At 47.5% G+C, this 52,530-nt stretch overlaps 1 protein-coding gene across 2 annotated transcripts; it reads right to left on the reverse strand.

Moving 5' to 3' along the window:
• Positions 1-1,627: 1,627 nt before the first annotated feature.
• Positions 1,628-48,324, reverse strand: SIDT1 (SID1 transmembrane family member 1). 2 transcript variants are annotated; one of them, XM_064465412.1, is made up of 25 exons: positions 47,904-48,324; positions 31,285-31,406; positions 30,111-30,281; positions 29,868-29,913; positions 27,663-27,764; positions 26,422-26,505; positions 25,609-25,702; positions 24,298-24,369; positions 23,814-23,907; positions 22,104-22,147; positions 17,707-17,778; positions 15,930-16,078; positions 14,740-14,813; positions 14,261-14,327; positions 13,505-13,578; positions 12,799-12,922; positions 11,681-11,798; positions 10,537-10,673; positions 8,813-8,921; positions 7,483-7,559; positions 6,307-6,353; positions 5,356-5,461; positions 4,927-5,037; positions 4,062-4,175; positions 1,628-3,109 (listed from the first exon to the last, which is right to left on the reverse strand). In XM_064465412.1, the coding sequence occupies exons 1-25, from the start codon at positions 48,084-48,086 to the stop codon at positions 3,047-3,049; spliced, it is 2,454 nt and encodes an 817-aa protein (XP_064321482.1). In that variant the 5' UTR covers positions 48,087-48,324; the 3' UTR covers positions 1,628-3,046. The 2 variants fall into 2 exon arrangements, with proteins under 2 accessions (XP_064321482.1, XP_064321489.1); XM_064465419.1 differs by lacking the exons at positions 1,628-3,109; positions 4,062-4,175; positions 4,927-5,037; ... (1 more) ...; positions 6,307-6,353; positions 7,483-7,559 and adding an exon at positions 8,198-8,394.
• Positions 48,325-52,530: the final 4,206 nt, after the last annotated feature.

Consider the following 52,530-nt stretch of genomic DNA (forward strand, 5'->3'; position numbering starts at 1 on the left):
CTGGGGGAAAAAGAAGGAAGGCGGGAACGTTCAGAGTAACAGCATTTTGTCTTCCCAAGCAGCCATTATGCGTGATGGAACCCTGCTTTCCTGGAGATGGCTGAACACCTGCCTGCCCATGGGAAGTAGTGAATGAATTCCTTGGTTTGCTTTGCTTGCACTTTTGCTTTACCTATTAAACTGTCTTTATCTCAACCCACGAATTTCTTGCTTTTACCCTTCTGGTTTTCTTCCCCCATCCCTCTGGGTTGGGGGGGGCACTGAGCCAGTGGCAGCACGGTGCCAAGTTGCCAGCTGGGGTTAAACCACGACAGGACACCATCACGAAATTTTTTCTCCTCATTCTCTTGCTACCTCCCCCAGTCTCAGCTCCAAAGCACTGCCCCACTTGCTCCCTAGCTCACCTCAGCAGTAAATGATGTGACTAGCGCACAAACGCATCACATCCCAAAAGATCTACCGCTGTCCCTGCAGCCGTGCTCAGACCTCTGCTCCTGCTGCTGGGGACAGAACTAGAGAGGCAGAGAAGAGAGGGAATGATGGCGCTGGCAGCAGTGCTATCACTGCGTGTTACCACCTGCCCTCCCCATAGAGCTCTGAAAAGAGCACATCCTGCGCACCCCAGATACTATTACAACAAATTTTGGTTTCACTGGTCAGAGAACTGGAAATGCAACACTTGAGCTCCTACAGCAGCCCTTGCATTTGCAGGGAGGGAGACAGGCCAGCACAGAGCATGTGTTGCAAAAAAGCTGTCTGGTCAAACATTCATACACCTTTGGGTACAGAAACCCAGGTGGCTTCACCTGCACAGCATGTTTATAACCATGCTGGGCATGACAGAGCACCACAGCACCGCCGGGACTAACTGACAGGGGCAGCTTAGTCTTACTGCACTCCGCAGTAAGGATTTGTGTTTGGTGGTTTTTTTGCACCTCAGGCTTCCTGGCAGTCTTTCCTTATGGGAAGAAAAAGAAAGCTGCAGGCAAGCTACAGCTAATATTGGATTCTGCCATTTTAGATGGACCAAGAACATATGCCAAGGCTACAGGGTGGCTGAATGGAAAATTTGGAGTATCCTCAGCCTGCTACTCCTCTGATGATGCTACTCAGACAAAAGCAAGTGCCATCTCCTTCCCTGTAGCCCATGCTGACGCTGTTAAGAAAGAGAAGCTAATATTTCACAACAAACCTGAGAAACCTAACCCACCATTGAACATTCACAACTCCATCTGCATGGTAAGTCGGCAAGTCAAGCCCAAAGGACTGTAACAAAACATAGCACACAGGGACCACCGCCACCTTCTGCAGGTTCTGGCACACCCTGCCTGAAACGTGGCCACATCTCCACAGGAGTCCAGCTCTGCTAGGGAAGATAGGGGCTGGCAGCTTCTTGTGTCATTCCTCCTCCAGCCCTCTCTTCACTCTGCCGAAGGGGCTACAGTGACAAACAAGAAAGTCTGCAGTTTGGTTAAGAGAACAAGCAGGTCATCTGTACCAGGAAACTGTGAGGCTCCTAAGGATGACAGCAGCTACGTGACACCACTGGGCACCGTTCTGCCCCGAGTGCTCTCTTTGCTGCTGCTGAGAGCTGGAGGAAGAAGAATTCAGATCAACCTGCACAGCAGGCAGCCAAGAACATTCATTTTATTGACCATCTTGACAAACTCAAGCTTAGAAAAAAAAATTAAAACCAGCTAGTGCAAAACCTTCCTAGGAGATACAGACTTCTCAGAGCAGAAAATTACCAGTCTTCTGCCTTGGTAAGCACAAGTGAAATGGAGTGTTTGCAACACTGGGTACATGCACACACACCAAAGGAAAAACGCTTGGACAGTGACAAGAATAAGGACAGCAGGCCTCAAATAATACTTTTTAACTCAAAATTAGCAAAACAGGTCAGATTTTAGATGCAAGGCTGAAATAATTCACACATTCTTGTTTTTTAAATAACTGAGAATTCAGGAAGAATGCAGAAGCTGTTTAAAAAGTTATTTCAGTTGGAGAGGAAAGAAGTTTGGTCCAGATCTTTAGCTAAAGAGCTCAACCCCAACTGCCCCAAAACCTCCTCCACACTCCCAGCCCATAAGGGAACCTGCTTTGCCAAGTGTGCCCAAAGCAAGCTTGTGGGTGGAAAAAGTCTGAGGCTGCTGGACAGCCTCCTTGTTCCACCCTGCCCCTTTAGCAAGGCTGCGCAGCAGGAGTCAAGGAGCTGCCAAGGAGCTACCCAGCACACAAGGCTGCGGCTTCACCACACCATCTCTCTTAGGGTTGCTTGAGGACAGCACTTCTGGTGCTGTGGAGACCATCACACCGACTGGCACCTCTGTAGGAGCTGCCAGAGACAAGTGAGGTCACAAGAGCAAGGTTCTGCTTCTGGCAGAGCACTTGTGGGCAGCTCTAGTCCACCATCTCCCTCCAACACTGCAGTCCCTTGGACTTGTTTCTCTTGTTACCGTGGCTCCCCACCAGCTGCAGAAGGAGCCTCTCAAACAAAAAAAGAAACCAGTCCCCTGCTGCCCACTCAGCTCGGAGTCCTCTGCTCGCTCGGTTGCTGCAGGTCAGGAACCAAACACTCTCCCCATGCTGCCAAAGGGACTCTGAGGGCAGCAGCCCACAGGATACAGGCACTTGCTGCCGATGCAGGAGGAGCTGCCTTGCACTTCTCACGTCTGCTCACCAGAGAGGAAGCAGATATATCAGCAGGGAGAAAGGGAAGCAACGCTTTCAAACATACCTCCTGTTTCCTCCCTCTTCACTGGCTCCAGCACCTGCTGCACCTACTAGCCAGAGAGCTGTGCACTGGCCTCAGCCGCCAGGTCGTGCCGGCTCCAGGGGGTGCAGCAGGAAAGGAGCAAAGGTTGTCTTCCCTCCTGGTCCTGCCTCAGTTACCGCAGCACCCTTTCAGGCTTGCTGTAGGATCTGGCTCCCCTACTCCCATGGGGTTGTCGGCCACAGAAGCAGGCTCATTCCCCAAAGATGCTGGTAGCCCAGTGCCTTTGGCTGAGTGGTTTGGGATGTCCCTGCGCCCCCATCCCCTGGGGACTCAGAACACTGGGATCTTGTCCCTGCGCACTGCATCCAGGTCATCATCCAGGGTCAGCAGGACCTGAGGAGGAAAGCACGAGGCAGCTTCAGGTAGCTGGCCCGCCCACAGCTGGGGAGAATGACTAGCTCCCAATGGCATCTTGTCACAGGGGGACTCTACCTGGGCCCCGTCTCCAGCACATACAGGAGTCACAACAGCAACCCATGTAGATGTGCCAAATTAACTTTGTTTCTGTAAAGCTCCCAGCAAGTCACTGGCAGCACAGCTGACAGGTAGTTCTGCCTACAACACTGCAAGGACCTGAGCAGGTAATCCTGCCCTGAACAAGATGGAGACACTGCTTGTGAGCTTGTCCCTCATCACAAGCCTCTGAAGAGCCATGCAGGAGGTAACAGGGTATGAATTGCTTGACCACAGCTCAGACATTGCACAGGGCCAGACAGCTCCTCTGCAAACAGTTTGCACCTTGCAGAGCTAGGGTTAAGGTCTCCCTCTCCACTTCCCCAAAACACTAAGCTGTGACCCCATCGCAGGGGACACCTCCACCTTTGCCACCAAACAGACCATCAGGCCCGAAGAGAGGTACCAAGCAGAGCACAGGAGTCAACTATGGAAGTGAGGGAAAGCCCAGGAGTGAGCTAAGCTCCACACCAGTGGCCCTACTGGTGTCCAAGAGAGCAGGGTCCCTTTCTGGACGTCCTCACAAACCCATGAGAGGGTTGGTCACACCAGCAGAGCCTCACCTTCCCCACAACAGCTGTGTGGCCCACAGCCCCAGAGGGAATATTGAGGCTAGGAGGCACAGGGAGCAACAAGCTGAAGGAGGAAGCCTGATCCCACTGATAAGGAGCATCCCACTGTGAAGGATGTCTGGAGGCAGAGCCAAGCAGAGGAATTGGGACATTTCTGTGGGGTCCTGGGGCAGCCACAGCTCCATGCATATAAAGAGGGACAAGAAGAAAGAGGAAAAGGTGAGGCCATACAGCAGAGTGAGACCTTCAGCAGGACTCACCAGAAAGGAGAAGAATAAGGCAGCTGCGGAGAGGAAATGCCAGACATCATGGTCATCGAAGAAGCCCAGCAGGATGCACGGCCGGTTCTTTTCCCGGGATTCTGCTGGAGTCTCCTAGGGGAGCAGGCAGGGTGTCAGGACCTGATATCCACTCACACAGGGCCCTGGCCAGCCATGTTGGACCCTCTGGAAATAAGCCCTGTCTTAAATCTCCAAGCAGGAGCCAGGAAAAAGTGCTGCACTGGCTGGACATGTGGTGAGAGCAAGGCAGGAATGCAGTGTCACACTTTGACCTGGAGATGGATCTGGGGCCACAACCCATGGCTGGGCGGACCCCTCTGGTCTCCACATCTGAAGTCCTGCACAGCACAAGCTGCACAGCCTCCACCAGACCACCCTGCAGCAAGCCGCTCACTTCCATAGAGTTGGACATGGTATCTTGTTAGAAGGCATCCAGTCAGGATTTAAGAGCCTCCCAAGGCCATGGAGAGCCCCCACAACCCCAGACAGGTTATTCCCCATTGGCTATCTGCTCCAGGGAGAAGTCTTCCATCCAGCACTGGTAGGATTTGTCCAGGTCTGCTTTCAGATCCCTAGCTCCTCCTCTGTCCCCTGGTGAGGAACAGTCATCTCTGGGTCACCTGGGTCATAGTCTCTCCACAGCTGCATGCATTCAGTCATTTTTGGCTTAACACAGCTTCCCATGCTCCCTTCCCAGTCTGCTGAAGGAATTAAACCCTTTCAGCTCTCTATAAAGCAGCCCAAGACTCTCAGGAAGAGTATTTTTTCTGTGTAACATGAACAACAGGAAGGAAAGATGACAAGAGATGGAAATGGACAGAAGGACAATGAAAGAGAACTTTACCTCCCAGCTGCTGAGGGTCTGGAAGAAGAAGTAGAGGGCGGCCGCCCACACCACTGCCGTGGCCACAATGCAGAACAGGGGGATAGGCAGGAGCTTTTCAGAGCTGCGGAGCTGCAGACAGGGACATAGCCTCACAACATGCCCCGAGTTCTCCCAGGGACTGGAGCCATGCATAGAGCTGACACACCAGCCTGGACCATCTGCATCCACGAAGGGCTGCCCACACCAGGGACGCAGCCCAGCGGCCCCTGAGATGGCTACACAGCATCCCTCCCCAACACCAACACCTTGTCCCACCCTGAGCCCCACAATGCCCCTCCACATCCCTCTGCAGCACCACAGGAACCCAGACTGCAGCCAAAAAGAGGCACCCATCCCTTCCCCTTTGGAGACAGACACCCCAGGGACAGCCATAGCTGTCTCCTTTACCTTCATGATGATGTAGAAAGCCAGGTACAGCAACAGGTTACAGATAAAGATCCCCAGCATGTAGGAGGCGAAGTCTCTGGGCCGATACACCAGCCCAAAGACAGCACTGAGAGAGAAGGAAGAAGTCCCTAAGCTTAGAGCTTAGATTCAACAGCCTCTTTCACTGGGGACAGGGTACACCCCCAAACCGGCTACCACCTGCTGCTCGCCCCAGATCACAGGACGCAGCAACACTGCCACAGCCTCCTAATTCCCTGGAGAAAATGCACGGTTTCCCTCTGCTCCCTGCTGAGAAGCAAAGCAGAGCTAACTTGGCCATGGTCAGCTGCTGAGAGCAACCAGAGACCCCAGAGGGCAGGCAAGGGCCCCAGGTTGTTTCCAGCATGTGACCAAATGCACCTCACCCAGTCAGAGTTGGCCCCAGATCTGTACATTTAGCAGAAGGCATGTCCCTGACAAGCAGCTTTAGTGAAAAGCAAGAGCCTGGGGCAATGATTTTAGGTCTTATCCAAGAGCCGATCCTTCCATCCATGCAGTTACTGCTGAGCCAGGCTCTGTGACTAACAAGCACCTGTCAAGTCTCCTGCACCATGGCTGCAGCAGAGACTGCCCCAGCTACATTGGAAGCACGTGTACCGCACAACACAGCACCACAATACCAGGCCAAACCTACACGAGCTTGCCCAGACACAAGCCACTAGAGCGCCAGCTGAAACGCTTACGGATGCCTCACGTAGCTCTGTAGTGCTGCACTGCATCCTAGGGATCTGCCTACCATTTAGTGCTCATCGGATCCAGCTCCTTGTCAAAATGTGTCAGAAAGGCCCCAACACAGGACTATCGCACAGACACTGCTGCATTTCCCCATCACTTCAGACCACCTGTGTGTCCACACTGAATCCTGCTGCCCACGTGCACAAGTATGCACGACACCCACACTCCACTACTTACAAGGACCAGTTGACCAGGTTTCCAACAATGAGCAGCACCATCCTGTCCTGAAGAGAAAACACTGATGATCATATGAAAGCAGAAGGAAATGCAAAAAGAAGCCTTTGCCTCAGAAATTCAGGATATCATTACGTGAGAATTTGGATTCTGGCTCCTGCAAACACACATGCACCTGGCTCTGAAGTTTGCTCTGCAGAAGCTTTTGCCAGATGGAAACTGCTCTAGCCCTCACAAATTTGATGTAAGTGTTGCAAGAAAGAGACTAAACATCTAAAAAAAAAAAAAGGACAAGCCCAGGACTTAAGGATTAACCTCAGGAGGTTCTGCAAATCCTTTGACTCCTTCCACTGTTCTTCTAGTTAGATTCCTTCCCTCCCCACCATTTTACAGAAAAAAAATATTGCAGAGAGAACGGACGTGCTTGGAAGAGGCAGCAGGGGAAGATTTGGATGGCATCCCACACATATCCACAAAGCCTTAGCTTGGGAAGCACTGTAGCTACAGCAGGCAGAAGGGTTACATCTGTGGGGCATGTGCATTTATGCTTACAGCTGCTTTCATGATGTAGCTATGTGAGGCTGGCCAGGCTTTCTTTATGCCTGAGTGCACAGAGTTTGCTTGCAAAACTCAGTCTGACACTTACTCAGAGATGGGAGAATAAATTGAAAAGGATGCTCATGGATAAAAACTTCATTTGGCTTCAAGCCATAATTAGCACTCTGTGTCAAGAAGAAAGTTATCAGTGGGACACACAACAGCTACCATTTCTTACTTTTTTGCTGTCTGCCCTGAGGTGCTGTGGAAATAGCAATAGCTGCTGCTTAAGCCACAGAGCCAAAATAGTCACTACCTTCCCCGGAGAGGCTGTGCAGCACAAAAACCTCATACCTATTCCTTTGAATGGATGCTCCCAGAGAGGAAGAGCAAAGACAAATCCTATCATGCTTGGCTCACCTTTGCTCTGATGTTTTATTCACCAAGCCTGAGCTCAGGGGAGGCCTGAGAGTAGGGGGTAAACTGCTCCAGTGGAGACCTACACTTACTGGAACAATTGTGGGGTGGGGGAAGAAGGGAAGCAGGGATCACCACTTTTTCACATAGCCACAGCTCCCCCCACACGTTGCCTAGAGAGCAAGCAATTGCTGAGGGAGGGTGCTGAGATGAGAAATCACCTACCATGTACATTGGTCGACTGCACTGCTTGATACAATCCGTGTACAGTACCATCGATGCCCGTCGAAATATCCCCAAGTCTGCCAAAGAAGAGGATAAAAAGCCAGAACAGCCAGCAGAGTGAGATCCAAAATGCCTACAGGGAAAAGATGTGGACACCCACTGGCTGACAACAGAGCGCTCAGCCTGCGGAGGGTTAGGGTGTCCACAGATTCATTTCTTGCCCTTTGAGAATAGTCTGTGCTGAGCAAAAGGGCAGCCACTACAGGATGTGGATAGCATTTGGCCAGAATGACAGGTTAAAAAAGAAAATAAAACAAAACCCACATATACACACACTGTCCCCCCAAAAAAGGCAAAACAAAGAACTCAAAAAACCCCACCCTTGCCACTGGCACTGCCCAGAAGTCAAACAGGCCCTGTCTGTACATGTAAACAGGCTGGCTTTGCAACCACATCTCAGGAGGAGAGAGGTGTGTGCAGGAAGGGGGAAAAGCACTTTCCATGAAACAAGCTGCCAGAGCAGGGAAACAGCAGAAACTTATCCTGCAGTCTTTAGAGGGTCCCAGAGGGGCAGAGCACACTCCAAACACTCCTGTTCTCAAAATCATTGCAGAAGCTTCACTGGAGGGCCATCAGTGGCAGTGGGGATGGCCAAACATGCATGCACATGCATGCCCCTCTTCAGCCACAGACGTGGAGCTTGAAAAGGCTCCTGCGCTATATCACCCCTCTTCTGCCAAGGAACAGGACTGGCAGTGCTGCTGACTTCACTTCTCAATAGCTGACCCCAGGTGGCACACGAGCCTGCCTCCCCACACACATCGATGCATCCCTAGCTGCTATGCTGCTGCTCAGTCAGTTCAACGGAGAAAGAAAATGAGAGCTGCTGACAGTTACCTGAGTCGGGGCCATCTGAGGCAGACAGGAGCAGAAGAGGAAGGAGAAATATGTTTGTAAGCAGAGCACAAGAGCCAGGTTCCCCACCAGACCCTCTCCCCCCCTCACCCCATGATGGGGTTTTCTGTAGCTCACCGCTCTGAGTACAGCACTAGGGAGAGCTGTAGCTGAAGGGCAGGCTCCCTCAGACCCCAGCTCTTGGGCTGCCACAGAGCAGACAGGTCATGCTGACTCCCAGGGGTGTGGGAAACAGCAGCACAAGGACTTCAGAGGCCAAGAACAGCATCAGATGGATGAGAGGACAGGATAACCCAGAACACATGCGCAGGCCAGAGGACCATGCTCGCAGATACGCTACATGGACAACTCACAGAGGTGAGGACAGGAGGCACCTGCACACACTATAGCAAGAGGGTTCAGTCACAGCACTTACCGATCTTGAAGCGGCCCACGTAGTAGATCTGGGTGCTGAGAGCCAGCGAGGCCAAAATATGGATCATTGAGAAAATGACCCAAAACCACACGTCATTTTTCCCAAACACCTGGAAGCAGACATATTAAAAGCAAACTGAGACCTGTTACCAGCAGGCTGATCCTTTTCTATCCTATGTTACCACAGGGTATTAAACAACCTCACCGAATGTGGAAGAGAAACCCCCAAATCTTCCAACTCAAAACTAGATCTAGAAATCCAAACAAAGTCCAGAGAAGCAAGAGGAGCTCAGCACTTCTGGAGAGGAGACCATTCTTTCTGAATGCCCATTCAGACACGGATGACAGCTTGGAAGGACCGCAGCTGGCCCAGGGAGCAGAAATGCAGGCACTCCCAGGCTAGACAAGCTCTCCCCGCTGAGGTGGGCAGCAGCTCTCCAGCCAGGAGCTGGATTTTTAAAAAGGCATTCAATGAACCAGCTGTTACTTTGACAAACACACCGTAGTAGACCAAAAAGGACAAAGCTGCTCTGCAGGCAATTGCACCTATTGTAAGCTTTCACTTTATTTCATGACTGGAAGTGACCTACAAATGAGGATTAATGCTATGTTAAAACTTTAATTTTTCAGCTATACATTAAGGAGTCCAGAAACTCTGGTCTGCCATCAGACTGTGACCACGCAGCTTCCCCTGAGGCACAGCACTTACCAGAACATTTCCTGTGTGGGGAAACTACAGCTTCAAAGCATCCCACAAGAAAAGAAACAGCATTCCATAATAAACTTGAACCTGGGTGTGCAGATCTACCACAGCTATCAAGAGATTCTTGGAAAGTCCCAAGTTCGCCAGCTGTTCCTGCTTGCCTTATCCCACAGACAGTCTCCTACACAAAGACCTTTGTACAATCAACTGGTGTTCTGCTTTATGTGTGGTAGTGGGGGGCTGACAGCCCACAGGGATCTAGCTACTAGGTCAGAGAAAGAATTTAATGGACTCTGCCTGTCTACTGCCAAATGAGAGAATCCTCCAAAAAATAAAAGAAGCAAAGACAGAACCACAGAATGGTAGGGGTTGGAAGGGACCTCTGGAAATTACCTCATCCAACCCCCATGCTTGAGAAGGTACACCTAAAGCAGGGGGTGCAGGAACACATTGAGACGGGTTTTGAATGTCTCCAGAGGAGACTCCACAGCCTCTCTGGGCAGCCTGTTCCACTGCTCTGTCACCCTCACAGGAAGGAAGTTTTTCCTCATATTCAGGTGGAACTTCCTGTGTTCCAGCTTGTGCCCATTGCCCCTTGTCCTGTTGCTGGGCACCACTGAAAAGAGTGCAGCCCCATCCTCTTGACACCCACCCTTCAGATATTTACCTCCAAGGTAAAGCACTGGTTGGGGATTCAGGCAAGCCCAGCTCAATACCTGCAATGCTATGAGCAAATGGGCAAAGCCCTGTACCAGCCTGACCTGTCAGTGATTTCTGATGCACAAGAGCAACCCTCTTGTGATCCCTTCTGCTCCAGTGCCCTTCTACAGGCAGGTACTCCAGAAACTTGCCAAGGAGCCGCCCTCCAAAGATGGCAAGGCCAACTGCAGGAGCTGTACCCAGCAACACGAAGTTTTCTTAACACACCCTGCTGTTCTCCCCAGTCATTTGCCCACATAAGCTCTGTTCCCAGCCACACCATCTCCTTCCCAGAGAAGCAGGTAAGTAAGAGGGAGCTTTACCACTCCAAGGACGGCCAGAGAGATGACCACAGCAAACGAGGCATAGGCAGAGTAGGCGCTGGCATTGATGTCTGGGTGGCGGGTCTGGTAGAGCTTAAGCATGCACAGTCCTGCGATCATGTACATGAAGGAGGTGTCTATGAAAGGAGCACAACAGAAACGGTGAACACAGGTACAGCCTGTAGCCTGAAAAAGCTGCTCCAAGTGCATATAAAGAAGTGGAGCAGCAGGGCCAAACCCAAGGCTGGCAGGCACAAGTCCCTGATGATGGACTACATTTGTACTGGACTTTGTGCTTCACCATCCTGCAGCACATCTACTGTGGTCTGGGACAACAAAAACTAAAGGGCCTCAGAAAATAAGTGCCCATAGTGCAGCACAGAAACAGGGAATCACAGAATGGTTGAGGTTAGAAAGGACCTCTGGAGGTTGTCTGATCCAACAGCCCCTGCTCAGGCAGGGTCAGCTATGAGAGGGTTGTCCAGGACTGTGCTCAGTCAGGCTTTGACTATCTCCACAGAGGACTTCGCAACCTCTCTGGGCAACCAATTCAGTCTTCAACCACCCTCAAAGGGGCGGGGGGGGAAGAAAAAAAGGGGAAAAAAAAGAAAAAGGGATGGAAAAAAAAAGAAGAGTGTTTTCCTGGGTTCAGATGGTGTTTCTTGTGTTTTAATTTGTGCCCATTGCCTCTTGTTCTGTCACTGGGCACCACTGATGAGAAGAGCCTAGCTCACTCACCTTCATTCCCTCTTATCAGGTATTTACACACATAGGCAAGATCCTGCCTGAGTCTTCTCTTCCCCAGGAAGGCAAAGGAGCCCATAGGGGAAAGTTTCCACTGAGGTAGCAGACAGAGGCTTCCTAGGCTTGAGCACCCTGCCACTCAGGTCAAACACTGACCTGCCAAAGCAAAGGGAGATCTTGCCACCAGTTCGCTACCAGAGTCCCAAGGTCTGGAGAGGAAGCTGAAATGTGTTACTCCCCTGCATCCAAAGCCTCACTGCCTCCTGACTGAGCCTTGGAACAGGCAGACTCCAGGAAGGTTTGCAGGGGTAGAGGGATGGGAAATGCCAGCAACTCAGCAGGAGACAAACCATAGCAAATCCTACATCCAGCTCAAAAGATGGAAGGAAACTCAGCTTACCAAACTGGAAATTGGAGTAATTAGGGCAGACGTGATAACAGGCACTGAGCACCCCTTCCATCATCAGAGCGATGCCCATAGCATAAAAGAGACCAAAATGCTTTGGGATCCCATAGTCCTGGAAGAGAGCAGAGCTGTATAGTAAGTACCCTCATTGTCCTGATGACAAGTGAGCTTCCACACTCCATTGCTTCATCTCTCCTAATCCCTACGCTTGACCTTCACTCACCAGTGCAGCACAGAGTGCAACCTTAGGCTCTCCATTTAGCCACACTGCATAGCCAGGTGAATCCACAGGCAGCAAACCCAAGCTAACGACACAGAAACTTCTGGTCTGAAGACCTCAGTGCCTTAGTACTGATACCTTGAGATTAAAAATCTCTGTCCTGTACCTTGTACCATGCTACATCCTGCCCAAAATTGAGGGAGCACTGGGGACCCAGAATAGCGGCATTGCACTTATGGTCAGTAGGGGGTTAAAAACACCCGAGGAGCAGAGCCCATCAGCCCAGGTGAGAAGGCATCTCCATCACAATCCAGCTGAGATCTCATCTGAAAACCATAAGCAGCAAACCCTTAAAACTGCTAAGGCCTCTACTTGCTGCATAAACAGCTCTGTTTTCATCTCCAGCAGCGCCACTGCCCACAGGGCTGCAGATTTCACCATCCTCTCCCAGAAGATACTGAAGAGACTGCAGCAGCTCTGGCTACAAACAGCTCTGCTTCAGAGCTAGAGGCAGCCAAATTCCTCTGGGTTATCATAGGCAGCTCTATGCCCTCTTGCTAATAAGAGGGCCAAGACAAATCAAACCTCAGTATATACAAAAGGATCTCAGGACACTCCACAGTGGGCATTGGAGGAAAAGACAGAGCATGGAAGGCATTCCTTTACTCATCTCCTTGTCTTTGCAAGCCCAGGCTGGGTCACCACAGCAGTATGGACACACTGTAAGCAACACTGGGGTGTGCAAGAACATAAGTGTCCCACCTAGACCCTTTCTCAGGGGATGAAGAAAGAGGAGGATTCAATCCTCCTGCAAGAAAGGCAAATGGAAACCCACTCTGATTTCCAGCTTCTCCCTGTCTTTCTTCTCTCCACTCTGCCCCATGCTTCCTACCAGGGTATAGACATCTTTCATTTCCATGGCCCGACGGTGCAGAATGTCCCTGCGCAACACAATGAGGAGGAAGAGAAGGCCCAGCAGCATGTGGCCCACGTTGCTGAGGATGTTGTTGAAGGCACTGCAGGGAAAAAGAAGGTTTAAGACAAAGGCAGCACAGCAGCAGGAATCTGAACCCTGGGCCATGATAAGCTGAACCCATTTTGCTCCCCAACCCCAATCCTCCACCTCAGCAACTACCAAACACCTGCCAGTTTTACACCCTGGATGACAATTTTAGGTTGAGTAGTTCACCTGCCCCAGTGTATTGAACACTTCCCCTGTGAGATTCCCAAATCTGAGCTTTCTTCGCACTCCCACATCAGTTCAGAGAAATGCCACACTGAAAGGACTGATCTGAACTTCTTTGTAAGGGCTGCTGCTCCTTGGATACAAGTGGAAGTGTCCAAACGAGCACGTGAGCACCTCATTGCTGTGCCATAGGTTTACTAGGGGAACCCAGGTGCCCTGTGTTCCTGGGTGCATGTGTCCCACTGCAACAGAAAGCCACTGCTGAGCAAAACAGAAAGCTCAGAGTCCTAAACTCTCAGTGGTCTTATCAACACAGTTGCTATGAGCCTGGCAAATATAAAATCCTAACCTGGGCACAGCACAAACACTCAGGAGGCACAAGAATAATGCAGTGACTGCATGGCTCACTCACCTCAGCACCCCAAAGGGATGAGCACACAGAAAGTTGTAGTAGCAGATGTCCTGATTGCCGGTCACGTTTACTACCTGGAGAGAGAGGAGGTGGGAGACAATGTTAGCAAATCCTCCCCGTTCTGGGGGGTTTGCTTCGTGCAATGCTGCATCTACACAAGCTGTACCGGGACACAGACTAGCTCTAGCACTGGCACAGGGGGAGTACTGACATCTACAAGTGTAGCCTTTTGGGGCAGATGCCAGGGGAGTAGCGCAAGATGTTGCCACAGGCCATAAACCTGACAGCAGTCTTCAGAGGAAACATATCATGTGCTCTCAAACCCACCACTAATAGATCTGCTTGCAGATATCTGTATAACAGCAGGATAGCAAGGGCAGGGCGAAGGGAGGAGAAATCACTCATATCACAGCAAACCCTACTTGCTTTCAGTTGTCTTTGAAAGATAACAGCAGATTCCTCCTGCCTCTGAAATAAAACAGGCCCCAAATGAGACATCAGGTGAGCAGGAAAACAGCTGCACTCCTGCTCCCCAAGTAAAACCAGCAGAACTGCAAGCTCAGCAAGCCAAGCCAGTAGCAACACTCAACACATGGTGCAGAGGGAGCAGCTAAGGTAAGTTTACCTCAGACAGAGCAGGATTCTGGGTGATCCCAGTTTCACTGCAACTATCATCCTTACACCATGCAATCACAGAGCAAGGTTAAATGCAAGAGTACCCAAGCACAGGGGACTGCCACACAGAGCACAACGCACCGTCTGGTAAGTGATGACGAGCTGGATGACCGGCAGGGCATAAAACACTGCAATGGTGATGATGTTCCTGCAGAGAGGAGACAGTAGCAGCAGTTACACACACCAGAACAATTTGTGCACACCCAGGACAGAGCCCCACAGTGCTTTTGGGGGAAGGTGTACACCTTGGTGTTTGAGTGCCAATTTCTCCCCTTCCCCAGTATGTTCCAGTACACCAGTTGTTACCACACTTTAAAGCAATGAATTATGCAAACCAGAATCCATTGCCGGGATCATGTGTGCACTGGTCCACAAATACCCTTATTTAAGGTACATGGGATCTGCAGTTACTGGTTAGAACAGGGTCAGAATGTGTAACAGTATGGCTCAAAGAACATCCTTAGATCTAAAGTGTAGTTCAGAAGAAGCACATGTGGACAGACTCCACAACCAGAGACTGGGGCCAGAGCTTGGGCCTTACCAGTTTGTCTTCTCCTTACCAGAAATAGATTTTGTATTTTTTGCTGACAATCCTTCGGTCCTTCCTGGACAAGTCTGACAGATAGAGGAACACCTAAAACATTAGCGGGTGGGGAAAGACAGAAGAAAACAGAAAAGAACTAATGAAGACTACAGGAGCCAGCAGAATATCTTGACATATTTGGACAATATGCAACTTGGTGCTATTTGGACCATTGTTTCCACATAGCAAGCTCATTCTGTGGGGAATGAGTTCTGCAAAACCCTCTGACCTGCAGGAATGGCTCTGACCACATAGAGCAGTGCATGGTGACACAAGGAGGCAGCCTGAGAGCTGCTAGCTTAAAGCCCTTCTGTACATCCACTGCAGTCACACTACTTGTACCATATAACTACCTCTAGTACTGTGTTCAGTTTTGGGCCCCTCACTACAAGAAGGACATCGAGGTGCTGGAGCGTGTCCAGAGAAGGGCAACAAAGTTGGTGAAGGGTCTAGAGAACAAGTCTTACGAGGAGCGGCTGAGGGAGCTGGGGTTGTTTAGCCTGGAGGAGGCTGAGGAGAGACCTTATTGCTCTCTACAACTACCTGAAAGGAGGTTGTAGCAAGGTGGGGGTCGGTCTCTTCTCCCTAGTAACAAGTAATTGGACAAGAGGAAATGGCCTCAAGCTGTGCCAGGGAAAGTTTAGGTTGGATATCAGGAAAAACTTCTTCACCGAAATGGTTGTCAGGCATTGGAACAGGCTGCCCAGGGAGGTGGTGGAGTCTCCATCCCTGGAGGTATTTAAAAGAAGGGCGGACGTGGTGCTTGAGGATATGGTTTAGTGGTGGACTTGGCAGTGATAGGTTAGCGGTTGGAGTCATTGATCTTAAGGGTCTTTTCCAACCTTAACGATTCTATGATTGCACATTATTTTCTCCCTATGCTGTCCCACCTCTTCGGGCTTTGTGGGACACTCTGGGCTTCTTCATCCTTTCTCAAAAGTCCCCAATACATTCTGATTTTCCATATTAAAACACTTATTTCAGCAGCACACTTAGCACAGCAGGAAAACTTTCTAGACTCTGAAAAAGGACTAAGCAGCACATTCAGCTTTATTAGATTAAAACGGAAGCAGAAACTTAAAAACCCTGGCAAGTAACCAGTGCTGTACCCCACCCAGTTTTGTCCATGGCCCAGCATCACAGCCACAGCTGCAACACCAGCCGTACCTTAGTGCGGATGACATTCTTATCGCTTTCAATTTCTGGCATGGTGTCGAAGTCGCTCTCCTCCTCCACAGAGCTGTCCGTGTCAGAACCAGCTGGCAGCCCACGCTCAGGGGAAGACAACTGACGTCCACCACTGGAGCTGGACTCGTCTGGAGCAGAGCAGGGAGAAGGAAACAGGCAAGGTAAAGGCTAAATCCCTCTATGCAGAGCAACAAGAAAGCTGCCCGGAGAACAGCTGCAATCTGATGGGACAAGTTGATATGGCCATCTCAGGGAACAAGTTTTTCTATGATCACAAAGCTTCCTAAAGGTCTCAGGTATCAGCTAAGAGCAATTCCCTGCTCTGCAGCATTTTGGTTTTTTCCCCTGCTTTTATTCTATTACTTTTCACCTCTAGCATCTTCTACCCTTTACTAGCCTGGACTCCAAAATCTGCAAGTCTAAGACAAGCCAAAAAGCTCTAGTGAAAGCAGCAGACTGTTCAGGGGTCAAACAGGCTGACCTAGTTAATCTCCAGATTTTATATAAGCTTTATATATACAAGCTTTTCTAAAAATACTGTAGAACAAAACACAAAGAGGAAGAAAGTCAATTTTTCAAAGCAGGCAGAGCATCAGCTTTGCTCCCATTGCATGCACAGTATCAGTCACCTGCAAGTCAGCAGGACCTGCCTGCACTTCCCACAGGCTGGACAAACTCCCAGCCAACCCACTGCCCATACCGGCATGAGCAGAACACAAGCTTCTGCCTCACTTCCCAAGTGCTTTTAAAGCATTTCCTTGGGAACTGGAGAGTGGGGGTAGGGTGATGCTGAAGGCCTCAACCCTATTCCAGGACTTAAACCCTCCTGAATTTTTCCCAAACCTCATAAAATATCAGTTCTGTGTTTCTTTGTCAGGCACACAGAGGTATCACACCTACACAGTCCAACAACTGGGTGGCATCCAGAGTGTCAGGGCTGTCTTTACACCACAGTGAGCAGATGCATCCTGAGCTGGGACCAAAAATTACACAGAGCTGCTCTCCTTTCCCATTTGAGCAGCTGCCTCATGCTGCCCTGGACCTGCACCACCTCCCCCTGCAACCTGGATCCCCAAGCTGTTAAATTCAAGGATTATGCCCAGAAGTCAACAGCACTGAACTATTCAATACTGATCCTTCTACAGAAGGGAGAACTGTTGTAAGGAGTCTAAGAAATACTCTGCCAAAGGCAGGCATTTCCCATCATCTCAGATTAGCAGGACCCTTGGGAGGTTTTCTTTCACCCTCTGCTGCCAGTGCATGGTTCATCTGTTGACAACATGACATTGTTTCTCCCCTAATGAAACCTCTGGACTGCAAAAAGCTCTGATTCTGTCTTGCCTTGAGGCACACAACACTTCAGCCTTCCAGTGAAAGGCATGCTTTGGTCTAAAGGCAGGCTTGATGAAATAACAAGAGACTTCTAAGAAGCTTGGCTGGAAGGGACCTTTGCCAGTCCCTAATCAACCTCCCACCTGGAGCAGCCGTTGTCACCAACGCTTATCAGGTGACTGTGGCTTTGTCTAGCTGAGACAAACATTTCCAATGACAGAGCTCTCTAGACACTTCTTCCAGAGATTTGCCACCTTATTGATGTAGATGTTTTGCCCTGAAGTGTAACCTAAACCTCCCAAGCTGCAGGTTTTTTTCCAAGTAGCTGCAAGCTACTCTGGAAGCAGCTTGCAGCTTTATTCCCTTCTAGCTCTAAAGCACTTTAAAATGCCTTCCCCTACCCCAGTTCTGGAAGATACTGTACCAATAGCACCATAGCTGCTTCCCTCAGGGGTGCTGGCTGCAATGGGGTGTGAAGACGTCACAATCCCAGATCCTGTAAAGGAAACAGACCCAAAAAGGACAGTTAGTTTCATGTCAGCGCTTCGAAACACAGCCCGAGGTGAATGCAAACAGCTTGAAGAGCTGGAGGGGCTTGGGAAAAGCAGCATTTCTCCAAACAGATGGCAGTCTCCCTCCAGAGCATACTGTGCAAAAGGGAAACCCTTGCTTTGCAATGTGAAGCAAAGCTATTCCCTTCAGCCTCCCCTACGCAGGCTGCCAGTTCAACTCACAAAAGCACAAGCCTCCCTCCAGCACCGAGTAGGGATCACGTTACAGGGCTGCGAGATTTGGCAAATTCTCGAGCAAGTCTCACGACATTCAGAGCACCCTTTCGAATTTCTAATTCTCCTCCTTCCCCTCCTCACACATTGATCTAGTAAAATATCGCTACCTCCAGTTATCCCTGGAAAGGTCATAGATAGCTGCTACATAGTTTTAACGATGCAAGGAGAAAGCAGACGTGCTCCATGCAAAACAGTGGTCACGATCTTGTGCTGGTAAGAAGAGGGGTGAGCCTTTGAAGGCTGGGAAGTCCCTGCCTCCCACCCATACATACATCTGAAGCAAGGAGGGCTGCACCCCCCAGTCAGGTTGCAGTGGGACTTTCCCCCATCTGGCTTCACATTCTCTCTTTTTGCCTGGTACCTGTTTGATCCTTTTGTGGTTGGGCTCAGCTGCTGAACTGGCAACACATCAGGAAACACAGCCAGCTGAACCCCCTCACAGAGAGGTCAAACACCCATCTCCCCAAAAGGGAGGGAGCAAGAGCAGGAGGAACAGGACCACATCTTCAGGTGGAAGCAAACAGTGAGATGGGTCCATCTGCTTGTAAAGCTTCACCCTCATAACAACATCACATGGCCTGTCAGCAGCAAAGGGACACAGGACATGGGATCGTATTTAAAGCCAAGCAACCTTACTGCAGCCTGGCAATGGCCTGGCTTCCTAAGCTGCACCTCCAGCTTCCCAGCACCTGATTTTTCCCAAACTGACAGGCACAGGCAGACTGCTCTTTCCAGCTAACAATTCTGGGCACCTCTGTAACACCTTCTGTAGGTTTTTACACCATTTCCATTAGCCACATACATAAACAGCCCCAAAACTTTTCCCTGCCTGAGCCCAATTCCTAGGCATGGGAGCACCCACACAGCAATGATATTTGATGTTTTAAGTCCAAATTTCTGCTTTCCTTTGACACATTCATTGTGCCTGTTGGGCTGTGGGGTAAGACTTGGTCTCCATTTCAGCTTCTCTGCCCTCCTGCCCCATCTCTCTGACAGGGCAATGAACAGCTTGGAAGAGCATCTGAAAAGGATGCCCAACACGGCACGGACTGAGCACCAGAGGGAAGGCTCTGGCACACCACAGCCCCCCACATGACACTCCTTCAGCCCTGAGCTAGGATTTGTAGGATGTTTTTGTAGGTTGCTGCAGAAGCAGGATCTGCCTTCTACTCTTCACCGGATGTGCAACCCTCCCTCTCTCATAGCAGTTTTCCCTGTTATTTTAAAGCCATTTGGAAATCCAGATGATTGGGAAGAGGGTGAGAGAAGCACATGCCCATGTTCATGGCACCAAGGCACATGCACACTTCCTTCTCCCACCAGTCCTGTCCCACAGGGATGCTCCTTCCCTATTTTAGACCAGGCTTTATGCTTTCAAGTGACTTGTCAACCTTCTCTCCCAAATAACCAAGGGAAGATTTAAATCTGGACAAAGCAGGAAGGCCAGGGAGAAATGGCACTCTGCTCTGTCTCTAACAGATGCTTCAGACCCAGCTCACCCACTAATTTCAGTCCCACTTCCCAGTGTGTGAGTCAGCAAAGTAAATGTACCGTGCTAGGTGTGGTTCCTCCAGCTATTGCCTCCACCAGATAGTGATGATGTGGAACAGGAGGTATACCACAAGATTTTTTTTTTTAAAAAAAAAAAAGGTAACCACAGAAGCTGGGCATAACATGGGTGACAGGAGCAAAGAGGCACATGGAGTTGCAGCATATTCAAAGACAAGGGGCAGAGACAGATTGCTCAGCACCTCCATCCACACATTCTTGGTGAGGAAGGGGAAAGGGGAGAAGGTGAGACCCAGGGGTACTTTGGAGGAAGAGAAATTCCAATGGGTGGGAAGAGGAGGAAAAAAAATTGAGAGAAAGCTATTGTGCCCTGGGTGATCTGAAGGACAGACGGAACACCTCTCCTATGAAAAGCTGAGAGAGTTGGGGTTGTTCAGCCTGGAAAAGAGAAGGCTCCAGGGAGACTTTCTTGCAGCATTTCAGTACTTAGAGGGGTTTATCAGAAAGATGGAGAAAAATATTTTAGCAAGGCCTGTTGCGATAGGACAAGGGGTAATGGTTTTAAACTAAAAGAGGGTAGATTTAGGCTAGATATAAGGAAGAAATTTTTTATGATGAGGGTGGTAAAACACTGGATCAGGCTGCCCGGAGAGGTGGTAGATACCCCATCCCTGAAAACATTCAGGGTCAGGTTGGATGGGGCTCTGAGCAACCTGATCTAGTTGAACATTGCAGGGGGGTGTTGGACTAGATGATGATTGGAGGTCCCTTCCAACCCAAACTATTATGTGATTCTATGACAGGGAAGATGCTAGTTACCTTTTTATAGACATACACACACACCCGCCCTGAAGGGACACCACAGAGAAAGAAACGGCATGAGGGTAGGACTCTATGAAGGAGGTATAGAGTGCAAGGGAGAGGACAGGTCACAAGAGGAGCAGGTGCCTCTGGGACCTGCTTTCTGGGAGGAAACCTGTAAACTCTGAAGGAACTGCGCTCTCCCGTCCTTTCACAGGGGTACGGTTCAACAGTCCTCCCTGCCCAGGAACCCAATTCTTTGCCCTCCAGGTCCATGTTAAGCACAGCATCTGTGTCCTGCCACTTCTTTGTGAAGTTCCCAAGCACCAGAATTTAACTTCCACCTCTCACCAGGGCAGCTCAAAAAGCTGCTTCTAAGCTTCCTTCAGCACTTGAACCTTCAGCTGCAGCACCAGCAGTGCTCCCTGGGGCTTCTGGTCTCCAGACTGAGACTGTCCCTCCTTTCCTTACACAGTGATCCCTTGTCACCACCCTGGAGTTCTTCCAGGGCCTCGGCCAGGTCCCTTCAGCTTCCCCAAACACACAGGCCCTTCCCATTTCTCCAGTGCCCTAAGACCTGCTGTTGTCTCACAGCAGCATCCATCCCAAATGGCTTAGACTATTTTTAAACACATTTTACAGTCCCCTGCTCATTTGGTTGTGAAAAAAACCTTTCACACACATTCCACACAGAGGCATGTCTATGTGCATCTCAGTGGCTGAAGAAGCCACTCCTGCCAAGCCAAATGTCCCCAAGTCCTTGGCAGAAATATTAACCCAAGTAATGCCAGGTCAGAGTGAAGTTCCACTGCTGATCCTTTAAGCACAGCTCAGTTATACTAGTATGCTTACCCAGTGGTATGTAGCAGACCAGAGAAACTGAAAAAGCTGGGGATTAAAGAGGGGAAAACACCAAGAACTTTTCAATGCCATCAAAATATAACATCCTCCCTTTCACCAGGAGAGAGGTACAAATGACGGTGGCTTTATCCTCAGACCAATGTTTTGAACTACTTTGCAGGCACAAAATATTTAAACAAAATGGAATGGCCAGCTTCCTACACTTCTCCAGAAAGCAGAAACTCCCAGTGCCCTCCATCTACATGACAAAATTTTCCGCCTTTCACTGGTAGCCTCTTAGATGTAGTGTTTTTATAACACAGAAATCAGCAGTATGTTGAAATGTGGGTGCAGCATAAAGTAAACTGAATCCAATACCAAAGTAAATAACACAAACACCACTCCTAACTGTATTAGTCATTCATTCATTTGGTTGTCTACAATTCCCAGTTAAAAACAAATCAGAATTTAAATTAAGTTAAAAAATTAGAGACCCCATGCTTGACCCAAGCAGAGGAAATCTTAAAGCATAAGAGCTGGCAAACTCAAAGCACCTTGTTTAGAAATAAACAGACATGGCAGCAGTAACATTAGCCTGTAGCCAGGTCTAGCCAAGTCTTGCCCTTCCTCCACCCCTCTAAAAGCCAGTTCCTTAGGGCAGGAGCCAGGACCAGGTTCAGGGAAGCCTGCTTCAAACATCCTCTCTTTTGAGGGCAGAGGGGAAGCTCTTATACCTTTCATCAGCATCAGAGACTATGTGGTACATGTACAGGGAAGAAGGCTTGAAGGGACAGAAGGTACTTGACTGACAGTCTCTCCCTTGCCTGGCCTGGGACCTGTGCTGTTCACTTAAAGCTGTCACACAATAGAAGAGACACCTTACCATCCTCAGGACTCAATCTCCCAGCCAAAGCCTTCCTTCGAACCCTGAAAAAGAATGGGCAGCACTCATGAGATAGCCAACAAACCCTATCACCTGCTAGCCATGGCAGGATTATCTAGGACACCAACATGTAAATATGGTGCAAGCTCTAAAACACAGCAAACAAAAATGCAACAAAAAGAAACAAAATACTGTTTGGACCAGGCATGGCTCAGCAATGACTGCTTGCTGTCCACCTCTCAGATTTCCAAAGCAATAGAGGGACTTTTTTACCCCCTCAATTATCCACCAGGAGGCAGGACAAACAGTTACGTTATTTTCCCATCCTACACTGCACGTTGGGAGAGACTCTCAGACCACCTTCCCAAACCAAACTCCCCTGCTCAGGGGACAAAGCACAGAAGAATCTACTGAAAGGGCAGCAGGAGCTAAAGGCACACATCAGCATGATGCTTAAGAAGCCAGTACCACCTCCTTCAATGCAGGTGCCAAGCTAGGGAGGGTAGGAAAAAACAACAAACCCAAAAACCCCACCAAACACATATGCTCACAACAAAAAAAAATAACAACAAAAAAAAAACCAGCAAAAAAGATCATGCGTGTGTACACACACACTTAAGTAATTTCATTGGATTATTCCAATGAAATGTCTCATTGATGTGCCTTTAAGTTAAGCCATGCTCCTATCTTGAAATTGTTTTGTTTCAGAGCACTAAAATTTTAAGATCCCCTCTTCCGAAGCAGCTGAAAACTCTGCCACATTCAGTCTGAGGAGCTAGCTGATAAGCATGGTTCCCACAAAACCAACACACTATTCACTGAAAGATTTATACAACTCTTCTCATGCCAACCTTTGACCAGTAGGGTACAAAAGAATCCCTACACTCAAACCTCCATGGTTTGGACAAAGGATTCGCTTAACTGTTGTCACTGCCTACACAGGCAGCAGTAACATATCCCAACAAACTCCACCATCCCCTGCCTGCTGCCCCACCTGTGCTAGCAACTACCCACCCTACGGGAGCAAACCTTACCTCCATTTTAAGCTGCTGTCCCCTTCCTGCCCCTCCAGTCCTGCTCTCGCTCAAGAGGACTTCAAGATCACCTCCAGTGAGCAACAGGGGACCCTGGGGCAACTGAGAAGAGTTTTGCTTCCCTCTGGCTCCCAAGAGCAACCTCTCATGGTAGCTGTGCCCAGGTTCACCTCAGATGCAGATATTCCCCTCAACACAAGCCCAGTCATCAAGCTCTGGGACAGGGGAGGCAGGTCAGGAAGGAAACCGGCACTCTTGGGACTCCAAGGCTGTGTTTGGGTCACTGCCACTTATTGCAGTACTTGGTCCAGCACTCTGAGGAGTACCTTGGTTCCCCAATGCTCTGGCACTCCATATTCCAGACTGGCCCCATCACAATTCCCACGTGCCACCCAGTACCCTCACATAAGGAAAACCCAGGGGTAGGGGTACTACAAGAGCTAGAGGGCAGAGCCTTAGGTTTTCGTCATTGCCATGATCCCCACAGCAGAGGAAGAAATGTTTTCTGGCTGATGGTCAGTATGAGCCCACTGACCAGGCTGACTAGTCATGGACTTGTTCAGCTGCTCTGTTCAGATGCTTGCTGACCCACTTGCCCTGAATTCACTGCAGGGTGAGGCATCTCTGAGGATGAAGAGAAACAGAAAGACTGTTCTTGTAAAACCCCTCAACTTACCTGATGTAGTGCACAAAAGCAACGACTACTGAACCCAGATAGAAGGAGAGGAAACTCAGGAAGCTGAATAACATAGCCTGGACATAAACAGACTCTGAGGAAAGAGAAGGCATCAGTTAGCTCACAGAGCAAGAACAGCCCCTCTCAGAGCCAGCGCTCCAGTCCTGCTCTTCCCCATACCACATGGTGACAATGCCAGCCCCAAACAGTCCTTCAAGACCCATCTGCTTTCTGCAAGAGGAATTGCTAGAACCTGTTGCAAGGTTCTCCCCCCATTTCTTCACCCCCAGTGCTAGCTGGTGTGCCCATGAGATCACCCTGTGCCCACAACACCTCCTGGAGTGGACCAGGGCTGCAATGTTTTTGACTCCTCTGCTGGTGCTTTCTGCACCATCCCAGAGGGCTGCTGGCCAAGCCGTACCCTCCTACACAGAACTTCCAAGTCCCCCAAAAAAGCTTCATTGCTCTGCTCAAAGACACTGACTTTTAATAGAGGGCACAATCGTCACTTGAAGGTTCTTTGTCCGCTGCAGGTTCCAGGTACGGTTGACATTCCCTGTGAGATGCAAGGTGTACAGCAAATTTAAAAACAATCAAACATTAGTGAACTCTGGCCATTATCTCAGTTCTGTTCACTTGCAAGAACACCTGAGTCTGGCTTTTCACTAAAATGTGTGTCTAGTTTTACTCTAACCTTTCCCAGGCTTGTCAATGTACAGCCTTTTCCATATGTTTCCCCCAACTCCCCTATATCCACAGCCTGTTTTTCAGGCTAGCAATCCCTGCTTGAGTCTTCCATACATTGCTCAAGTCTGGATGCCTGAATCCCACAGGCATCTTGTCTCCTGTTCATCTAGTCGCCAAAGGGCAGTTTCTGTCACTACAAACACTGGGACACCATTTTTGCCTTTGGCCAGAACTCTGGTGGCAAAACACTTCTGTGCAGGATGCCATGCTAGAGTCTTGTTATATTTCATCAGGGCTTAGCACAACCTGCCAGTAGAGCTCTGCTGACAGCTTTAGGATAAGAGAAAGACACATGGAAGGTCACAATTCTTTTTTAGGGTGGGAATTGGGGAAGCCCAGTATATCTGTTGGTTGCAGTCTTTATTCTCCTAGTGGGAGGAAGCCATCCAGCTTTGAGGATAGGAATGTCCCTGGCCTGCGATGGGCTCAGCTTGTCATGGGGACAGCTGCACCCCCACTCATCACATGAGCAGTGGGGGCTTTGCTTTTACCACTGCCCTGGAGGTGGACACAGTGTTTTCTGACTGGGAAAGGTACTAGAACAAGTCTCTTGTAGGATTACTCTCCAAAAAATTACTTGTTTTTCCTGCTCCCCCCAAGTTGTGAGGCTGTCATAGATCCAAGACAACAGCTGGAGAAGGTGCCCTCTGCTGGAACTGCCATCTGGGCCTCCATGCAGGCAGGAGGATAATACAGCAGTAGGGAAAAAAACCAGGAAGCTGTAAGCACTGCTTGGGCATCTCCAGTATCTCCCAAGACACCAGTGACTCCTCAGAAGAGCACATAACCCCAGCAAGCCAGGTGCTGTACTAGCCAGCCACTTCCAAGTGACAGGGTCACCAAGTCCCTGGTCAACCAAGTTCAAGGTTGATCAAGACTTTTAACCTGCCCAACAATATTAAATTGATACTTGACTCTTCCTCAGAGGTACCCAAATAAGACAGAGCTATACGACCATCCTGTGTCATCCCACAGGAAAGTCTTTAAGGACTCATGCTGCTCCACCACCTGGATGCAGCAACCAAATCCACCTCCCAGTGCAACTTACCATGAGTAGAGGAAGGCACAGAACCCCCACAGGCGTAATCCTCTGGCTTGATGACAAACACAATGAAGAACTGCTCACCTGGGAAGTCTTTTCTCTGCATGGGACAACAGGAGACAGAATCCCTGAGAAGTGAAGCAGCTTCTCCCTCCAATGCAAAGCAGAGGTGATGATCTCCACAGGGTCAAAGATCAGGTATTAGCTGCTACACAGGCACCCAGCCTTACAGAGGCCTGCCTGTTCTGGACAAAGCTTGGCTTCTGGGGATGCTGTCCTCCTCCTTGCTGACCATAAGCTGACTGAGTTCATCAGCACACAGTACAGCAGTGCCCCAGTACAAGTAAACCAATGCTAATGTATTTATTTATTTATTTATTTTAATTAGTGCAAACCATCTACCTAAGCTTTGCTCATTATGAGGCCCTACTACCGTCACTCAGTGGTCGAAGAGCCAAGGTTTGAACAGAAGATGCCTGGCTACAGCCACTCCGATCTAGAGCCTCAGCACCTAAGATGTAACACACCTGCCTAAGCAAATATAAACAAGGTTTTGTAGTAAAAGGTAGCATCTCTTCTTCTACTAATATCAGCTGATCTAATAAAAACAAAGGAGCAGAGCCATACTGGAATTAACAAAGTAAAACTAGGGATGCACAGGACAAGCCACTGGAAGGGAAAAAAAAAAAAAAAACAAAAAAAAAAAAAAAAAAAAAAACAAAAAAAAACCAAAAAAACCCCAAAACCCAAACAAACAACAACAAAAGAAAAACACCACAAAACCACAAACCAACATTGGGACAAAAATCAGCATCTCACCTGCACCGTTATGGCTGCCTGCTTTGTCATAGACTGGTAAACACCGTTGAACTCCACATTATGGTCCAGGTCATACACTGGGCACTAAAACAGACATATCTAAGGGTTAAACCAGGGACAAAATCTAAACTAATTTTGCAGGGAGCCACAGAACAGGCAGTGCAGAACAGCGCAAAAAGGCCCTGTTTGGTGTGACAAAGGAAACAAAACAACCAGGACTCATTCAGAAGTTAGAAAAGCTGCTCTGAAGATACCGCTGTGGCCTGCACTGATCTCTGCATTCTCACAGGAGGGCTGCAGTTTAATCCCATAAGAGGATTCAGCCAGACTGATCACTCCACAATTCCCACTGGGCAGTGCATACACTCAGCTGTACGCTGGCCATGTCACATGCTTTGCAGTCTGTCTTATATACGAAGTGCTTGCCCTCATTTTACTTTCCCACTCCTCTTAATACTTTATAGGTTGAAAATCACCTGTCACAGACTCCCTTCTTAGCCTTCTACTATTCAAACACAGGGATGTAGGCAGCTGATGTTACCTATTTCTCTCCCCGCCCCAGGTATGAAAGGCAACTGCCAGGACTTCAGAGCCAGTAGCCAAGGCATCTTGCACCTCTGTCACCGTCCTGCTGCTCCCACACTGCAGCTCCCTGCATAATTCAGGGAAGTGTGAAAGAAGGAGAAATATGGGGCTATTTCCCAGCTGTGAGCAAGAGCCAACCTGCATGGCAGGGAACAGCTGTTCTCCCTTTCTCAGGAAAGGGGATGAGTAATTGTGGAGAGAGGAAATCAAATTGGAAAGGAGGAGAGATCTCATGTCTGGAAATCAGAAGCTCCCCATGCTGCCCTGAGCCAGGGGGAGTCAAGGGAACAGCACTGTCCCCTCCCTCAGCCACCAGCATCCCAACCAACACCACTCCACAGAGACAGACCCATATCACAAGGCAGCAGGGTGTTAAAACTCAAGAGGGGAACATAAAAAATGCACTCTGGACAGGCTGGAGAGGAACAGCTTGTTCACTTATTTGAAACAAAAATCTCCGTACGAGCTACTTGAACATCTCTGGGTTTGTCTCTTTCCCACAGGAATTTCATTTCTCTTTCAGGGGCTCCCTTCATCACCACCACACTGGGTGAAGCCCTTCCTAGGGCTTTTCTCTCTCTTGGGGCACAGAACCCCTCACAGCAGGACACAGAGCTCCAGCAGATAGCTCCTTACCCTTCTGTGCTCAGACTTACCACAATATCCTGGACAGAGACAACGGAGCATGGGTAGACTGCATCAGACACCACTTTAATAATGACTGAATCGACATCCTGAGGAAACTTGTATAGAAAATACTGAGGAGAAAACAGAGTATTGCAAGTTACTGTCCAGAAATCATACCTGCCATAGCTTCAGAGCCTCGCTAAGGTACCTACACAGACCAAGTTGGCCTTTGGGGTTGGATGTGGAGGGCTTTCACAAAAATTCAGATTTCAAATATTAGGACCCTACACTACAGAACAGCACACTTAATATGTACAGACAACTCCCCCGCTTGCACAGCAGGCTGTTAGACACAGACATCTTCAACATGCAAGTCAGAGCATACCTTCTGCTCCCCTGAAGTTCTTTGCCAGCTAATGAACCTAAAGTGACTTCATTTTATAGCCTACTCCATTTCATGTTGCTATGAGCAATATCCAGATGTTTCCATGCTGCTGGCTGTACTTCATAGACAGAACTTATCATGGAGTTTATTTCAGATGGGTTGCCTCATAATAGAAATTGTGGAAAGTATTAGGTCAAAGAGTTGATCTCTGTCAGGAGTTTCATAATTAAATGCCTGATATTAGCTGTAGGATTTAGGTGTTTTGGTTTTGTTTGGTTTTGTTTGGTGTTGAGGATGGGGGGGTAATGCAGGTAATGCTCCAACCACAAGTCCTTACAAACTGACAACTCACCAAGCCAGTTTCTTCAGCAGAGCGCATTTTATTTCTGCCAAGCAAGGACACTGGCGGTCTGAACTCCTTGGTTTCCCAGGTACACTACCCTTGGAAAGCTTTAGGAAAACTTCCTTCAGAAAGTCACCCATAAGGACCCTTCCATAATTTTCTTTTTAAGCCACACTTATATCAGAGTACAGAATTAACATAAGGGTCATTGAGACCTACAGTTCTCTCCTGCACAGACTGTGAGTGGTAGAAAACACATCCAGACAACACTCCTGACCTATATGAGCATATATAATTTTTCCTTCTGCCCTCAAGTGTGAGCTGGGTTCTGGACAACTCCTCCTTCAGTTGTTACGCTTGTCTTTTTCCAGTCTTAGGCTATTCCAACACATCTAGATTTTGAATTGCCTTTTTTTTTCTTCCCTCTGCAGACTACTTAATACTTTGATTTACAAAAACCTTAGAATTATAACATTTACAAAGCACTCATCTACTCTCTACATCTGGTCTATAATTAAAAGTCACCAATCTCATATTAATTGTGGCAAATAACAGGCCAAAGTCACAAAGTTAATTCCTGACCAGATTCTAAACACTCCACATTCAAATTACAAGATCCTAAATAATGAGGGTTTATAAAGAGCCACCACCATTCCCTATGCTCCTATAGTATAAAATACTGCATGTATCTGCAAACCAGCTTAAGACATTTGACCTTAAAAAAAGATTAGCTGGGATGCCTGGTAATAGGAAACCTAGAATTAAATGGTGTTAATAACAGTGTTGATAACAAAAATGGAGTACCAGACAGCCTGGGTAAATTACATGCTCTCCCAGCTCTACAAGCTCCTGTATCACTATAGTTACTGCCAACAGCATTTTCATTCAAGAGAGGACTTGTAGTATCTGCTGGGCTCTAAACAAGGCTGCTCAGCTGGATGTGCTGTACATGTGTGCTCTCTTCTGAACTAATAACCAGACTTATCAGGCATTTCATTTATCACCTCGCAACTTGACTTGCTGCCTGAGCAAGGAATAGCAGTCTGAGTTCTGATGTACCTTTACAGCTTACTTATGTATTTATTTTTCTCCAGTGAAGACTGCATCTTCGCTAGTCATGCTAGGGCAATTGAATTAGCACCAGCTGGAACAAGACTTTGGTGCACACCATCTCACTTCCCATGAAGAGCAGCAGTCCAATGGCCTCTGGACCTCTGTACATTTCTGGAATTCCCTGAACTGCAGATACCATTCCTTTGCTTTGGTCGTGGTTTTTGGTTCACTTAATTGCTTTGCAAGAGGATCCAAATATGCCCCTAGAGGGGCTGAGGCACTGCTACCTCTTTACTATATCCACTGAAAATTCTACAGTAAGGAAGTTTCCCTGCACCCTAAGAGGGGAACGACCTAGTCACATAAGGCTTTTGCCCTCTCTAACAAAGGATCACATCAACCATTTGGATATGGTAAGACATAAAAGCAATGTCATGCAGGACCCCTCCTTACCTGGGGCTGGGAAGGACTGGCAGTAAAGTTAAAGGCTTTGTTCGTCCTAGAAAAGAAATGCCAGTATGTTGAAGTCTAAAACTGTCAGAGTTGGAATACACACAGAGTACCTTCAGATTAAGGAAAAGAAAAAATAATATCTTTTTTTTTCTGGGAAGAAGAGAAGGGAAGAATAGGCAGATGGACCAAATCCATTACAGACATATGAAGAAATTACTTTTGTAGTCTTGCATTCCAGCTTACTCAAGTTGGAAGTTCTCGAGCCTGGTGACTAGCAGCTCATACGCAATGTTAAATGGTGCCATGGAAGAGACGTCCACAAATATTATCTGGTCAGAGGGTCCTGTCTCAGGTGTTGGCTCAGAAGGACAGAGGGTCCGACTCACTTCTTGGTAATTATAGGTTCTCTGGTAGCTACAACAGCCAGGCGAAGGAGGGAAGGGAAAATTGGATGGAAGAGAGAGAAAGAGCAGTTTAAAAGTTGTTCTGCAGTTGTAAGAATTATATTATTTTTCCCCTGCTTGCATAACTGAAATACTAATCTGAAAGGCCAAGACCATTTAGTCTCTTATTCAGAGCTCAAACTCCACCTCTGTTTCCTCTTGTGATCTGCACAAGGGACGGGTCATCCCCAGCATCTTATTTCCCTCGAGGCTGCCTGTGCCATCTGCAGATCTAGCATATCTGCCATTTGCTGGAGGCAGAGAAAGCCATGACAGCCCATAGCAGTCACTGCTGTAACCATCCCCTGCATCAGGCTAGGCACTGCAGGATACCTGCTGCCTGGTGCCAGAATTTCAGTCACAGGATGAAGCTTCAGAGCTGAGATGGTCAAAGGTATCTGCAAAGTCTCAGTACTTGCAGCCTAACTAGATCTGAAGTTGTGAAAGTGATGCTGCTGTGTAGCTTCAGCAAATAAAACACCCCCAAAACAACCACCACCACCCAGAATAGACTCAGTCTCTAGACTAAGCTGTAACACTTAACAACTCTTACCTTGGGTGAGAAATAGAGGAGAGCCCTTATTCCCCAAATACACTGTAACCCAGACGTTACAGTGCTCTTTTGAGAGCTTGTTCAAACCCTGCTCCGAACTAGACCCCAAGAACTACTTGCACAGGCCACAGGCAACTGTGGAAATGACAATGTTACCTGGTAGATTCACTGTCTGGTGACACAGGCAGATCCCCAGCAGGTAATCCTCTTGGTACTTTGCGTATGTATTTGTGAAACTAAGAGAAAAGGGCAGGCTGCCAATGAGGTTACTTACCAAATCCTGGTCTTCCTATGTCACTATGACAGTGAGCAATCAAGCCCTGCAGTCTACACAAGTAGCAAGATCTAGCATCAGAGGGAGGCTGATGCTGAATACATCTGGCAGACAAATGTGTTACAAGGAAGAGACTCCAGTACTTACAGGCCTCGAAAAATTAGTGGGACCTGCCAAGACAGCACTCCCTTCTGCTGGCGAACTACAAACAGGACAGGGAATTGGAGGTTCTCAGAGCTGCTATTCACATACACCCGCACTGCATCTACCTGTGGGAAGAGAAAGGAGAGTACAGATAGGTGTTAGCCAAAGGCAAAGAACAAGACAGCTCCAAATCTAGGTGGGAAAAGCCTGTCCCCTTCCTCAGTCTGACCTAGATGCTGGCAATATCCACAGGGAGATCAGCAGTGTTTGTCACTAGACTGGTTATTTCGATCCAGAGGTCATTTACAGCAGTGCCTCCTTGCTGCTGCTCTAATCCAGAAACACAGCCCGGTCCCCAGGTCAGAGGTGACTGTCAGATAAGACACAGTGGACAAATGCAGCAGATGTAAGAAGAAAAGAGTTCAGTAGCTTCCACTTACCCAGTTGGGAGCACCCTGCATAACTTCTGTTATAAACCTAAGCAAACACACACAAAACAGGTGGCCCTTAGTTTACTATTTGCTTTGAGAAGCAAGCAAGCAGCTTGTCTGCACCAAATGGGAACAGCACCTTTTCCATTTGAAAAAAACATCTCTTCATCTCCCTCTCCAGAACTGCATGCATTGCTCAAGAAAACAGGGTATGAGAATGTGTAACTCATCAGAAGAGACAGTACATCTCGATTAAAGGCCTTTAAGTGATGAAAGCATATTACGTAGATAAGACATACACATTTTAAGCCCAGCACATCTTGAAAAACTAGAATGAACTCTTACTAGATCCGTGAAAAACTCTTAATAGATATCTCAACTTTATACCCTCCAAGAAGAGTAAATATAGAAGGGGTCCCACATTCTGAAAAACCATACAGACTTAGCAAGGTAGCTGACAGGCAGCTACCTGAGATGGCAATCTTATGCTTACCCAGAGGACACCAGGTTCAGAAAAAGGGCTTGGCATCTGCAAAAGAACATTTCCCATTTATTCTTGTTTAGTGATTCTAGGCTCACATGGGAATTTAGTTTACTGGAACAAAACACCTTCTTGAAAGCCATTATCAACTTTCCTGCCATCAACACCATAATACAGGGGCTACAGCCACCAATTCCTAAAAAAATAAATTCTTCAACAAAAAACATCATAAATAATTTAATTAAAACCGCTTTAAGATAGAAGGGTAAATATTAGACCCTTTTTCCATTGCCTTCTGGTTTCTAAACCTTTGCAATACTCTTTTGGCACACCTTCCAGCTTTTTCTTCTGACAACAAAAACTACATATATGATTTTGTTTCCACGTAAATTTCACAGGAGGGTGCTAAAACCAAGTTAAGAAAAAACACCCTCACAAAGCAAGACTCACAGGTAACACCTGAAGGGTATCAACACAGTAGGCCACCACCACCAGATAGCACTGGAAGGTTACTCTGCAGCTTCCTTAGTCTCTGTGGCTGCCCAGCTCAGCTGGGGGAGCCAAGCCAGCGGATGCTTTTATAACCGGGAAATGCTGGGACTGGGCTGAACACACTGCTGCTTGTTTATAGGTGTTTGCTGTAGTTATTGTGACAACGAACGGGAACCCAAACAAAGTGACATTGGAACTTAACAAGAAAATAAATCTAAGAAGCATGAAGACACGATGATCAAGCCAGAGTCCCACAAGCACATGGAGCCGTTCTTTATCCATGGGGAAACCAGCTACCACTGCAGAAGGGACACATTCCAGCTGCCTGTTCAGCAGGTTTTTGCCCATGAAACAATTAAAGCAAGCCCACCTCCACAGGCAAAGTGATGTACACTGCCTCTGGTTGGGCACCACCCTGTGAACCCTCCAGGGCTGGCTGCATCAGCACAGTGCAATGGGGAGCTCACATCAGACTCACAGCAAATGGTACTGTTGGGTTATGCATCCTCAACTACTCATAAATGCAAGCCAGGCAGTGGGAAATTCTCTTCTGCATTGTTTTCACAAATACAGAAACTGCATCAGTTGTGTGTATGTTGCAGATAGTCAAGTTTACTTTAATGTACAAGTTGTTTGTATTCATTAGAAGACTACGAAAGTTACATCCCTACTTCTTCTAAATTCTCAATTTACGAGATGTACTGGCTATTTGAAGTATATGGTAATGCCGAGTGGCATTAAAAAAAGAAAAAAGTACTACTGTTACAGTTTGCCCAGGCTTTGGACACAGGAAATAAAATAGGCCTGTAAACTGGGGTGGAGGATTTAGTCTCCTCATGGAGATTAATCAATATTTGGCTCTCTGAAGACCTCACTTGCCATCACTGTCTCTTACTGGATTAATTGGAATAAATGTGGCATGCGAGATGAATTCCTACCTACCCAATTTGATAAGCTGTCAGGGTTTTGGCAATCAAGTAGTGCTGGAGTTGAAAGTATTATTTGCTGCCTCCCTTCCAGAGCAAGTCCAGTTCCTTACATGTAACCAAGATGTGTCTTGGTCCTGCCTTAGCTCTGTTCATCCCCACCTCTCTGGGGCTCTCTAGCAAGCCGAGGCAGAACAGATATCTGTGTGGCATAGCTCACTGCTGGACTAGGCAGTCCCTTAAATCCAAAGGGGACAGGCAAGCTGTGAAGCCTGTTTCCCTTGGGAACCTCCATAAGGAATAAATAATGTCTACTTGACATGCCCTGTTCATTCACTTCTTGGCATCTCTGCTCCCTCCCCACAGATGATGTTTTCTAAGGAGCATATAAAGGCTGAAATCCTTTCAAATCTTTTGACAGAGGAATTGGCCATTAGATAAAGGAAGATTCATTTCTATGTCCTCAGGTTTGGCTGTTTCCACCATTGCCATCTTATAACCCCTCCAAGACTCTTTCTGAAGACAGCTTGCTTTATGCTGGTGAAATTTATACCACATTGAGTCCCATCTTATGCAGCAGCATGGAAGAACTCACATGGGACCAGCAGGATAGAGAAAAAACACTTGGGCAGAAAAGAGACAAGCTATAACTAAGCAAGGAGTCACTGCCAAACAGCCTTCTCCTCATGAAGCATGTGAATTTGTCTGACAGAAAGTAGCTTTTTCTACTTTCCTACAGAAAGTAGCTCTTACTTTCATTGTGCTATGTATTTCTTCATCTCCCATTCTGGAAAGCCCAGAAATGTGTTTATTTTCAGAGTTCCAAAACTGTTGTGGTTGGAAGCAGCTTCTTGAGATCACCTAGTCCAAGCCCCCTGCTCAAGCAGGGTCAGCTAGAGCTGGTTGCTCAGGGCTCAGTCATGTTCTGGACTCTCCATAGATGGAGATTCTAGAACCATTCAGGCAACCTGTTCCAGTCTTTGACTCCCCTCACAGTAAAAAATAAAATAAAGTTACCTGTGCTTCAGTTTGTGCCCATTGCCTTTTGTCCTGCCACTGGGCATCACTGAGAAGAACCTGGCTGCCTCTTGTTCATTCCCTCCCACCAGGTATTTATACACATTGATGACACTCCCCCAAGCCTTCTCTGCTCAAGGCTTAACAATCCCAGCTCTCTGAGCCTCTTCTCATATGAAACATGCTCCAGTCCCTTAATCATTTTTATGGCCCTGCACTGGACTCACTCCAGTAAGCTCATACATTTCTTGTATTGGGGAGACCAGAACTGGACGCAGTACTCCAGGTGTGAAAGCTTTGCAGCTTTGTAACTGCCCCAAGCAACTCCGTAGAGCATAACTCTCCCTTCTCTTACAGGACAAAGCCACCTATGTAAACGCTTCCTGGACAAGCCCGACAGTTACGCGTCTCATACAGTGACCCATTAGTGCTCCATTCACACATATTTTTACCCTGACATCCTCCTGCTAGCCTTAATGTTCACTGCTGAATCTAGCCAAAAGATTTAGTGTTTTCATCTCCTGTGAAAGGAAAGCTAATTAAGACCATGGCTGCAGGTGCAATAATGCAGCAGAAAAGTTTTGCAAGCTGGACTCTGTCAAGGCCCTACTCAGCACAGGCCTCCTGCTGCCACCCCACATACCAGTTTGAGCTCCTGCTGCTTCTCACCCAGGGTGGCTGGAATGTCCCCGAGCAAGAGCTACTGCCCTTACCTGCACAGGATTACAAATTGCCTCCTCTTTGCTGCCAACACTGATACTTGCTTCTCTCACCTTAAACTATAGGTCAAAGCACTAACCATACCTTTTTTTTTTTTTTTTTTTTTTTTTTTTTTTTTTTTTTTTTAAGATCTCACGGCTCTTTCAGATAAGGTGCTTTACTAGTCTAGGAGCAGTCAAGTTTCCTATAAGGAAGGAGGCAGGGAGGGGAAAGAGAAGGTGGCAGAGAAAAAAAAAAAAAAAGAGACACACCTGCCTATGAATCCAAGGCTATTAGATGTTTATTTAACTAACAATAAGCAACGCTAAGATTAACTCATTCTGTTAAGGACTGAGGACTGATCATCTATTTTCAGGCAGCCCTGCTGTTGTGGCAACCACCGCTCCAGATGCCTGCAGGGCTTGCTCAGGTAACCAAAGACTTTTGTGAGTTTTAGCTTCCCCCATATAGTTAATATACAACTACTGAAAGGCCTCTTGATTTTTCAGTGACATGCTATATGCCCACAGCAGTAATCATCTCCATTTTACAGATGCTGAGACTCAAGGGTGCAAAAAGAAGCAGAGGGCTGCAAGCAATATGTTCAGAACCTAACTGGGGACATTGACTGAGACATTTAAAGGCTAAAATCTGCTCCCTCTACAGTTTCTACTGCATGACCCTCAGGAACATCAGGTTAAGAGGGAGGATGTTCAAAGCCTGCAGCTCACAGCACACTGCTCTATCACCCTTCTGCTGCAATACTGAATGTCCAAGAAGCTGCCTCATTTACAGTACTTAGGAGGTGCACTCCCCTTCCCACCCCCTGCCCAAGTCTCTTCCCTCTGACTCTTTCCAGCAGTTGCACAGCAATGCTTCTGCTCCCCAGATGACAGATCTGTAGTCCCTCTTCTGGGAAGCACTCAAGCATCCTGCTCTCCTCCTCTTTGACGCTCTGCTGATATCTCATGTGGAGGCCCTAGCCTGTTTTTCAAATCCTGGCAGTCCTCAAAGCTTCAGTCTTTGCTAACAGACCTCAAAGGAATTTTGTTCATGCAAAGAGATGAATTACTGATCCCAAGGTCATTATAAAATTAGCAGAACTGACCTCCCTAAGATAACACTTCTATCTAGCCTAATCTTTGATCATAATGACCAAAGCTTGTGCAAGATGAATCTTGGAGGACACTAAGCACATGGCTTACCTGTACCTTTTGTACCCTTATGCCAGAGAAGGGCTGCAGCATTTTCCTGGGGGTATGAAGAGCAACAGCTGCCACAGAGCAAACATTCAGGACTAGGATTTCTGCTCTGCATCTAGACCAGTATCAGAAGGCAAATCCTGCAGCCCAACCTACTACAAGAAAGGTTTAATCACTGCCCCTGTGGCACCTCTGCACCACAAAGGCAAAGGTGCAGGCCATTTACATGTTTGGTGCGTACCATGGTATAAGGCTCAACTCTACAGCTCCTCTCAGAAGAGCACTGCTATAAATCACAGAATCCCAGAAAGGGTGAGGTTGGAAGGGACCTCTGGAGATCATCCAATGCCACTGGATCACAGGCAATGTGATTCCATTACACTTTTCATTCCTCTCACCTTTTTCTCTGCACTCTCCACAGGCAAAAATGCTTCCCAAGCCACACTCAAAAGGGTGTTTCAGAGAGGAACATCAGAAAGTCACAAGCAACATTTACAGAGTAGCTCATTAAGAAGATCCCAGTGTGCTTTAAATTTCACCTTAATATATCAACAATTCCTTTGCAGCAAATACCTCTGCTCTTCCTATGTTTGCACATAGCCCAGATCAAACAGGAGCATGGTACCACCTAACACCACCAAAATCTTTATAATAAAAGCCCACGGGAAAAAAAAAAAAAAACAGAGCAATTAAGAGTTGGACAGACGGTGACTGAGGTTCCAGTCCATCTAGTTATTTACCCTGCCACCATCACCACAGCTAACACAGGGCCTCTCATGGGCAGATCCTGCACTTTCAGTGGAGGGACCAGATCCCAGCCCCAGGACGCAGCTCCATTCTCCCCCCTCACGAGTCTCAGGGTTACAGCAGCAGCTCAAAACCTTGGTTGATGGGTCTCTGCCTGACATAATAGCTACTCTTCCAAAACATGGCAATAAAGCAGGTGGGATTTGCCCATGGGCTGAAACCCATGCAAGAAGCTCTCAACTAACAGTCCCTCCAGATCCTCCTCACCACTTGCAAATGAGCTTGGGGATATCACAGCAATGAAGTTCAGCAGAATCTAGGTGCAATTATGAGGAAGCTTGGGAAAGTGGAGAAAGGATTAACATTTAACTGCAAGCAGGGCTTCTCTCATTTGCTGTCAATCACTCCCTGATTTTGTGCTACAGAGTGGAAGGAACCTGAATTAGTGTCTTGGAGAAAGACATTTTGCCCGGCAGGGTGAACTGCCTAGCAGAAGCATCACAATGTAGCATCTATGAACTGATGTTTGTGCTTTTTCAGGCCTCCTTCCAATTACCTACCTTAAACTTTTAATCCATGTTTTGCTTCTAGATTCTCTTGTCTTGATATAGACAATGTACACATTTTCATGAAACAGACTTAGTAAATTCACCACTGAGCCAGCGCTACTAGTCCCATCTTTCCCTTTGAAAGTCAGCATTTGGCATTTGCCTCAAGGGCATCATCTCCAGCAAAATATTTTCAGAAGAGTGGAAAAAAAACAGGAGGCAAAGGAAAAAAAAGGTGATTTATTTAGTTCAAACACCATTCTCCCTCCATACCATTCCAAAGATTATTTTGAGAACAAACAGTTCTTACAGTAGAACCCCTCCCCGCTACAGAACCACTGCTCCCATCATATGCAATCCTCCCTCCCAACACAGAAATAAGAACCTACCTACATTGCACTTAGAGACAAGAGGAACTCCAGCTAAAAAGCACAGTTTTTATTTGAAATAATAATAAACCCCCACACTAGAACAAAAGACTATGAGCCTTCTCTGCATCCACTCCCACTCACTTAGCATTGGTGAGATGAGGAAGAAGTTTTGCCTGGGCAGTAAGGAGGTCAACCAGGCTGCTGTCACTCCTGCAACACCACCACTGCTGCTGAGGGACTTCACTTTGGAGCAGACCATCTCCAGCACTGCAGAAAACTAGTTGCCCCTCTCCCTTCTGCCTCCTTGCACGCACACAGATGGAGGCTGTCTATATTGGTACTATAATACAGTGCTAAATTTCATCTCTACCTTCCAAGCTGAAATCCTCACTTCCTGAGGATACCTACTGTTAGATTTGAGGTGGGACAGCCTAGGCTGCATCTTGGGAAACAACCTTGTGTACCAAATGCTCCCTTTGAGAGCCAGGCCTTGCACTAACATTTGTCAGCAATGATCATACTGCTGCCTTTTGCACTGCACGGCTGAGGCAGGGCCAGGACTGCTTTAAAGAGACTTCTGCTCCTCACGTTCCTTCCCATTGCCAAGCCTCTGCCATGTCCATCTCTATTCACCAGCCAAGCTCATGACAGTTTTGTTTCTCAGAAGACTGGCCTTGAGCTTTTTTCTGTATTTCAAGGTGGGAAGATCAGTTAGACAATTGAATAAAGAGAGAGGTCTCAGCACTATATAAAAACATGTTAAACTAGGAAGGACAAATATTTGTACTTCAGTTCTATCACCACCCTGAAGATAGGGGGAGGGGAAAAAAAAAAAAAAGAGGGAAATAATAAAAAGGTGCATCTGAATTCCATTCTCTAGATGGGAAACAGGCAGGAGGAGACAGTCCCAAATTCACACAGCCAAACAGGACCAAGATGGCTGCAAACATTAAGCAAAATAAACCAGGCTTTTGGTGACACAAAAGCGTCCTTGCACTGATTATTAAGTCTGTATTTCCCACATAGACCACACATCAGCTTGGGGATGTCAATTAAAGGACATGCAGGAGGTTGCAACAACAGTTTCTGCTGCAGGCAAAGGTTTTCAAGAGCATTACTGTGGATTCCTTTCCACAGTCTCACGCTAAGTGAAATGTTCAAATCACAGCAGGACTTCACCATGTTCTCCGACGCACCCACACATGAGCCGCTCCTTGCGAGACCTGTGGGAATTATCAGTCCACGTTGCAACAGCACTTGGTTGTGGGCCTGACAAGGCACCAAGCCAAGTCAGCGGGCAGGGAACACATCCAATACGCAAACACACAGGCTGCTAGTTATAATGGAAGGTCTCAGCACAGGATATGTCTACAAAAGCCACTGAATTGCTGCTCTCTGCTGTTGCACAAGAAAGAGGTGCTTCATTTTTATATAAACCCTGAAATTAAGTGAAGTAGGATTCAGCTGAATGGGATAGAGCAATTGAGGCAGCGAATGAAGCACATACCTGTCAGCACCAAACTTTCCACTGCCAACACAGCAGGGGGAAGCCGAGACCCTGAAGGAAAATAGTTATGAGACAGTGACAGGCGTTACAGAACCTCTTTCCTGCCCTCTTATGAGATATGAGCACCACTCCTGTCTGACAACAAAACAAGTAGAGCTCAGAGGAGCATTCCCTTTCAGCTTTTCTCTGTCTCACTTTGTGCCCTAACGCCAATAAGTCTTAACTGCCAAAAGCAATCTGTCAAATAACCTCGGCCCACAATTTTCTTCCAGTGTTTCTGCCAGGAGTATTAAATATACAAAGAGGCATAAACTAAGTGGCAGGCTCCAGGTATGTCAAGCACAGCCTCAGTCACATTAACATAATTGTTCCAGGATTAATATTTTTCATTTAAAAGTTCCACTTTGTGCAAATATGCTGTGTGGATTTACAGTCTGCCATAGACATTCCCATGAGTTCACTTGTTTGCAACAGTATCTGTGCAGCATAAATGGAAGTAAGACAAACACAAAGCATGTTAAATATTTATCTTTTTCCTTCTTTTTAGATTTTGTCCTCCAACCAATGTCACTAGGCAGTCTCCAGGACAGCCAGAAAGAAAAACTAGGAATTGCTATGCTGGATGAAGCCGCTACCTGTTTCTGACCATCCTCAGACTTCACAAGGTGCTAAAAATAAACAACTAAATCCTTTTTTGGACAGCCAGTTAAGGAACAAATTCCTCTCTAATAAACAGCATCTTCCTAACCCACAGCATCTGGAACTCTGGGCTAAGACAACCTTTGAAACAAAAGGGTTTATAATCCTTCCAAATTTGCCGCAACCCCAAGCTCACAGGAATAACTATAGGGATTACAGTCACAACACAAATATCTGGTTCTTTATTGGCTCCCAACTTCTTCACCTCAGTGACACCTCAGATGGGGACTGAATTACATATTCTACAAGTTGTCTTTTTTAAAAAACATCGTTCATTTGTTTTAAACCACACCAAAGTAGCTATTTCTACGCCCAAAGGAAAACATCAACCTGAAGAAAGTAAGGAAGGCTGCCTCTAAAATCCTGTGTTTCTCTTAGTATACACAGCAGGAAATAACGTTTGTTTATGCCAACGCACTAAACTATATTCTTAAACAGAGCAGATGGCACACCCTTGCAATACAGCTTTTACAGACTGCACTTTCATTCCCTAAATATCCCCTGAAATAGCAGACGAGGTCTGTATAGGAAAAGCATACCTTCCTACCCAACAACTTCTACACAAGTTATTTAAGGACATTTCAGCCTCCACTTACAATGCAAATGTTTGTATTATAAATTGCTGCACTCTTCTTGGAAAGAGTTCAAACTGAGGAGAGACATTTTGATGGAGTTACTTTTAGTCAGAAAATTTTTTCTTTTTTAATCTAAACATCTTGGGGGTGGGGAAGGGGCAGCAGGGAGAACAACAAAATCTGATCAGCTTTGATTTTAAACGACAGGACAGCCCAACAAGAAGAGAGCGATTTTAAGATTTAGAATTACACCCAAATTCAAAAGAGATGCTTTAGTTCAATGATAAGTTATCAGGCTTGACAGCATTAGCTTACACATTAGAAATAAAAATAAAATTATTGTCAGCACCAAAGTCACCATTTGAAGGTCTGCAGGCCACTCGGCAAGAAACCACAGCAGACTTCTCAGGCTTTTTTCCTAAAGCCTGCAAACTGATAGCCTCCTTCAAGATGTACTCTCTTTTGCCCCCCTAGGTAGGGAAACCCACAACGAACAAAATCCTAGAAAGGCAAAGAACAATTTAAGTTTAAAGGGATCTCAGGTGGACACATCATCCCATCCACAGCTCAAAGCAAAGCCACCTCCCACACAATTCTCTCATTTAAGATATCCCATTTTTGCCAGAGCCAAAGCTTTCAAGACTAAATTTTCTGCTGCAGAAAACAATGGTCAAGCTCATGTTTTCAGCAGATCCCCACACTATTCTCTCATAGTTTACTTTTGTTTTCTCCTGTAAGCAAGAGCTTTTCACGTGACTCTGGACAGGGTGAGGAATGGCCAAGAGACCCCACTGAGAAGCAGCAAGAGCATTCCAAGTGCTGTGTACTCTACACTGCCTACGCTGTCACCTCCTAACGTTGGTTGTTTTCTTTAAAAAAAAAAAAAAAAGATAAATTATATATACAAAAGTTATTCCAAAGAGATTCTGTTGAACCTTGCTTGGCTTCAGGCATCATATACTATAACTTGCTCCGATTTTTCTAAATTTGACATTATGCCTACATTTTTGCCTCATAAGGAATTTAATATTAGGCTCCAGCAATGGTGTGCTGTGGCCCTTCCAGTGTCCTGTGGTGAACAGACTAGAGCCAGCAACCAAAAAGCAACACCACTCAGGCCCTGGACATCCTGCAATAACAAGAACTCTACTGACCTTAGGAGATCATCTTGTTCAAACATTTGTAGTCTTCCCAATTTATTTGTTTTTTTTTTTTACCTGCATGTTTGGGGCTAAAATGGTGGGCTTCCACTCAGCATTAAGGAAGGATAAACTTAACCTGTTCCCCCCATTATAATTCAGGTTCACCCATCTCCAAACAGGAGACTAAAATTTTATTCCATGCATGGTGTAGCTGTGGGCTGAAACTTGGGGTGGAGCCAAGGCAAACATTATGGAGAAGACACGTAGGAGAGCAAGGGAATACTTTGAGGAAGTTAAGTTCCAGCCTGAAAAGTCCTATGCATGAAGGCCAAAATCAGCTCAGAAGCAAGAGGTGAAAAAATTGCTCCTAGAGTTGTTTTAACAGACATGGGTACTGCTGCAATGGGACCTACATTCACATGTGAAACAGCAGAGAACAGTAAACAGATTTGATCACTGTCACTTATTAAACCAGGTTGCCCTGTGTAGTAGATCAAGGAGTTTCTCTGCAGCTACAACAGATGGCTTTGGTCTGAGCAAGTGACTCATCACACAACTCGAGGAACGTATGGGTGAATTCCAGTTCCGGCTCCTTGCCTAGAGCAAAGCAAGTGCAACTGCCATCCAAACCTAGGATACAGAGACCTGTTCACTAGGGGACAGAGGAACAAACCCAAATGGATCACGCTCTTTGTGCTTGAAAAGGCACTTGGTCTCTACTAGAGGGTCACAAACTTTAAGGCATCTAATCGAAAGATTTCCATTCTTCTTGCTAGTGTTGATTCCCCTCTTCCCATAGGCCGGACAACTTTTTCCCACCTGCAATCACGAAAGAAGAAAGGGTAATGATGTTAGCAACCCCCATGGTGGCACACAACCTCTCTCACTCATTCACTGAGGGTAATTTTTTACTCTTCACCCCTCAGATAAACTCCACATAGGAAGGAAGTCACTCCAGAACTACACATCCTCACATGGTGCAACTCCTCAGAGAAGCCGCAGCTTAATCTACTGCCAATCACAGCTTACAGTAAGGCTGGGCCATATGTGAACTGAGACTGGGGCTCTGTTCCTAGTCCTGGCAAGGGAGGAGGAGGATATCACCCACTCTTTCTCCTAAAATAGGTGCAGCGCACTGCTCAGATTTTGGGCTTATTGCAACCAAGATACACTGCATGGATGCACAAGCACTGTGTCTGAATTGCAGCAGCTTTACCTACAAATGGCAAGTTGGAAACTTGTTCTCCTGAGAAACTTGATTTTCTAAACATAGTCCACGTATCTTCCAAATCATGCTTTCAGCTGACTTGAGCTCTGATTAGGAAGAACTTTTGTCTCCTTCCTCATGATACTCTCCTGCACCACTTAGGACTTAGTACAGGAAATACCCACATGTACAGTATTACTGGCATTTGTGTGTTCAGCAAATTAACCATTCGCAACTGCCAGAGCTTACAGTGGTGGAAAGAGCCATTCACTTTGAATTCCCTCAGTACTCCCACACCCCCCTTTTCTTTCTTTTTTTTTTTTCCTTCTCCTTTTTGGAAGCCCTTGTATTATTGCCATCATGGAACTAAGCAGGTCCTCTCACTTGTCACATAAATCCTTCTCCAGTCAATGGTAATTCCAGGAGAAATATATTACAACTCCTGTTCAGTCTTCTGGGCTGGAACACACTGCACAGGCAGCTCCAGCAAACCAGTTCTCCTTCCTTCCTCCCACCCAGGTAGGGACATATTCAATATATGGAATTGGAGATGCTCATTAGTGTGCTCATTTTTTCCCCCCATCCTGGATGTCTCCAGCTGAAACAATCCAAAAATAAGATAATCCTATCTGACCAACTAATTGTTCACCAGACTTCCAATAGCGCACATCTGCCTTTTCTGTTAAAGCATGAGTACACAGTGACAGGCACAACAGCTGGTTTGTTGTGTTTTTTTTTTTTTTCATTCACAGTTAAACATTAAACAAACAGCTGTGCAGAGGGGAAAATTTTAAAGTGAAGCTAGGAGGAAGAAGGAGGAACTAGAAAAGCAGTAAGTCTGCTCCATAACAAACAAAGAGTTTCCACCTTGAGGACGCAGTTTGACATGTCCCTCTGTTCACAGGCCAATGCTAGAAGACCCTTGCAGCAAAGATGGCTGTGCTTCTCCTCAGCACAGCTCTTCTTTTTCACCTCCACCTCAGGAATTAAGGCCTAAATCCTAGTAGCCAAGTACAAAAAAGTCTGCAGCTCTCCTGCCTCAGACACAAGGTGAAGTGTTTCTGAACTGTCCATAGGAGGGGTTTTCCCCCTCCACGCACAGAGAGAAGAGACCTGGCAACGTACGCATGTATAAGGGTTTCAGCTAGGTGACTTGGTTAGCATATAAGTACCCTTATTTTCATTTCACACACCCAGGAGTTGCACAGAAGGGAAGTCACTTGCCTGTCTCAAAGTAGCGCTGCTCCAGAGCCCCGAGTTGTGCTTTCTTCACCTTGAATACATCCGCTCATGAGCCATCTCATAGCTTTCCCCCTTCCCTTATGCATGCATACCTGTATCCCAAGGAGCAAGGAAGACTATGTGGATGAAGAACATCCTCTGAGATTAGGCAAGCACAATACTTCTCAGAAAGTGATAAGACTCTAAAGCATCAAGCAGGAGTGTTGACAGTCTTGTTGCCTCCTTTCTCTCATCCATCATTCAAGCATTTCTCAATTTTCAGATGTGCCCTGGCAGCCAAAGCACATGAGCAACCAGAACATTTGCAAAGGACAGATGGGTCACAAGGCAGCCCTCACACCTTGTCCTTGGTTCCAAGTTGTCCCTTGCTTTGTAGGCCTGCCCTCATGAGAGGGAGCAGCAGAGAGGGGAAAACAGCAGAACCCACAGCATCAGAAAAACAAATCCCAGACCTGGCTTTGCTTCAGAGGGAAAGCAATTAAACTCACCCACTGCAGCCCTTCCAAACAGAAAATGCTCTTTTTATTAAATTAAATTTCCTGTAACTAAGCTTAATGGCCCACACGGTACCTGCCTCAAGGAATCAGAGGCTTCTGGCTGACCTGCCATCAGCACAGAGATGGGAGGAGACTGAAAAGACCAGGAAGAGCAGAGAGCTCGCAAGAGGCAGGCAACTGAGAAACAGAGGCCGATGCCCCACTCGCCAAGAGTTTGAGACTAAAGATAGTAGTGAAAGGTAAGGACTAGGACACTGAGTTTTTGCAGGACTTGTGTTCCTTCAGAAGGTCCAACAACTACCCAGAGGACAGCATACCCCTAAGTATCTTCACAACTCTTGCACAAGAAAAACCTGCCCACAAGAGCACGGTCCCAGGTTAAAGTCAAGATTTCCACCACCAAGCTTCTAAACTTTGAGCAGTCCTCACCATCAGGGAGATGCAGGACTACCAGGACAAATCAAACTCTGGCTCTGACTAGGCTGGCAAGAGGAGACCCAGTCATGTTTGTGTCTCATCAGTTCAGAGCCACAGCTGGGGAGGGGGCTGCACACACCTGCAGTCTGTTGCCTTGATTAGGCCAGACACCTTCCTGAAGGCTTCTGCTGCTTCAGCTCAAGAATAGCATCTGTAGGGCTTCTCAGTGAGGAATCATTAAATGGTTTGGGTTGGAAAGGACCTTTAAAGATCATCTAGTCCAAACTCCCTACCATGGGCAGGGGGCTATCTTCAATAGGACAGGTTGCTCAAAGCCCCATCCAACCTGACTTTGAATACTTCCAATAATGGGGCATCCACAGCTTCTCTGGGCAACCTGTTCCAGTGTTTCACCACCCTCATCATAAAAAAATTTCTCCCTTATGTCCAAGCCAAATCTACCCTCTTTCAGTTTAAAACTGTTGCCCATTGTCCTGTTCACTACAGGCCTTGTTAAAAAGCCTCTCTTCATTTTTCTTACAAGCCCCCTTTATATATAGAAAGGCCACAATAAGGTCTCCCTGGAGCCTTCTCTTCTCTAGGACCTTCTCTATCCTTACAGCCTCTTCTGGGCACCCCTCATCAGAAAGCTTCCAAGCACAGTCCGTCTTTATTTAAGTGGGTTTTTCCTTCCAAATTAGTTTTCATAGCAGTAGCTTGTTGCATGGCCCTCTTTAAGCACATGAATGGCAGTGCTTGGAGACTTCTGCATCAAAAAAATATTAAGCCTCAAACCTGAAGTTTCCCTTCTTAGACATGCTCTTGACCAGCTCAGTACCTCTGCAGAGATTTCATATTCCAGCATACAGGAACATGGAGATTAGTCCGCTAAAGTTTCCACTTAAATGCAGCAGCAGTCTGGACTGGGTGGCTCTTTGCAGCCATGGGAATGGCCTAGAGTCTGAAAGTAACCATCAAGCAGAAGATGCATTTAGATACCTGGAAACACCACAGAGCAGCTGTGTACTCCCTCCCTGCCACCTCCCACTCCACTATTACTCTAGTTTTTCTCCTGGAGAGAACACTTTTCCCTGGAAGGTGTCCGGCAAAACACATGGCTTCAAAGAGCACATTCAACAGAAGGAAGTGGATTAATTTTAACTGAAGTTAGTCCACCTGCTGTGTCCGCTAACAAGCCACAGACAACATTTGATCTGCAAACAGGCCCTCATCATAACACCCAATACCTGTAACTCCTGAAAAAGCCTAACTTGCATTACCACCAGCTTCTTCGAGGAGGCTCATGCCCAAAGCATACTTTTGGCCTCCTGTATTCAGCGGTGACACCCAGCAGTTAAGTAAAGGTGGACTCAGTTGCATCAGAGCCCTGACGCACAACTCCTGCCCCTTAAATACCAGATGCACTTTATTACATAGTAACACACATAGCAGAAGACAGACAAGGCTTTAAAAGTCTGGATCTTTTGGAATTTCAGACTAAAGCAAAGCAAGGAATGATTAACACCACCGCCCCCTGCTTCTCCCCCTTTATCATGCTCTCTACCAACTACCTTCATATTGAAGCATTAGAAATACAGTGTAGAAAAAAAAAAGAGGATGTTTTCCATTTTCTCTTGTCCTGTGTAACTGAAGACAGGAGGGAAGATTCATTTGCCCCATTTCCCATCTTTTGGTACATGAGAACATCTTCCCAGCAATTAACACCCAATCCAAACAACGGAGGCAGAGTTTCCAAGGTACCACTTAGCTATTTGAGATAAACACGACATTAAAAAGAGGGGGAGGGGGGAAACCCGCAATAGCTAGGCATACATAAATGACAGGCTTCCTTCCCCATCACGAACAGCCATGGCTCTAGTAGTGCTGCTCTGTAGCCTCCTCACATCACACCACACCTCACCTCACCTGTCTCGCCTCCCAGGGGGGAGCACCCTGATCCTACTCAAGCACTCAAGTGTGAAAAATGGTATATAAAAAGGTTCATTGAGTGCACCTTCCCGCACCTCCCCCCTTTTTTTAATTTAAGGTAGTACTGTTGTCCTTATAATTCCATTCTAGACTTTAAACCCGTTTTGCTGCTAGAAGCGCTGGATACCAAGCCCCCTACGCCCTCTAGGACGCCGCCACCCTCTCTCCCCGCAGCCCCGGCGGCGTGCCCCGGCCGTGCTGGGGAAGCCCTCGGAAGGGCGAGGGGGAGCCCGCAGGTGCAGCGCGGCTCCCGGCCCCCGCGGCGGCGGGAGGATGCGGGCAGGACCGCAGGCGAGGAGGGAGAGCCCGGCCCGCTCCCGCACAGCGGCCGAGCAGCAGCGGCGCCCCCGCGTCCCCGGCCACACCGGCGGCGGGAGGGAGGGCGAAGGGGGACACGGTGCATGTCCCCGGCGCTTTGGGGGGATGCTCCTACCTGCCCGGGCTCACTGCTGGAGGCGAAGGCATAAACCCGCTCCGCGCTGATGTTCACGGCGCCCCGGTAGACGCGGCCGAAGGTGCCGGGTGTGGGGCTGCCCCCGGGGCCGCCCGCCGCCGCCGCTGCCCAGAGCAGGGCGCAGAGCAGAGCCCCGGGGGCCGGGGCCGCCCCCCCGGCCATGGGCTCTGTCGGTCCCTGCCGCTGCCAGCCCCGCCGGGCGGCCTCACGCCCGCTCGGTGCGGCACCCGGACTGTCTCTCCCCGGCAGGGCGGGCGTCGAGGCGCTTTATTTGCAATTTAAATAAATAGCTCGGCGACACGGACGGGAGGCGGGGAGGCAGCCCCGAACACCCCGGCTCCTCGACCGGGGGGGCGCCGGGCAACTTTCCCCGGCGAAGGACCCTCCGGCGGCCGGCGGGGGGGGAAGTGGGAAGGGGAAAGGGAAGGGAAGGGAGGCCAGCGGGCTGGCCGGCCCCGGGGAGGAGGGTCTCCTCCTCGTGCCCGGCCCCAAATTCTGAGCCGGCCTTGGCAGACGGTTGTCAGGGAGCTTTTCCCCTTGGGGAGCTGTGCCATGAGCTCAGGGGCACGCCGGCATTATCAGGCACATGGGGACGGGACCATGGCAGTGGCATCCGCAGGGCTTCAACACACCTGGCCCACGGATCCAGGGCTCTCCTTGCCCGCCACTCGACCAGCTTGCTGGAGCGGTGGCTTGCACCTGCAGCACATCTCGCATAGGGCCATCCCCGACCTTTATTTTTGGCCACTCCTAACTTTGGGATAAACACCCTCGTCCTTTAGTTCAGTCCAAGGGTGTGAAAGGCTGCAGCAAAATGTCATCTCGTTAATTCAAGCGTGGCTTGGTGTGTCTTACGTTCTTTGAGTTGTTCATGACACTGCTACAAACAATACTGTGAGACTCTTAACCTTTTCAGCAAGATGAGAGCGATGCCATTGGGCTGTGAAAGGTCTCTCTCACAGCCCTCCCATGTTCTGCTGAAAACATGTCTGCAAAATGTGTCAGATCCCATCGTGGAGGGAGGCATTTCTAAGTCAGAGAAGAGACCGTTACTAGAAAGCAACCTGAAACGTTTTTCAGACTGAGGATGAACTTGTAGGAGCCACAGTTTTATAACTGTGACTGTGACTTTGGCCACAGAGGCTTTCCAAATTGTGGGGTTTGGTTGCAAGACAGAGATTTCCTGGGGGTCACTTGTCCCCTTTGGAGGAAAAGTTGCAAAGCTCAGCAAAAGGAGTCAGCGTGCGTAGTGCTGTCATTTTGATCTTTGGGCCTTTGTGTGATCTCTGCCACAAGAAAAAAACAAGACAATTGTCAGTGATTTCTGTGTTTGTCTTGAAGCAGGCTGCCGTTCAAGTTGCCCTGCCTTTTGTCAGAGCCCCAAGAAGTGGCAACTAAGGCCAAAAGCCCCTGTTTGAGATCTGCTGGAAGATGGACACTCCAACATGCAGGAGTTTTCAGCCTGAAGCGTCATGCTGTGCAGACCATGAGACCTGTGCAATGTCACCTCTGAGTTCTTTTGACTCTGTCTTGCCTCTTAGTGGGACATGGTGTGACCTGTCCCAGGGGACTTCAAGCAGTGGTGGCACTGGGAGACATGTGGCTTCCCCTCCCCACCCTGCAGAACCCAGGGCTCCCCAACCCTCCAGCTCCTTTCTCACCCACTGCCCTCTGCAGAGCCACAGGTCCCTCTGGTGGGACTGGCAGCCCTCTAACACATGCTAATGCTAGAGGGAGGAGACTGGGCAGCGCATCTTCTCCTGGAGAGGAAAGGCTTTAGGGAACAGAGGAAGTACAGCAAAGCAAAGCTGCCATGTCAGGGCCATGCCAGGTTGCTCAGAAGAATGTGACAGTTGGCACAAGGCCGGTATTCTGCAAACCAAAGTACCTCTGGCAGCTGCAAATAATTTTGGTTTCTTTTTGTGCAGTACGTATTTCAAATTGGGAGATCAGTGTGGTGTCAGTGCATTGTCCCACCCTAGTCGTGTTGTCTTCATGACAAAGAAGTGGCTCTTCATATAGTCCACATTTTCCAATGCAGAATTATGGATTTTGTAATGTACTTGCTCTGAGTGGATGTATGTTTTGGTGTCTTACCAGACACCACACATTTTTTCTTCACCTTGAATTTGAGAATTCAAGTTTTCTTTTCAAAGCATAATACTTTGTTCTTGTCATTAATGACTTTCACCTCACTGTTTCGAGGTTCTTCCTGCAATTTGGCAATGTTAAACCTTTGTTCAAATCCTTGCCTCCAAAGCGCGGTAACTGCCCAGCTCGTCGTTATTTGCAGAAGTTTGAAGTCAAAGGTCAGTTCCACCATTCAAGTCACTAATTAAAGTAACCAATCCTAGCAGACAGATCAGATCTCTTAATTTTATATACCTTCCTACTCACAGGAGAATATCCACTGCTACAGTTTGGGAATTGCTTTTCAATCATATACCCCTCTCGTTAATTCGACCTAAGCCTTATTTGCCTTTGTGAGAGTGGTGTTCAAGGCAATGTCAAAAGCCCTACTGAAGTCAAAATATGTTTCACCTATTCCCTTCTGCACCTAAGTCAATTCTCTCAGCAAATAAATTAAGTTACTTTGACATGATTTGTTCCAGGCAAATACACACTGTTTCTCATCACTTCATTGTTATTCAGTTGCTTGTGCACTGATTGCTGAAAGCTTGTTTCATTACCTTTCCAGATAACAAATGGAGGTTGGATGATTTATAACTGTTCACTCAGCCCCTTTGATAAAGACGGGTAGCCCGTTTTCCCTTTTCACTTCCACCTGGATCTTGTTCTTGAATGGCAGCATGTATTTTAGAAGAAAGAACTAGTCCCTGTAGGAGACAGGATGCTCATCCAGACAGACCATGGGTGTGGTATTCTTGTGTGTGCCACAGTACTCTGGCATCAGAGGACAGCGAGGGCCTTCCAGCTCCCTAAGGGACAGAGAGCCAAGTGCCGTAACATGGCCAGCAGAGCAGGGACCTCACTGGCCAGGGCCCCATCACACAGGATCTGAGCAGGGCAGGCCTGGAGATGGCAGCTGGGGTCAACAGGGACAAGTCCATGGTGATGGGATAGGTCTGAGGTCAAGCCAGGAACATAAGTTTGCGAGTCAGGTCCAGTGGCGGCAATCAAGGACGGACACAGCCCCGTGATCATGAGGCAAGTCCGTAGCAATGAAGCAAGCCTGAGGTCTGGCCAGCAAGTTGGTTGACAGGTCCGGGTTGATGGGATACAGGCAAGGCTGTCACACAGCTGTAGCTGTAGCTCAGGCAGGGCCAAGCACAGAAGGCGCGGCTGAAATGGAGCTCCCATGGGAAAGGGGAGGTCAGCTCCCGCTGAGGTCTCACTGCAGCCCTGCCTCTGCAGTCACTAGAGGGAAGGGGGGCAGCCCTCAGTTGAGCTATCTCTAGGTCAGCAGCGGGCCTGGGGTACAAGACCTCCAGGAAGGGGGGTGATGCTCTCAGGGCCCTTTCCTCTAGCTGTGTGGGGGGCACATGTTTCCTAACATGGCCCATTTTTCCAGTAAAGCCCAGGGTTGTGAGTGTCTCAGGGGAAGGAGGAACCATGCTGAACCAGAGGCTCACAAGACTGTGGTTTTGGGATTGGGTTGTGGGTTTTTTGTTGTTGTTTTATTTTTTTATTTTGCCATAGCACAAAAGTAGAAAATCTCACTCCTATTGCAAAAAAAAAGCCACAGTAAGGAAATTACATTTCTCCTGGTAACCAGTGCTGCAAAAACATCCAGGACAGAGGAACGATCTTAATTACAAAGGAATTCCCCAAATCACCCTAGCTTGGAAGGGGAAATAAAAAGAGTATAAATGTATGACAAACCAATTTGTTTGGAAATCTGATGGTTTTAAACCACTGCCATTTGAATATGCAGTCTCCATCTTATGTAAGCTCCACTGCAAGTAAATAGGTGCTGTAGATGCTCAGCTGGCTTCTGCAGAGACATCACAACATTTCCAGACCCTGCTGTAAATGCAGTGTGAAGAACAAGAACTGGAAGGTTCTTTAAAACACTTTTAAAACGCCTGATAGAACCTGCTCCCCATTTTCTTATAGGTGGCTGACTTGTTTGAGAATAGGCTGTTTGAATGAGAACTGTCTCTGGATTATATTTGCTTGTATTAGGTATTTAACGTTTATATTTGACTGTAATTAATAATAGCAGAGAGATTTAAGAGGTTTCAAAGTGGATGATGTATTGATCTACTTGTGCCTTTATCGCTTTCTTCTCTTTTCAATAAACCTTGTTCTTCAAGACAATATAAAGAAATTTCCAGATGCACCTTTATTTATGCTTTTGGGTTCCAAATTTTCAAATAAACAGAGAATTATGAATCCAGATAATTGCGTGTGCTTAGGATCAAGTATTTGTTTTACCACAGGCTGAACTCTGATGTTCAGTTTCAGGTTGCATATGTTATCTATGTTGAGTGCCTAGATGGAAACTGAAGTTCAGGTGCAACCACCAGTATAAAAAAAGACTCACCCACATTTGCAGCATTTCAGCAGAGGCAATTGCTGATAGTATTTCTCCGTCTCTATATTTCTCCCCTCATAATTTCAATCTTCTTTTTTTTTCTGTATC

This window comes from Phalacrocorax carbo, chromosome 1 (genome assembly GCF_963921805.1).
Source record: "Phalacrocorax carbo chromosome 1, bPhaCar2.1, whole genome shotgun sequence".
Classification (NCBI taxonomy): Eukaryota; Metazoa; Chordata; class Aves; order Suliformes; family Phalacrocoracidae; genus Phalacrocorax; species Phalacrocorax carbo.

Coding starts and splice junctions, on each gene's coding strand:
- SIDT1 (XM_064465412.1), bottom strand. CDS start 48,086: ATGGCCGGGGGGGCGGCCCCGGCCCCCGGGGCTCTGCTCTGCGCCCTG. Junction 29,914..30,110: donor CTCGAGAACTTCCAACTTGA/GTAAGCTGGAAT, acceptor TTTCTTTTCTAG/GACGAACAAAGCCTTTAACT. Junction 3,110..4,061: donor CCTTATTCTTCTCCTTTCTG/GTGAGTCCTGCT, acceptor TTTCCTCCTCAG/GTCCTGCTGACCCTGGATGA.